Genomic DNA, 72,089 nt, shown 5'->3' on the forward strand with positions numbered 1-72,089 from the left:
CGTATGGTACTCTACTCATAGTGCTTTGCTCATCAGTTGTCGAAGGACACTGAGTCTTGCTAAGCAATGCACCATAATTTATTGGCAGGAATCCTCTCTTAGAATCCTGCATGCTGAACCGATTCAGCACTTTGTCAATGTATGTGCTTTGACTTAATCCTATAAGTCTCTTTGATCTACCTCGGTAGATCTTTATGCATAGTATAAAAACATCCTCGCCCAAGTCCTTCATCGAGAAAACTTTTCTTTAATGAAGACTTGGCTAATTGCAATAGAGGAATATCGTTTCCTATTAAGAGTGTGTCATCTACATATAAGATTAAGAAAGGCGATGGCACTCCCACTAGTTTTTCTGTACACATAAAATTCTTTTTCGCATCTGACGAAGTCAAGCTTTTTGACTTCTTCGCCAAATCGAAGATTCCAACTCTGTGATGCATGCTTCAATCCATAAATGGATTCAAGAAGCTTGCATACCTTCCCAGCATTCTCTGGATCTTCAAAACCCGTAGGCTGTGTCATGTACACATCCTCTTCTTAAATTTTCATTTAAGAATGCGGTTTTGACATCCATTTGCCATATTTCATCATCATGAAATACGACAATTGCTAGGAGTATCCGAATTAACTTAAACATAGCCACGGGTGAAAAAGTTTCATCAATTCCCAGAATTTGCTTGAAACCTTTTCGCTACTAACCGTGCTTTGTAAATAGTCATATTGTCATCCATGTCTGTTTTCCTTTTGAAAACCCACTTGTTAGCTATGGGTTTCACCACATCAAGTGGTACAACTAGGTTCCAGACCGTGTTGTCATACATGGACTATATTTCGGATCTCATGGCCTCCAGCCATTTATCAGAGTCAGGCCTATCCATTGCTTCTGCATAGGTCAGAGGATCTTCAGTGTCAAAAACTGAGACCTTGTGCAGTCCCAAGTACCTCTCGGGTGCATGGACTGTTCTCGTTGACCTACGTAGCACTTGTTCTTCAGGCTGTCAAACTTGATCCACAACTGTCTGCGGATCCAGTTCTACTTCAACTTGCGTTGAAGCACTTGAGCTCGAGACTAGAACCTCTTCCACAGCTACTTGTGGATTTGGTTCTTCCAGATGCTCATCAGCCGAAAAATCAAGAGGTGGGTTAATCTGATCTAGTTCAGATATTGTATTGTGTAATGCATCTTGAATTTCTTCAAGTATTACATTACTCCCACTACTTCCTTTTGCAAGAAACTCGTTCTCCAAAAGTATACCATGACGAGCAACAACTAATTTGTTCTCGGACTGGTAATAGAAGTAATACCCTTTCGTTTCCTTAGGATACCCTACGAAAAGCACTTGTCAGATTTGGGATCAAGTTTGTCAGACGTCTAGCGTTTGACAAATACTTCGCAACCCCATTTTTAAGATAAGACATATTTGGGATTTCCCAAACTATAACTCGTATGGAGTCTTTTCAACTGACTTGGATGGAATCATATTTATCGTTAGTGCGGCAGTATCTAGTGCGTGTCCCCAAAATGATTTTGGGAAGGGTGGCGTTACTCATCATGGAACGAATCATGTCCAGCATGGTTTGTTTCATTTTCTTGGCAACACTGTAACATTGCGGTGTTCCTAGAGGTGTGAGTTGTGAGACTATCTCACATTCCTTTAAGTACGTTTTGAAAACCATAACTCAAGTATTCGCCTCTACGGTCCTACCGTAATGCCTTAATACTTTTGTTCAGTTGATTTTCTACTTTAGTCTTAAATTTCTTGAACTCGTCAAAGGATTCAGACTTATGTCTCATGTAAGTCAATACTTTCATGAAACGTTTTGAGTCTTTTGTTATTGATGTTAAACACGGGGTTTTCCATTTCTAACATATAAAGACCATTTAACAAGTAAGATGATCCATAATATGTCTCATTTTTATAAATAGAACATCTATTGTCCTTTACAACAAACGAGAAACCATTCATCTCTAAACACGAGATTGATATGATATTTCTAGAAATGGTAGGAACAAAATAAACATTTTCTAGTTCCAGAATAAACCCGCTAGGCAAGTACAATTCTATCCTACCGACTGTAACGGCTGCAACTTGTGCTCCGTTTCCAACTCGGAGTTGTACTTTCTTATTGCGTAACTTCCTCTTAGTGCGTGCATATTCGTGCAAATATGAGCACATGATCCGGTATCCAGTACCCAATCATTAAGAGAGGTCGCAACATTAATTTCAATAACATAAATACTTGAGACTGAGACTTTTGAGACATTCTCAAACTTCATATCTCCAAGATACTCCGGGCAGTTTCTCTTCCAGTGACCTTTGCTATTGCTAAAATAGCAGTCAGAGTTAGCAGAAACCTTTATCTTGGGAGAGTTCGTTCCCGGAACCAACTTCCCTTTGCCTTTGTACTTAATGGCCATTTTTCCCTTTTGCTTTCTTGATCTTCCTCCCACCTTCTTGGATCATGAGGACATGAGAGCTATTCTCGATGTCTTTATCAGTGATCCTCAGCATCCCTTGGGGCTCCTGCAAGCTCTTATCCAACTCTTGCTTATGGGAGTTCACAATGAACTTCGAATAGCTGGGAGAAAATGAGTTCAGGATAACTTCCGTGGCCAACTCGTGGCTCCACGGACAGTTAAGCTTCTCCAGTTTCTCATCATCGCTTGTCATACGAAGCGTGTGAGTACCGACAGAGCTGCTCTCTACTATTTCAGCAGGGACCGGTGTATGTAGGATATATTCCTTTTTCTCACGTATGTCTACCTTTCGAATAGAGGGCGTAAAGAGAAAGACGTTTCTTTAGCCATATTTCTACAACATTTAAAGTAAAGATTTTAGCTTTGTTCATGTAATGTTTTATTCCAATAATAAAACTCCCACTGCAAATTTGTTCTATTCTCGTTTGCAGTAGGACCAAGATCCATATTTTCACTAATAACCAAGGCAGTGTATGCATATCTTGGCTATCAGTTATCTTAGGTAAGCAAACTTGCTAATCACATCTCTTTGTGATTCTTGGTTTCGTTAAAACATCACGTGTATTTAACGAAGACTTTGCCCCGAGCCCAAAACTGTTTTGGAAATCATCGGTAAGTAACATCACTCTATTTGGTTTGATATGTCGGACATAACCCTCGACCACCAAAGGTAAAAGGCGATGTCTACTGAGTAGTTTACCCATCAACCAATGAACAATGGTTTGAGGATGATAGAGTGGGAATGGCATACTACTTAATATTTAATGGGTTGGTGTTTATGCTTAACAGTGCCAGCAATCTCCAAAGGGGTATGTCAGAAAGAACGACTAATGTGATTCTATTCGTATCTTTATAGCGACTTCTTTCATATGCTTCATTAAGCAATTATGGAAAGGAAGTCTTGAATACTGAATGTGATCTCTATTTCTTTTCTTATCTTATGTCAGAAAGAACGATTAATGTGATTCTATTTGTATCTTTATAGCGACATCTTTCATATGCTTCATTAAGCAGTTGTGGAAAGGAAGTCTAAAATATCGAATATGATCCCCATTACTTTCTTTTTTCAGCATATGTAATAATGACTAAATGTGATTCTATTCGTATCTTTATAACGACCTCTTTCATATGCTTCATTAAGCAGTCGTGGAAAGGAAGTCTTGAATACGAAATGTGATCTCCATTAGTTTATGTTCTTATCAGTACCTCTTTGATACGCTTAGCTTTGTTAAGCAGTCAGTTCTTGTAACTGACTTTAGCTACCGTCTATCTTGTAGAGGTAGTTTATATGGTTTCTTATAAAAACGGTAAATCTAATCTATACGTTTTTATATGATAGCAGTAAATCTGATTTACCTATATATGTGACCGAGTCACGTATATTTCTTTCAGTTCCTAATGTTGACCTTGGTCAGCGTTACGGACACGTGAAAGTTACTTGTCAGAAAAATACCGATTGTGATTCAATTCCTATCTTCCTGAAAGACCTCTTTCATATGCTTCAGTAAGCAGTCGTGGAAAGGAAGTCAGACAGAAAGAATAGTGAATATGATCGCATTTCCATTTTCTTAAAAGACCTCTTTCATATGCTTCATTAAGCAGTCGTGGAAAGGAAGTCAGAAAGAAAACAATGCCAAATGTGATCCCACATTCGTATTTTTCTTCAAAGAAAATTTTCTTTCACGGTTCCTTGGAAAGACGGTAAATCTAGTTTTACCCATTTTCATTTTAAAGCAGTAAATCTAATTTACTCTAAGCTGTAAATTAATTTACTTATATACGGGACCAAGTCGGGTATATAATCTATCAGTTACCAATTCTTTATTTTGCAGCTATGCTCAGTTCTTATTTATACCATTTAAAGCACATAAACAATTTATATGTTTTAAAATCAAATATTCTTTTCGGTCCATAAAGCAATTTGGTAACGTGACAAAGTTCCTTTTGGGCCAGCCATTAGGACACGTGAAAGGGGCTCCCAGGAAAGATTGGGGTCACGAGGACCACTTAGACTCAATCTTTCCTAGACAGAACCATCTCTTTCTTGTGTGGAAATGACAGCTCTTACTCAGGTACTTTATTGCTTCATCACATTCTTCGATGAACTTTACTTATCCGAAGGTTTCGAAAAGGCAAAAACTTACACTAAATTTTGCCATTTCAAAAGTATAGAGTAATTTGGTAACGTGATAAAGTCCCTTTGGGCTAGCTATCAGGACACATAAACGAGGGTTAGACGAAAAGCTGAGACTTTTCTTGTCATTAACCTTGTCGTTTACGGGTGGAGATTTGCAGTTCTTACTTGGGTACTTTATTGCTTCATCACATTCTTAGATATACTCAAACACAGTTGAAAGTTTTGAAAACGAAAACATAAAGAAAGCATAAAATCCTATTTTATCTTTCTCGGTCGGAAAACCGATCCAAGAAATGTAAAAATTTACATTTCATAAGAAAGCATAAAGAAAGCTTAAATCTAATTTAACTTTCTTAGTCGGTAGAACCGATCCAAGAAAATCTCATTTCTAATCGGTTTTGGACTTAAGCTGCAAATGTAAGAATTAAACTAATATGCGGTATATGCACCTAATTTGCATAAGTGATAACTTTTAGAAAATCAATCAGCAGGAGAGCCTTGTGCTCTGATACCACTGTTGGGGTTTCACGGTGCTAACCAAAACCCGTTTAGGCTTAAGTTGCGGAATGACCGTAGAACAAAAATTTCTACGGCCAACTTAAGCTCAGGATTAAACGGGGTATGTCAGGAAACTTTCCAAGGCGGTCCACCTTCAGTATTCCTTTGGCATCAAAACCCAATTTAATCCTTTTACAGATCTACTCCATGATTGATTTCTAAAACTTTAATCTACTTACCAATTAAATAGATTAATATAGCATATTTATACCTTGTTTCCAAATCACAGTTGGAATGCAGACCGAGCGAGTAGAGCCTCACCAGGGAAGGAATCGACTTGGAGTATCACACGTGTGATACCTCTATCGGTTATCCACCAGGACTAACCGGAGAGCGGTTTATTTCTTCTGCCAGAAATACCGTAAACCGCGGAATTCTGCAAAAACACTATTCATAGGGAAAAGACGAAAACCCGTAAACACGAATTTTCGGTTGCTCAGTTTCATCAATATGCAAAACTGACATACCGCTAAATTCGGTAAAACACTATTCATCGATCCCGTAAATATACTCAACAACCCGCAAGATTATACGTCAAGTACGTATAACTTTCTTTTCTCAACCGAAACACTATTTGGGAGATAAACCGAGAAAGAGAGAAAATACCGATCCGTTTCGACACGAAACGGTATGAGTGAATTAGCGATTTTTCTCTCTACATGCACCCCTCTATTTATAGGCTTTTGAGGAGGTTCGCAAAAGACCGAAATACCCCTCAACTTATGCCTCTTTACAAGATATGCCATTGAATGGATAAGGATGACATGTCATGTATAAGATCGATGACGTGTCATCTGGATAGGATCGATGACATGTCATGCGGATAAGCACGAATCTGAAAAGACCCGAATGCCCTCGGCCCGAACACAAATAATGTTTGTATAATTATTCTGAACAATTATATATATTTTTCTGCGGTTGTTTGTTTCGGTATCGATGACGTGTCATCTGGATAGGATCGATGACATGTCATGCGGATAAGACGAATCTGAAAAGACCCGAATGCCCTCGGCCCGAATACAAATAATATTCGTATAATTATTCTGAACAATTATATATATTTTTCTTGCGGTTGTTGTTTCGGTAATTTATACAACGTGTCCTGCACATTTATAAATTAACCAGTTAACTTTTATACAACGTGTCACACACGTTTATAAATTAACCAATGTTTTTGCTTGTTATTTTTACATAACATTTATAATTTAATTATAACACGTATAATTAATTATAACCATCTTACTATTGATCATAACCAATTTATAATCAATCACAATAAGATTCTCCGATTAACTCCTATATGGTGTGACCCAATAGGATATGTGTTATGTTGGTAAATAGAGTTAAAACTGTTTTAACTTCTATAATCATGGGTGGCATCTGGCAACACATCATGACCATCCAATTACACAGATGATGCTGTACAGTACAATATCACGATCCAGTAAAGAATTTACTTGTGTCTGTTCTTCTGTCTCATAGCTATCAGATTAGTTTCAAGGTAGATGTGTGTCATCCTTGCTAACTGAATCTTTTCTTGATCTTGAGCAGATTATCAAATATAATTACTCTTGTAATTATACCGCTAGCAGATAATCTTACTCTATCAAGGGGCCCAGTGATGCCATAGCTCGTATAGAGATACGAGGGACAAATAGTATTCTTGGTAAACTATCACTTCCTCAGCTAAGCTATACATATGGAAAAGCTACCGTTATGACTGTTTTTTACGGACAGCGGTAGATAACAATCACACATACATATTTCTCACTGGGAACGATAAATACCTCATACTGTAGAACGTGACACTGAATGAAAACATAAATGACACGAACACAATTCTATTTAATGTTTCATTCGGGGTCTGTCAAATACCATGTTCCTAGAACATGTATCTATGTGATTAAAATGACATCTCGTGTCAGGTGGTTTGTAAAACTTAACCATCTTTTAATCCACATACTAACCTTATCGCGGTAATTAGTGTTCCTGCTAATTACCTTGGTCAGTGACTTTTTAAGAGTATATATTATCTATATTATGAAGTTTCACAATTTCAGTCATGAACTCGAAATGATCCATAAATTCAATAATACTCAAGGCAACAAAATGATATTAATCATCCAATTCATGAACAAAGCTTTATGATAAATTATCGTATTATTGACTTCTAGATTATTACACTAACAAATATAATGTAAAAGATAATGTATAAACTCAGGATATTTCTTGAATCTACTTCGGGAAGAGTACATCAAAAAATTCCACATCATATAAATCTTATTGAAATCTTCTTCAAGAAGATATATTGAAATATTCTCATATTAATTTTTGTGAGCCACATAAATGTGAGCCACATAAATGTGAGCCACATAAATCTTCTTCAGGAAGATTAAATTATTAAAAAAAAATATGAACATCACATTAATTTTTGCACATTATTTAAATTTTCTTCATTATCTTTCCACTTCAGGTGGAAATATGTGTTTTTGTAATAATCACAATGATAATATACTCATTCTTGTACGTCCACGTCCACAAGTTTTTTTTTTCAAATTTATTATTATATATTGCTATATTTACTTCAAGAAATGAAGCAGAACAAATTGAATTATTTTGTCGAACAACTCATTATAATCTCTTCAACCATAAAAAGATAATAAATCAACTTAGAATATCTTTTAACTTCTTCAAGAAGATTAAATTATTGAAAAAAAATATATATAAACATCATGATAAATTTGCGCATCATATAATTTTTCTTTATATCTTCTTCAGGAAGATCTTCTTAATATCTTTTGAAATCTTCTTCAAGTTGATAAAATTGCTACAATGGCTTCGGGCCAATTGCTCGGTGCATTTTATAAAATTGAGAATTTTCGTAATATCTCTTGAAATCCTCTTCAAGAAGATTCAATTATTGAAGAAAAAAAAATATGAACCACTATACAATATTTATACATCATATAAGTCTTCTTCAAGAAGATTGTTCTTTTAAATCTTCTTCGGGAAGATTAAATTAAAAAATGTACTTCATATAAAATTCTATGAATCATACTAAACATCTCAAAATAAATATAAATAAATTGATAACTTATTTCATTTAGCAATTACTAGGAAGTATTATTTATATAAATGAAATTGAAATAAAAGTTATTAAAATTACCTCGAATCTTCAACTAGTAGAGCTTTCGTGCTGATAATGTGTTATAAAATAAATATGAACACGCATAAAGAAGAATAAGCAAGATAGAGAGAGAAAATATGGCAATCTCTTTATTCATATATTTTTCATATGTGTGTACAATATAAGATTACAAAGCCTCTATTTATAGGCTACAAATTGTAAATGAAAGCCATACAAATAATAAATGGAGAAATGAATTCTAATAGTAGTGGGCATCAATATGCATGGAGTAGTGAAAAAATAAATTGAGAATTAATATGAGAGTTACAAAATAAATGACATCCACACATTTAATATATATTCATAACACTTCTCAAATTTTAAAATATTTAAACATTTATGATGTATATGCCTACCCTTTTGGCCTTTGAACACCGTGAGTCACGTTTCCAATCTTGCATTAACTTCATACCAACCACGTGATAAATAATTAAATCAAACCTCGTGAGTTGTGTCAAGCCAGAATATGAAACTTTTTTTTTTGTACCACCTTCAAAAATCAGAATTAAATGAATACCACCCGGAAAATCAGAATTCAGATTCCGTCACGTTCACACTGTGGATCTGCGGACGGATTGCCAACCCGATCGCAGATCCACGGTCCGAACGAGTCACTCGAGCAGGTCATGGCGCGAGCGGGTCAAAGCGAGCGTGTCAGTGCGCAGATCCACGGATCGGTGCGCAGATCCACGGTGCGAACGGGTCACGCGAGTGGGTCAGGGCGCAAGCGGGTCAGTCTGCAGATCTACGGTGCGAACGTAGTGAAATCTGAAATTTAATTATTCGGATGGTATTCATTTAATTCTGATATTTGAGGGTGGTAGAAAAAAAAAAAAACGGGAATATGAAATGCATTCCTGATCTGCTCTTTCTTGACCTTTCTATTAGTGGTTTTATAAATTCAGTCGCCCCGTTCCGCAAATTTCTTTCTCGGTTCTGATTCCGACACGATCCAACGCTTGAGCTTGGATCCGTTGATTCCGTTCACGCCTTACCGTCCTTACTAATTGCTAAACTCCCAATAAAACAGCAACGTCCATGGAACCGGTCATGGCGGTCCCTACTCTCCCTCTCCTTGCCTTGTCCAGAAGCCTCAAATCGTCTCTGCGTCGCCAAATCCTCGCCTCTCTCCGTCCTCCTCTCCCGAGAGCTCTCTCCGTCAGTTCGAGAGAGGTGTTCATCGCCTCATTCACCAGAAGTGTGATAAACCAGAGTTCGGGTTCTCTGGCTTCGTTTTCTCGTGGATTTGCAAGCCTCTCGAGTTCCTCCTTATACGGTCCCTCGGGCGGTGGAAATGGAATCGGAGGTGGTGGGGACGGAGGTGGTGATGGTGGAAATGGCGGGGATGGATTTTCGGGGGAGAAAGGTCTTGGGACAAAGGTCGAAGAGGCGTCTTCTCTTGATACCGATGTCATAATCCTGGACGTTGGAGTAAGCCTGTACTGTTATTTTATTTTTATTATTTTGCCAGAATTGTATGGCTTTTATTTGTCGTTGTATGCCACTGGTATTATCTGAATTGCAATTTTTTTTTTCTGTAATGACTAATGGATGGTTTTGGATCACACATTTACTCGTGGCAATTTAATTTGTAATTTGCAGCAATCAAATAGAACTGCATCTTAAGGTATCATGTGTAAGGCAGTGGGGGTACTGGATTGATCTTAAGATTATTATTTCTTTCATTCTTTTTTTTTCTTGACACGTTTTTTATAATTCCTTTGCTGATGGGATCTTTAGGCAGGGAAATATACGACATCAATGGCCATCTAATTAAAAACTGATTTATGGGTTGGCTTGGCTCCTATCCAACCAGCTCCTGCTAACTAAATTTGAAAACCAGATGGCTAAGTCTTCAAATTGGTCTCAAAATTGGTTCCAATGTGCATTGAAAATCACATAGAAATCACAAAAGACTGATTGCTGGTACAACATTACTAGTGGCATTCTGTTAATAGATAGTATGGTTTGTTTGGAATTTGCTTTGATGTTGGAGCTATATTTTAACAGTTAAAAAATGATTCAAGGGGCACCTTTGAGTATTTATTAAGTCCAATTTTCTTTTTTGTTCATTTGATTGTAATTAAGTTAATTATGCATCAGGGGATGTCATGTGGCGGATGTGCTGCCAGTGTGAAGCACATCTTGGAAAGCCAGGTATTATTCAGTGAATCTTATGTAAAATAATGTATACAGTCTAGCAAAGGTCTGTCCCACTAATACTGTTAGCTAAGCCAATTAAACTCTCACATATCTGTACCAAGCTTTTAGTTTTATACTGGCCATCTAAGAATTCTGTTTTTTGTTTGTAGGTTTTTCTTTTGGATATCCTTGCTTATAGTATAGCTTCGAGAGTGCATTGGGAGATAGATCATGTTCTGTTGTAAAAGCATTAAATGAAAAAACAGAGGCTTAAATTGACCAGTAATTCAATTACAGTTTTTATTCAGCTGCTCGTTAGTGATAGATAATCTTTTAATTTATTTATTCTTCAATATGTATGGTCTTGTTTTGTCTTTCCTTGTTTTCTTTTGGTTTTGAAAGTGTTGTTGGCTATCACCTTATGCCTGTAAACAATAGACGAAACAATCAGAGGCCTGAACTTGCCAGTAATTTTAATGCAGTTTGTATAAATTTGCTTGTTTGTGATAGATAGTCTGTTAGTGTATTTATCTTTTTGGAAATGGCTTTTAACAATGTTCTGATTGTCATTTGTTCTTTAGCCACAAGTGCGCTGGGCCACAGTGAACCTTGCTACAGAAACAGCAGTAGTATCCGCTCTGCCTGAAGCAAGGAGTTCTGACAATTGGAAGAAACACTTGGGGGAAAAGCTGGCTGGTCAATTGACTGTAGCAGGGTTTAAGTCCAACCTTCGAGGTATTTCTATTCAAAGCATTTTATTGAATTTCCTTTTTCCTTACATCTTGTAAGTCTGATTCTTAAGTGCTTGTTTGTATGGTCAATATGTATCAGTTTTTTTATTATGGAGTAATCGTTGATTTACATGTAAAGAACATGCAAAAAAATATTTTGATTGGAGCAAAATTTACTTGCTAGGCCACTCACAAGTCAACATTTTCTGTCACTCCTATGAAAGAACAGAATTGTTATGTTCATTCACCATATAAAGACTTTAACTATCTTATGTGTGTGAATTGATCTCAGCAAATTTGAACTTGCAGATTCTACAAAGGAGGACTTATATCAGGTTTTCGAAAGAAAGATGGACCAGAAAGTTCAGCTTCTGAAAGAAAGTGGTATAATCCATAAAGAGTACATATTTTGAAAAAGAAGTTCCTTTACTCGTATTTAATTGCCATTGACTTAATTAACTTCCAGGTCGAGAACTTGCCTTATCTTGGGCATTGTGTGCAGTGTGCTTACTGGGGCACCTCTCTCATTTTTTTGGGGCTACCCTGCCTCCATGGGTGCACATGTTGCACTCGACTGGCTTCCATCTTTCACTCTCACTCTTCACATTTATTGGGCCAGGCCGAAAGCTTATATCTGATGGGATCAAGAGCCTTGTAAAAGGATCACCAAACATGAACACTTTGGTTGGCCTGGGTGCTTTGTCTTCTTTTGCTGTCAGTTTAGTGGCAGCCTTAATTCCAAAACTGGTATTTTCTTAATGTGTCTGTCTCTTTGTTTATTTCTGACCTTTACAGGTAAAATATATGTGCAGTCTGGAATTTGGCATAGTATGGGACTGACTGATTTGATCAAAGTATAACCATGCTGGTTTTCAATACAAGACTATTTTAGTTGCATGTCTATTTGGTCTTCCTTTCTCTCCTTTTGTTTTGACATTTCTATGTCTTGAATCAAGGATGCTGTAAGATAATGGCCTTAATTTGAGGACTTGTGAATATAATCCATGTTAATGGCTTTGGTGCAGTGCAGTATGAGGACTGCTTGTACCATATTGATTTTCAGTTGTCATACTATCATGCTTTATGACATTATTTTAACCATTGTTTATCACTAAATCATTAGATTCTGTTATATTGAATAATTTGTACTTCTTCCTTTGCAGGGATGGCAAACATTCTTTGAAGAGCCAATAATGCTGATTGCATTTGTTCTTCTAGGAAAAAACCTGGAGCTCAGAGCAAAACTAAAAGCTGCCAGTGATATGACTGGCCTTCTTAACGTTCTCCCTAAAAAAGCGCGACTTTTGGTTGACAGCACCTCTGAAAATTCATCATATATAGAGGTTTCCTGTAATGGCCTTTCTGTTGGAGACATTGTTGTTGTGCTCCCAGGAGTAAGTGGTTCTATAAATATATTATTTTCTTTTTTCTTAAAATTTTGATCTTCTCCTTGTTTTGCTCAGTGTTTAATCATAATCTTAATTGAGCCTAAACAAGTTTAAAAGGGAATTGCTGTTTATTAGGTCAGTCGTACTGACTTTAATTGTCCTGGTTAGGCATAGTACACCCTACCTCTAGCATGGGCCGTGGTTATCCTTGCAATTAGCTAACTATCTGTTTATGGCTTCACATTGTTTTTGTGCTCATCAAGCTACCTCAAACCTTGCTCTAAGAAAACACATTTATTTGTTGGATATGTTAAAATTATTATATTTCTTTTTGGGGCACCTTTGTTGTGTAGGACTGTGTTCCGGCAGATGGAGTTGTAAAAACTGGGCGAAGTACAGTGGATGAATCGAGCTTGACTGGAGAAGCCATGCCAGTGGCAAAGCTTCCTGGGGTAATAATTTTCTTTTTCCATCACTTGTGAGTAATTTCTTGAGGATAATTCTAATCCACCACTTAAAATTCCTTTTATCTTTCCTCCAGGCTGAAGTGACTGCAGGAAGCATAAATTTGAATGGTAAGCTTACAATTGAAATAAGAAGGCCTGGTGGGGAGACTGTAATGGCGGACATAGTACGCTTGGTCGAGGAAGCACAAACAAGGGAAGCTCCTGTGCAGAGGTTAGCTGACAAGGTATATTATGTGCAGAGATTATATCAGTGGAGGTCAACATAAGTAACTAGTTTTTATACTCTCTTTGTGGATTGAACTACATAAACCTATTTATACTGCTTTTACTCTTAATAATACTAGCTTTTAGAAATTTGGCTTTAGTTAAAGATGCAGATATTGACTAGTAACATTTCCTCTTTTGATTTTCTTCAACATGTTGTTCTACGTTTTGTCACTCTCATGTGCCAATTCTGAGTGTCCCAAATTTATCAACTCAGGTAGCTGGAAAATTTACGTATGGAGTTATGACACTCTCTGCTGCTACTTTTATGTTTTGGAGTCTTTTTGGTTCACATCTTGTACCAGCTGCCATCCAACAAGCTAGTACAGTGCCTTTGGCTTTGCAACTTGCCTGTAGTGTCCTGGTATGATGATTTGTTATTTATTTTTATGTCATATATATTTTGCACTAGAACTATACATTGTGATTACATTTGAGACTGCTCTAAAATTTATGATCAGTTGAACTTCAACCTATTTTTTTTGTGATGTTACTTTGTGCAGGTTGTTGCTTGTCCATGTGCACTTGGCCTAGCTACTCCAACTGCTGTGCTGGTATAATCCAAAACTATCCTGATAATATTTTCTATAATAAAACTTCCGGTTAAAATAGTATATTTCCTGCAATGCTTGTTTTTAAAGGTAGGGACTTCTCTAGGAGCAAGAAGAGGGTTGCTTTTGCGAGGTGGGGATGTCTTGGAGAAGTTTTCAGAAGTTGATACTGTCGTGTTTGATAAAACTGGCACTTTGACGACTGGAAAGCCTGTTGTGACCAAAGTCATGGCTTCTCCACGGTGAGAGCTTGAACTTCCAAAGTTAAGTCTTTATGTTTGTAATGTCCTTTCAGCAACTTCACCTGATGTTCTATGTATTTCAATAGTTTACAAAACTTATCTGATTGTCTCAAGTTTTAGGTAATATAACTGTTTGTCAAGTATTGTAGTATGGATTGTGATAATCAATTTCAGAACTATATGATATGGGTTGCAATTGGGATGTTCAGACTTGGGACATGTCAAATCCAGTTTTGAGTTCCAGGTCCATTTCGGGTCTTGATCAAGCAGACCTGTTTCAAAGCCAGTCAGATTGCCTACTGATGTTGGTTCAAGTGGGCTCAAATTTAGGTCATTGACTTGACAAAACTTCAGATCTGATTTGGTCCGCTTTGGACCTTTTCAACCCAAATATGTTATATGTACTGTCATCACTTAAGAGAGAGCCGATTGACAAAAATCAAGGAGTTTTGAGTTTATGTTAATTTACCAAGCAATAATAATAACTGAGCTAATTAAATTTTTTTTTTTTTATAAAGTCTGTGATATCTTATAAATTCTGATAAATCATCAATTTTTCGTACAGGGATGGATCAAGTCACACATGGACTGAAGCTGAAATCTTAAGTTTAGCTGCTGGAGTAGAATCAAATACAAACCACCCACTTGGAAAAGCGATACTGGAAGCAGCACGTGCCTCCAATTACCTCAATCTTAAGGTGAGTTTCTGTTGATAATTGGTTGTTCCTGTTACATTCATACTGGCATCTGTGTGATTACACTTTTTTATTCACAGACCAAAGAAGGAACATATAAGGAGGAACCTGGGTCAGGTGCTGTTGCAATTGTCGGCCAGAAGGAGATCACAGTTGGAACACTTGATTGGCTTCAAAGGTATAACTGTTAGATCAGCTAGGTACTTGTTTCTATGATAATACAATTATATAATTCCATGCCATCACCATGATGACTCGTGTTGGTATCAGTATGTACATTCCAGCTATGCTGCATGGATACAGATTCTAATATCATAGGTAATATAATAAGGCTAAGGCAATTTTAAAAATCCTAAGATATGATTCACTCCACAGTCCACATATACATAATATTTTTGCGCATAATGGCAAAAGCTTTTTGGAAAATATATGTGGAAAACATTTCTGAAACATCAGAAACATAAGCAATGCAAAAGGATAATTATACAATAGTTTTTTAAATTTTAGTTTCATGTGCAATTATACAAGCATATATGGTATATATTGTGGATGACGGTTGAACTGGAAGATGGCAATTGAAGAGGATAACTCTGGAAACATATATAAAATTTGTAGGGTAGAGATTGTAAAGCCCCGGTTTGATGGAACACAAGAACTAAAGGGCAAGTTTTATCCCACATATCTTTCGTATTGTGACAACCAGATGAAATAGAACATGCCAGACAGAAGGCCTCTCGCATAGGGGTCTTCTGTGGTGAGATGTGCATTTTCCAAGTGTATCTGTTGCTGTATTTATCCCAAATTTAAATTAAACCCTTACAGTTTGTCATGTGGCATGTTGGATGCATATCATACACTTGTGGCGTGTATGTGAAGTTTTACGGTATGCCATGTGATGCGTCTATCATGTAAATGTGGGTCAGATGTGACATATATGTGAAGCACAGTTTTCCAGAATACACTGTCACTGACTATGACCAATGCCTCATTTTACTGTAGTCTGGGAGAGTGCGAAAGTTATATGGGTTCTATTGGTCATTGATTCACTTAGAAGCCACATCTATACCCTAATTGGTCTAAAACATCCTTTCCAAGCCACCCTAACCCTATGCAGAAAAAAATAAATAATAAATATAGTGATGTTAATGATAATGTTGACACTGATGGTGGTGATGAAGAAGTTTACAGTATATCTGATAGCATATAAATATATAATAGAATGAGAAACAAAATTGCAGCTGGGATATTTTAGTAAAATATCATGTAAAGGTACAATTCCTAATTTGTTTGTAATGCTGATACTGACAACGGTCAGAGGGAAGTCTTGAGTAGTCGATTGACTGCATGCGGTTCACAGATATTATATGGATTTATGTATAGGATCATAAAAATAAAATATCACTAAATGATTTAATTTTATATTATCTTGCTGGCATAATCACAACAAACACTTTGCAGGCATGGTGTGGTGGATAACCCGTTTCCAGATGCTGAGATCAATAGTCAGTCTGTTGTGCATGTAGGAGTTGATGGGGTATTAGCAGGGCTTATTTATTTCGAGGATAAACCAAGGGAAGATGCACGCCAAGTGATAGACACCTTGTCTAAGCAAGGAATCAGTACTTACATGTTATCAGGAGACAACAGGAGTACAGCAGAACACGTGGCCTCAATTGTTGGTATCCCAAAAGATAAGGTTAGAAACTTCTTTAAGTAACTTCTGCTGATAGTACTGGTAGACTACGAAGAAATTATCTGCTATCAGTAAAGATTACGGTTCTTAGATTTCAGTACTGTTTCAGTTATAGAAGTTGTCATTATTAATTTATTATTATTTTGTTTTCTTCTTGGAGTTGCCCTTTTTATTGCTTAGCTGGGGTCCCATTGTTTTACAAGGATATTAATATGACCAAAAGCACCACAAAAAATGTCGTGACCCACAGCAGCTTTCTGTTTGTCCTTGGCCAAACTAGAGTATATTAGAATTTATATACTTGAAAAAGTTACAGTTCTGGAGGGCATCCTCGCTTTGCGGTCCCTTTTTCTGTCCTGACTGATTGATTGGATGCAAAGCATAACTAAAAAGTAATTATGTATGGGATAGGTCATAGCAGGAGTAAAACCACATGAGAAAAAGAAGTTCATATCAGATCTTCAGAAACAAAAGAAAGTGGTAGCTATGGTAGGTGATGGCATTAATGATGCTGCGGCATTAGCTTCGTCAGATATTGGAATTGCTATGGGTGAAGGTGTTGGTGCTGCCAGCGACGTCTCTCCCGTTGTTCTTATGGGCAATAGGTTATCTCAGGTACTGCTTTAGTTATTTTACTTTAGACTGTATTTGACATAAAAAAGCCAATTACATATATCCAAATAGCACGTAACATTTCTCATGTTGGCAGCAAACAACCAAAAGAAGTCGAATTGTTTTGTTGTTGACAAAATCCATCTTTTTCATCTATTGTCTGATGTTTGAGTGTCATTTGCAACCAAAAGAAGTCGGATTTTCATCACTAATGTTAGAAAAATTTTGGGGTTGTGTTCAAGAACAGCAAATAATTAGGTGTAGTTACACAACAAAAGAAAAAATAAACTGTAAAAATGACATGAACTTGTTTCAACATTAGGAAAAGAGGGATGACTAAATACATTTTGTGACATGGGAATAAGGCTCAATCATACCTGAAATAAGGATTGGTTTCTGATGCACCTACTCTAATTCTTTGATTTCTATTCTGTGTTGTTTGGGGAAACAACAGTGGCCTTTTAATATTATGAAAACTGATATTGTTTCCGGTGTCAGCTAATAGATGCATTAGAGTTGAGCAAAGAGACTATGAAAACTGTGAAGCAAAATCTTTGGTGGGCATTTCTTTACAACATTGTATGCTCTCTCTCTCTCTCTCTCACACACACACACACACGCCCTCCCCATTGTTAACTCTGAATGACTAAAAAATTTATTTTTATTCAGGTTGGTCTTCCAGTTGCTGCCGGGGCACTGCTACCTGTAACAGGTACTATTTTGACACCTTCCATAGCTGGTGCATTGATGGGTTTCAGCTCAGTTGGGGTTATGGCTAACTCTCTCTTCTTGCGAGTCAAGTTGGGTTCAAAGCATAATGGATCCTCATACAGTCTTCAGCAAGAAAATAGGTTAAAACCAGCCCCTGATGTAATCATGGATGTCGGTGAAGAATCTATGGGAGATAAAGTTTACACCACAAAATAAAGGAACATCTGATTAGACCAAAATAACAAAATAATTAAAAAAAAAAAATAGTCACGGACCTGTCGCTGTACCTCTTTTCTCTATTCTGGAAAGGGTGAAGAGCTGCGTGGGAGAGAGCTGCCACTAAAAAAACACACTTTGGCTGGTGCAACCTTGTCCTGAAAAAACTGCATCTTACTGGTGGCAAAAGCTGGATAACCAATGGATAAGCAAAATATGACATGTACTCATCAAAGTTGCCAGTAGCGCTCAATATTTTTGTATTTTTATTATTGGACATCATTTCATGGAGAAAAAAATATTTAATTTTTTTAAAAATAAGAACAAACAGGCATATTCTTGTTAGTAGGGATGTTTAAACGGTTTGGATTGTTCGGTTTTTAACCGAACCAGAAAATTTCGGTTTAAATGAATTGGTTCGGTTGAAATTTTCAATAATTTTGGTTTAAATGGATTGGTTCGGTTTAGACTTCTCAAAAGACCTATGATGTGGGTACATCAACATGTCTCTAAAGACCTTCTTAACATCCTCAAGGGAAATCTTGTCTCCATTATAAATCAATATATCTGTAAAAACCTTTTATGATGTGAGTACATCAATCTTATATATCTAAGTCTTGGTCCTCATTCTTCACCTTAACATCAATCTTATATATCTAAGTCATTCAAAATAGATGCATACCTTCAACCATGCAAGGGTGTTGAGGTGCAATTTCAACCGTAATCAATTGGTGAGGGACTTCTTCTTCCTATAGATGTTCTCCAATTTATCCCACAAATCCTTAGCCGTTTTATCCGATATAACCTCTTGCAATATCGAATTGCTTAAATACAATTGGATAATGTAGAGCACTATATCATTCGTATCTCTCTATTTCTTATCTGTCACCCCATTAATTAAACTTTCTTGACAAAAAATGACATCCTTAACGCCTTGGCTCGACAAAATTGTTGCCATACGCAATTGACATAATGCAAAACTTGTCTTCTCATCATACTTTTCAATGTCGTATTTTTCCGAAAACCAAACCATTCAATTTCTCGAAAACCAATTCGTTCACAAATTTCATAATTTACCAATATACTTAAGCAGCAAATGCAATAATATAAAAATTCACCAATTACCCAAACCACCGAATCACCACAGAAAATACTAAATTTAAAAAACCCAATTCAACAAAAATTGAAATTGTCCAATTTCACAAAGTGCCAAAATCATCTTCAATTAGTTTAAAAATGAGTAGAAATATTATAGCTCACACATGGCCAGTGTTTTAAAATGCGGCCGCATGGACCACATATGCTTATGCAGTGGTCTTTCACATACAAAATTTCATGCAGTAAAGTTCATGTGATTTTGAATATACGAGCTCATATACGGTCTATGCGGACTTGAAAAAAGCCTCAAAGTTATTTTGCAGTGGAAAAAATTAGAATCTATGACCTTTATAATATATTAAAAAGGACAAACTACTAGACTGAACAAGTATTTAGATATAAATTAGTTCTATTTTATCTATATTTCTTTAACAAAGCATAGTAAAACCGCATATGTACTTCCGCATACAAATCCGCATATACGGCCGCATGCCGCATATGTGGTATGAACAAAACCGCATTTTAAAACACTGCACATGGTTGAACAGAAGCGATTTTTTTCTTTTGCAAATGGGTCTTTGCGCTGTCCACCAATAATGATGTTGCAGTCCACAATGGAGAAAATCTTGATGAACGGCGGTTCCTCATTGACTATCACGGTGCACGAAAGCGCTTGGTCTAATCGATCTGTAGGAAACATGAAACCCACAATAGCAGCAGAACAGTCACAGTGACAAAGTTAACTCTGATACTAATTTGTTAGAGTTTTTAAAAATTTTAAAAAAGAAAGAGAGAGAAAAGAAAATTAAAATTAATTTGTATTAAACTTTTTTTCTCTCTTACTAAAAATACATGAATATGACTAGTATAACATGAGTGTCATTCAAGACTGATATCTCACAAACTTATCTATATTATGATCTGTATTTTGTACCAAAACCTATGTTTAAATCATTGAATCGGTCGTATTTCATTTAAATATCTATAGAATATGGTACTGCTGCAAGTTTGTTCTTATTTTGCAGGAATGAGATGAAATCGAGGAGAATCTAGAATTTGAGAAGTTTTCATACGGCCCGTGTACCACCTTGTGCGGGCCATATCAACGTCGACTCGACCACAGACACGACCGCTGACTCGACCTCAGAAGAGACATAGGTACACAGCCCGTACAAGAGTCTACACGGGTCATGTCAGACAAATTCGGAAACAAAACTGTTTTGGAAACATAGGTTGAAAGAAGGAAGGTCGGTCAGAAAAGCATATAAGCGGGATTTCTTACACGGGAGAGGAATTGGGGAGTATAGAAGCATTCCTAGGGTTTTGGATTGGCGGCTGAAGCTTTGGAGCAAAGTGGAGAAGCAAAAGACACGAGTTTGGTTGTGGATCTCCTTTGTACTTCGGGTTTTAGAATGAATTCTTATTCCTTTATCTTTGTTATATGTTTTAGAATTATGTTTGAGTAGTTTTCTTTGTTTCTAGGGTTAAGATGTAATCGAATGTTTTGTTTTGCAGCTTAGTTATTAGATTTTTGTGTTGAAATTTGTATTTGCTTGATTGTGTTTGATTTTAATTGCTTAGATTGAATTGTTTGATTTTTATTGGTTTTACTATTAGATGAATGATCACATCTAAAAGGTACTGTGTCCATTACAATCTCTCAACCAAACTAAGTACATGAGGTAGGATTAGTGATCCGAAAGGTGAAACCAAATAGTAGCCGAAAGGTGAACATTTTCTCTTAATCGACGGATAAGAGGTTACCTTCAGTATACCAAACAAGCAACTAGGTAATTCGGACCAATATACGAAAGTTGAGGTTTAGAACCCTAAGAGGGTAAATATTGCAATTCCATACCAAGTTAATGAATCAACATACGACGGTTGAGGTTTAGGAACATTAGGTCTGGTCAGTTGAACCCTACACAAAGGAACCACACAAAGAAACAGTATCTGGTGCATTAACTTGAAGTCAACACGGACCGTGTAGGAAGCTACACGGCCCATGTAATCTGACACGACCCGTGTATGAAGCTACACGGCTCGTATCAAGGACTGAGAGGCTGAACTGATATGAGTCTGAAATCCTGGAAACGCCTTTTATTATTGATTTAAACCAAGTTAATTTACTTTCTTACTTTTAATTATCGTTATTGAATTAATTAGAAACTTAAACACCAAAAACCAACATTTTCTCACTTCTAGTCTTTAATTGATTTAGGTATAAACCCAGTTAAGAATTGAACCGTCCCTATGATCGATACCCGATAATATACTACGCAATAGGATTGTATACTTGCAATCTGAATTGAAAGTGTATTTAAGGTTAAAAAATATAGCTTGCTATACTGAAACTTTGTACCATACGCTTTTGTGTGAACAAAGACTATATAACATCAACTCCAAAATCTATCGAATCGACTTCAAATGGTGAATCCAAACCGATCTACTTCATTAGTTGTGCGTTTACATGCAAATTTATAAATTTTCAAATTTATTTACTATCAAGTCAAGCGATCAAATGAGTGAGTTTTTAAGTTAATTTTAATATATTCATTTTTCAACATTTTTACTGCTTGATTTGATACTAAAATAACTCGAAATATAAAAAATTTGCATGTAAACGCATCACTCATAGAGTAAATCGGTTGAACGATTTGGATTAATCATTTGAAGTATATTCAATCAATTTTGAAGTTAGTGTCATATGACACCAATGTCATACTAGCCGGACTCTAAAATACATGTATGCAATAACATAAATATATATAGTCAAAGTCAAACCCCAGTGGCGGATGCAAGATTTTGATCAGGGTAGGACAATAAATTATTGAATCGAATTTAAATAGATAATCGGATCCAAACCCATTAAATAATCAGGTACTAGATAAAGCATGATAACAAAAACAACAAAAATAGTATTATAACACAATTTACTCTATAATATTTAGATAATAAACTAATCAAACTACTAATTAAAACATGACAAAAAACCAACAAAATAGTATTCTTTTGCATAACAAAAACAACAACAAATATTAGCCTTTTACATATTAAAAACAAAACAAAAAAACTAGATACTAGATAATTAAGTCAATGGAGATACTATTTCTTAACGGTTCTTCATAGATTGAAATCTTTGGATAATTCTTTCATCATCGACACGCATAAACAACTCCTTCTCAATATAAGCAACCAACAAATCATTCAACCATTGATCTCTCATGGTACTTCTTAAGTTATTTTTCATGAAATTCATTGCCGAAAATACCCTTCCAACATTAGCGGTCACCACCGACAATATTAATGCCAATTTTAATAATTTGTAAATCAAGAGATGATCATTGTGCTTGTTCGTTTCCACCATTTGTTTAGAAAGTTCACTTAAGCTCTTTAACTCAAAATCTCTATCATATTTTATATCTAAGTGGTAATTTTCCAATTTATTATCTAGGGTTAATAGATCGTATTGGTTGAAATCAGAGGAATAAAATTGAGCAAATTGAAGCAACCTTTGTTAAATGATGAAAAAAAGTTCTTCGGATCTAAGCATGGCATACAAATAAGAAGTTTGATATTAATTTATGTGAATCTTTCACCAAGCTCTCGCAATTGCATATCAATAACCATGTAAAACAAATCAACACATAATAATGCAAATTAGTTAAGTTTGTTGGGTGCCGTGGGTTTCTTCTTAAAAAATTTGTGTATTTTGTATAATCTGAATGACAAATTAAAGAACAGAAGATATTATACCATAATTGAGGACTTAAATGAAAGGGGTTAATGATTAATGTACGAATTTGGGTTTTAAAACATAATAATTCAATATACCAATTAATTGGGATTGTAAGACTTAGTAATTCAATATTACTATTTACCAATCACAAGTTCAATCTATCAATTAAATAGGATTCTAATATAACATTTATAAACATTGAGAGTATTATTAAATTACTAGCTATTTTGTTCTCAGGTTGCGTATTGTTGACTTCATCGGAACAGTTTTAGATTCCGTATTGACAACAGCGTTTGAATGCATATCCTTTGCATTAACTCAAAAGGAAATCTTTTAAGTTAATGAATCTCAACCGTGTGATTTTAAACGGAGCCAATCTAGTTTGTACTTATAACTTAGGGGCCCTTGAATATTAGTGCGAATCTAATCCGCACGAATCATAAAACAGATCAGACGGTTGAGATTCATTAACTCAAAAGATTTCCTTTTGAGTTAATGCAAAGGATACAAATTCACAGCGTTTTGATAGGTAATAATGAGTTTAATAAAATATTGATATGCAAGGGGCTCGGTTGATAATAGAACCTTAATGGCCTAAAAACAAAAAGAAAATCTGACTCACTCAAACCTATATAATTATATAACAACCTAGCTTGAGCTCCAGCCAAAACCTCTCTCCCATATTTTGGAACATCAAGCAACTCTAGTACCTGATACCGTTAGCATGCCGACAGATCCAATATATGTGTCAATGTCCCATAAAACATGGAACCCGACTCATCTAAATGTAAATGTCTCTGGAGTCCTTGTGACTCGAAATTCATGAAATATGCCACATGATGAAACCCGACCCAATTGGAAGCTTTCAAAGCTGAACAACCCACTTAACCCGCAACTGGAATCAACTTATATTACACCCCACCCGTTATGGTTATTTGTCAAAATTTTCTTGTACCTGTTTCCATGAATTAGATAGGAAATATCGGATGGTCTACAGACATACCGGGGTAGGGATTAGGTGCTAAAACTTCCCTTTCAATTGATGTCTGCTCTTCTAAATTTCTCTGCGGTAGCCATGACCAACTCCACTTTTGACTTAAATATATCCCACAAAATTATATATTTGAACGACCCTTCATTAGCAAGACCTCATCAAAAGGCACTTTAAAATTTCATAAAAGTATAAGCTTTTTTAGGCACCACAATTAATCATAATTCATATTGACAAAAGATCTAAAATTATGTGAGTCAATTTAGTTATGTTAAATGTTGATTATGTTGGTTGCACCTAAAAGAAAGCTTTCTGCTTTTTGTTTGGTCAAACCACACCTTAAGTATACTATCAATCAAAGATCTCCAGCAAGGATTTAAATCCAAAACAGAACAATGGAGATTTAAAGACACTTCTGTTTGCATATCTATTTGATATAATTGACAATACTTTTTACTTAAAAGATAAAAATTATAATGTGTTCTTCGTTAGTTGGATAAGGTATCAAACATGCACAGGTGTCATCTCTAGCTAGCACTACTGATCTACTAGCTAGATTCTTATTATTTTTTACCCTTTAAATTATTTGTACTAGAATTATATACGCCAGAATTAATGTTGTCTTCATATTGAAGCGTTGGCTACCTAAGCAAAAACCTGCTAATTTCAAATGTTGTGTTGTGTTCATCATTCAACTCTTTTATTCTATGGACCATGCAAAAATAAATGTTAATCTGCTGATGCAGCAATTAATATATATAGTTAATACTACTATTGATTTCACATTAGAGCTTGTGCTACCTCTTTCCGACAAAATATATCTTCTTTTTTTTCTTGCAAGAGAAGATATATAAAAAGATTTTTAGTCGTATGCTATACTTTATTAATTCAACTATGTATGAATATAATTTCGTGAATGCAAACGAACTATATCATGTGGTGAAAAGTAAGGCAAACTTAATGAACTATTTTTAACTTCAAATCATGTAAATTATATATATAGTCATGTACAGGAACTAATTTTAATACGTATATGGATGGTGTACAAGTATCTGCAACTATAAAACACACTACAAGGCCCCATACTGCGATCCAGAAATGCAAGGCCTTGTAAACTTAAGGCAAAACAATTTTAAAAAAAAAAGTGGCAATAAAAGGCAATGAAAGTCAAGCAAAGTCTGTCATGAAAGGGTCGTCAAGCAACAACTCCGGCCAAGGGGTTGCACTCTTGTCATAAGATGTGCCACATCCATCTCCTTGGTTCAAAATCGACATATCAGTGAGAGGTGGCAAAGATGACTGAGAAAACAGGGGTGTCATGGGTATCTTATTTTCCTCGGTACAGTATGAAGATAAAGGCTGTTCATTTGTGTCATTGTTCATGGACATGTCGAAAAGAGAGAACGGTATATCAATCTCCTCGCCTAAACCCAACGGTTGCTGAACATTTCCCGGTGAAAGCACTGAAGGAAAGGTGCTGATCAGGGGTGAGCCCAAATCACAACTAATATTATCTAAATCAGTACTGGTGCCCCCCATGCTGTTAGTGCTTGTGCTTGTTGATATGGCTGCTGCAGATTGGAGGAGACCTTGTAGGTATTGGATCTTTACGGCTTGTGCAGCTTCGGCTTGGAGACGAATGGACGGGTCGGCAAGCCCGTGAAGACTAGCTAGAGCGAGCAACTGGGGTAATGCGGCAAAGAAGTCTGTCCTTGGTCGGTGGGTCATCGGATCGAATCCCATTTGTATGAGCTTCTTTTTCAAATGTGTGTTCCAGAAGTTCTTTATCTCATTGTCTGTCCTTCCCGGCAGATGGGTTGCAATTGCTGACCATCTATACAATGTAGAAAAATGTTTCAACAAATTAGCAAATACACATCTAATTTTTTAAAATTTTGATCAGAAATTTAATCACTTATCCAATACAATTTTTTTTAAAAGAAATATAATAATTACTTGTTGCCAAGGACTGAATGAAGGTTGAGAATGGTCTGTTCTTCCTCCTGTGAAAATTTGCCCCTCTTTATATCCGGTCTCAAATAGTTGGTCCATCTTAGCCTGCAGCTCTTTCCACATCTATTCAACCCTGCAAAGAGAATTAAAACATATGTATATTCTTCTTTAATTTATATTAAAAAAAAATTAGACGTTTCAAGTCATTTCCTAAAAAATTAGTTTATTAATTGAATACTGAGAGAAACTAATTAAATTTATGTAGGGGTGGAAATTAATGAAATGTATAGTTGCCTTACCAGCTAATTTTGGCAGTGTTCTCCAGCTTCCATGGCCATGCTTGGTGATGTAATCAATTAGCCTCTGATCTTCTTCAGGGGTCCATGGTCCCTTCTTGAGCCCATTTTCATCACAACATGGAGACCTCCCCATTGATTATTAGCGTTGCTTTGAATTGGGGCTAGTACTCATTAAGTGACTCCTTGCTTGGTTATATAGTTGTTAATCACACCGGGTTTTTAGAGCTTTAGTTAAGTGATATGAGAGAGACTGATCAGTGACTAGGTCAACCATATGTTTCCCACAATGAATGCACACGCCAGGCATGTGACTATTTAAATTCAACAGGAAGTTTTGCAAGGTTTGCCATAATTTCCTGTGAGTATTCAAGTTATAAAAATTGACTATGATTCCAAAATTCTATTTACGAAATTAAAAGGATAGTAGTAAAGTATACTAATATATATACCATAAGGAATAACTTAGATCTAGTGGTTATGATATTATTATTAGTGTGAAAAGTTGTAAGTTTGAAATTCGATTAATTGTAGGGTATATTTAAACTGAAAATTGTGATCTTAATTTATCTTTCTCTCAAAAAAAATATCCTAATCTATGCCTATCTGTGTATTATTATGGTTCAACTGCATTAGTGTAATATAAGTTTCAAGTCTTAATAACGATGTCCGCCTTATAAATTTTATAGTATTTTCTATCATACATAGTCGTTGATTTTCATATATGAAACTTAAAATATTGATTTGATAAAGAATAAAATAGATCCAAAATAATTAATATTATATTTAATGTTCGTTTGTTTCTACATTTTGTTTTACTAATAGGAGGAACAACACTAGCAAAATTGGGAAGTCTCTATATCTTTTTAGTTTATTTTGTTGTGTATTATATATTACTATGCATGTATTTCTTATTTTGGTGTGCCGGCGATCAAGTCGATCCATATAGATATTTGATCATGTATATATTTGTTGATCATGTGTTGCAAACTTTACCGTTATTAAGATCACACTTCCTTGTCAAAATATTGACCACATATATATGAGTAAGGCTACCATGCTTTGCAAATTAAAGTGAGTGTTTTAATTTATATTCATATTTCTAGTTTCAAAGTTCAAATAGTCGATTCAAACCGTTAGATGTTTAATCTATATTAAAATGTGCTTGGAGACCAAATTTTATATTTTTTGAAATTTTTTACTATTTATTAAGATGGTTTAAAAAAAAAAAATTAATGGTACATAATTTTATACTAGCCATACTCATGTTGAACTAGTCTCCAGTGTTTTCTTTTTCTTAATTTAATTAGTGGGTTCAAGGCTCCTTTAATTTCTTAATACTTGACTAAAACAACCTAATGATTTTTAAACATGTATCTCGATCCCACACATAATATAATCTTAATCAATTGAGTTAGATGTGTTATGAATTTGATATATTAACCTTGACAAATTAACAATAATTTTAATTATGAGCCCCTACGGCCCTACCTATATTAGAAGACCACCACCACCACACACATCTAACTCAATTGATGGAGTATATAGGCTATGGCTTGCAATTGCATGATCACACACACACCATAATGAGCACTTTTAGCATTCAAAAAGGCCTAAATTAATGGAGTATATAGGCTATGGCTTGCAATTGCATGATTGACATGTGGGCTGTAGCTCAAACATGACATGCTAATGAGACACATGCATCCAATTTGTCAAAAATTGAGAGGTGCTGATTTCAGTGGAAAGAAACCGCTGGCCGGTTCTAAAATGATCACTGCCAAATCTACGTGAGGTCACTGATCCGCTTTGTTGTGTAGAGAGAAACATAAAATAAGGAGATAGCACAAACGTCACCCTAGATCTTTTACTGTCTAACGAAGAAACCTTCCAATGCACGCTATTAACGAATGCAAACCAATCCCTGTCGCAATCCTTGTTAGACTGAATTTGTGGCCACATGCCACATATTGTGTCACTTAATTATTAGTTCCAAAACTATGTGAGGGTAAGCCATTCAATATGGCAATTGCTATGAAAAGTATAACTTAGCATATATTTATCTAATTATACATACATTTGTTACCTATTTGATAATAATATCTGATCCACTACGATCATTGCTGACATGGGCTCACGATGTCCCCCAAATACTTGTAGATCATTGCTGACACGTACGTGCTACACTTTTACCACAAAAAAATTTAGAATTATGTTTGTTAATATAATTTTTTTTTTATAATTCAACCGTTCAAATATTTTAATTTAGGGACCTGCTTTTGTTCATCGAACATTTTATATATTTTCAACTGTACATGTTCAGATTTTGAAGAGAAGAAAAGAGCAACATATTTTATCTCCAAATCTGAACTGTTAAAAAGCATTCGAAAGGTTGGGGTTGAAAAAAAAAAAAAAAACATGTTTCTGCTTTTTTAAAGAAGCACAGTAGATTTGGTACCGTTACTTTTGCAAAATTCTAAAAATTATTAGTTCATATATTGATCCATCTTATTTTAACTGTTCCGGCTTCATGGGTATGATTTCTTAAATTATTAGTTCATACAGCGTGTTATTTACCATATTGTCAAGATTAGACTATATATTATATTAGAGTATGATTTCTTAAATAATTATCTCATTGTGGTAACTAGGAGGTGGAGGGTCTAAAAGACCTTGTAATCCTTATGTACATAAACCTTTTTTTTATTAATAATAATAAAATCTTGTTAGCCATTAACCTTCAAAAAAAAAAAAAAAGTTATCTGATTGTTTCTACTAAGAAAGAAATTGTGGAATAAAACAATTCAAATGATGTAATAGATGATTTTATTAAGATAAAACTAGCCGGTTCTTTTTTTCCCTCAATTAATGGCAACATTTTCAATAGTATTTAGTATTAAATTTTATATTGACATAATATCATGCATTAATTTAGTATTGTTTTGATTAAATTTGTCAACAATTAATATTTATTCAATGCTTTAAATTGAAATATCTTTTTTTTTATATCAAATACATTTCTTGAATCAAAATTATGCATTCACTCCGATAAAAATGATAAACTGGAGTTTCTAATCCAAAGCCATTGAGAAAAACTTGAAAAAGTTTTTTAGGTTATTACTCATATAGATAGGTAACTAGTCTAATCATTTTTTTTTTTTTTTTTCTATTTTTGATGAAAGTCTAATCAGTTATAAGACCACCCCTTGCGACCATGCAGTCAGGTCGGACAAAACACAACTGGTTGATAAGATAATATAGATGACATTGCGGTCCGGTTCTCCAAGCTTATCCTTAATTTATAGGCACATTCAGATCCAGTTAATTAAGTAATTCAATCTTTAAGTTTTAAATTGGGACCGTTCAATTCGAATCTGCGATAATATATCCGAAGTAATCTAATCTTTGGATTTTTGATCGAGACCGTCCGATTTGAATATGTCGCTTGAGATTGCTTCGTGATTTGAATTTATCTCTCGATATGTGTACACTCCACTTCGGATAGATTATCGCATATTCAAATCGGGTAGTCCCAATTTAAAATCCAAATATTGAGTTACTTCACTAAATCTGAAGGGTGGTGGGTTATTTTTTTTTTTTTTTTTTTTTTTTTTGGGGGGGGGGGGTGGGGGGGCATCTTTAATTTATATTTTGTATCTAATGTTTTTTTGTACAAGTATTAATATATTTTATTCACTTTAATCTCAAATTTCTCATTCTAGCAATATTTTTCTTGTTATCAACAGAGTATTCATCCCTAATCTATATCTCGAATATTTTAGTTCCAAATTTACACAAACGAACAATTTCGTATACCTGTACGGCTGTAACCTAGACATAATGAAGGGTAAGCTATGATTAACATAATCAGCAAGGTAGTGTTGAATCCTACCTTTCTGAGAAGTGTACAGTACAGGAGACGAAAACCCGTTCTGATTGAAATCACATCCTCTCCATTACTTGATAAGAGAATTTTTTACAATTAGTAGATCTGAACCGTTCTTTTTAACTTTACACGAATCTCAAAGCCCAATAATACTGCCCCTGCATTAGCCCAAATCTCAAACGACCTGAGATTTAATCTCTAACTGTAAATTGAGAGTAATCCTTTACAGTAATCTCATTTTACAGTTAGAAATTAAAAGAGAGTAATCCTTTACAGTACCTGAGAGACAGATACGAATCCTTTCTGAGCTGCATGGAAAGTAACAGCTGTCAGCAGGAACAGCTAGCTGTACTGTGTTGTGGAAATGACAGTTTCCCCACCCCCAACTAACTTCAAATCCCACTTTCAGTAATTATAAACTATTTATTCGTGCACTTGGACTTGATCTTTATTGAGGCTGCTTAAGAACTGACAACGGCTGCTAATCATTAATTTGTTGAAAAGAATATTAGTTATGTCAAGGTTTGACTATCTTCCATGGTTGTTACACACCGAGTGCAACCTTTCAGGGTCTTCTTTTTTAAGCCTTTGCTATTATTGGTCAATTTTTTTATTAAAAGTATATTATGTCAAAACAAAACTGACATTCATTACAAGAAGTAGATGTATATTTTCCATCATCCAATTTCATAAGATTACCAAAATACTTCATCAAAAAAGCAAAAAATTATCGTACCGATTATCACATAAGAATTAATATTAATGTTGGATTATTTCATAATTATTTATCCAAGGCTAATATTATGATAACTTTATCTTAAGTACAGTAATGTTAATATTATAGGCTAGCTTTCCCTGCTGACTATACGTATTATGAAGCTTAATTCGTAATCCAAAAGCCTACTACATATATATCACTGAAAAATCTAAAAAAGAAAAAAAGAAATAGGTACTTGTTATATACGAAAACTTATCAAATGAAATGAAAAGCGGATGCTCACACTTTTATATATCTTGGCAGATAATTAATAAAAGGGATTAGAAACAGGGTGGGTGTAGCCAACTCCTACAAATAGCTAACAATCCAAAGACATTCTCCAAAGCTGACGAACCTTATCCCCGACTATAAGTTTATGCTAATTAACTTGCATTCTTATTTTTTTTACCATACCTTTCGAAACATTGAGTTGTGGTTTAACCATCACTATCAAACTTTTTTTTTTCTCAAAAAAAAAAACAATGAATTTGGTAATTGGCGATATCGATCACTGACCAAAATTAATTAAAAACATTTAGTCCAGCGACAAAAGAAAATGCACTTCTCTCCGTATAGAAAGGTACAGACAAAAATTTCTAATGGGTACTAAATAGTTAGATAATGTGTTCCCATATTTACTATAAAATCAGCAAAAAAAAAAAAGTACCACTAATTAAATTCTTCAATACTATTTGTTTGATTAATAAACTCTAAAAATAATAAAATTCACAATATAAGATTTACAGTGCATATATAATTCAAACTAATTAAGTTATGAAGATTATTCAGAGTTATGGAACTCTGACTCCTTTTTTTTTCCAAAAAAAGATGGAAATCTAGCCTTGTAAATTTCAATGTCCATAAAAAGAATTACATTCCAATGTTGAACATGCAATTTTCATTCGGAAGACGTTATCTTTTAACTGCCAATGACTAATATATTTTCATCCGTTTGACTTGCATTCTAACTTATTCATCGTTGTACGTTACGTCGAGGATCTCAATCTCACGTACATAACATTAATTATATTAAATAAAAATCTGATGTCACTTCTTGTTTGTCTATTATGAAGGTTGGTTGGGGGTTAGTAACACGTTGTTTGCAATGCATTCCATATTGCTCAATATTTTTTTTAGTTGTTAATGCGTTAAAATTTTCATAAAATGGTCCAAAAACAGGGGCGGATCTATTGTAGCACAGAGGGGAGCAGCTGTTCTCTCCTGAATTTCGAGTTTTAGTGGTGATCTATTAGTACCGATCGACTTTGCCTCTCTCTGAAAATTTTTTTGCCCCCCTCTGGATGTTTGATTTGTAATTCGAATTAAATTTAGTGTTAAAATCAAAATAATTTTTTTGAATTATGATTGGTAATATTAATTATAAGTTATAGGGTCAGAAATTATAAGGCAGGGTATTAAAAATATAAGTCAAAACATTATTTTTTTTATCAAGTATCCAATTAGTTAATGGATATAAATTTGATAAACTATTTAAACCCGATAAGATATTATTTTGCCCCTTCCTAACGAAAACCTTGGGTCCGCCCTGTCCAGAAAATAAATTTTCAACAAACTATATAGGCATGACCTATTTTAAACACAACACAGTCTGATCTTTGAAAATCTGAGACCAAGCTTTTCTCCTATGATCCTTCGTTAGACCAAACTTCCCCACAATCCATTGTTGGCTATACATGCATGAAGCTTACGAGCCGCTAAAAAATGAAACGAAAAGAGGAAAAAAAAAACGGCATTGATTTTTTCTCATACGGGGCCTAAAAAAAAGTTGTTCTGGAAAACGTTGCTGCACCAACAAAACAAAAAGTTGGTCCCGTATTTTAAAAGTTCAGGCGGGATTTATTCTACCAGCTGCTGACTGATTAGTTTGTCAAAAAAAAAAAAAAATCGCTTCCCCTGACCATTTTAGGAACAAAATAATTATAACATATTATCGTTTTAAAATAAAAAAAAGAGCTGCATAATGTTGGTGTTGGCGGTTGTACGTACATAGTATTGTGTTGTTAATGACTTAATAATGTTGGTGTTAGCGGTTGTACGTACAATAATGTTTTTGGAAATTCTTTACTAATTTTTTAGATAGGTAGAAAACCATTGTCTTTCGATGGATTTTGGACTATATAAAAAACAGTGATTTTGAAATATTCTAAAAGAATAGTAAACAATTTTAAAAAAAATGTAAAATTTGGTCTTCTAGCACATTTCATTATGAATATCATGTTCAGCGGTTCGAATCGTCTTTTTGGTCTTCGAAAATAAAAATTTACTTTAGGTTGCTCTATAGTGTTTTTCCTATCCTTAGCTCAAGCTCAATCTTTTTTGAGTATTTTATTTTCCACTTAACTTTTACTTGAGCTCCTTTTACTAGTTCAATAAGATTTAGAGGCAATCTTGTCTTATTATGGATACATATTTTGACAGAGTATTTTTTTATTGGACAAATGTCATATACATGATTGTTTTTAAACCTAATGCACTACTATGTATGAATCAAAAACAGCTCTATCAAAATGTATACCCATTATTATTAGCATTGTTATTAGCAAGAGAAAAATAATGTTAACAATAGTTATTTTGACAATTTTAATAAACAATTTCAAGAAAAAAAATCAAATAATTTAAAGCTAAAAAATAAATTTATAGGCGTGTTATTGAACATACAAATAGATTAACAATCAAAGCAATATAGGCGTGTAAACGGATCGAATAATCCATTCCGTATTAGCTCTGTATTCGGAGATTATCCGAATTTGGATTAAGCGAATACAGATAATTGCAGATAAGAATATGGATATTTTTTGCATATAATGAAATAATAGTGGATACAGATACATATAATTTCATGAAGGTGAATATCCGTATCCTTATTAGGATCCGAAATTGCTTCCAACCGGCTCCGACTTTATTGTTTCAATTGTTATATAATTATCCCATATTCATTTCGGTCTTGGTTGTGAGATAAATGGTAATATAATATGGTTTTTAATTTAATTTTTTTTTCGCTGGTGGTAGTGCTACTATTTGTTTGTCACAAAATAGCGTTATTTTCTTTCCTTTTTACCTTCATTTCTTCACTTTTCATTCTTTTCCATTAAAGACTTTAGCCCGTGAATGTAGTAGTATGCTTTTAGTTTCTGTAGATTGATTTTAGCCATTGTTTCAAGACAACAACAATACACTATTTTGTATCTTAAAGTGTATAACTCAATTATCTGACAATTATTCATTTCGTATCCATATTTGCAGATTATTCGCTCCGTATCCGTATCCATTTAAGGCGGATTTGATTTTAAATTTTGATATCTATTTACTATCTGTATCCGTATCCGCTCATTGAAAGACGAATACATATATGATATTAGCATTATCTGCTTCGAATCCGCTCCGTTTATAGCCCTAAAGCAATAGCATGCAATTTAAGTATTATTTGATGATGTATTAATGATTATTAGTTTCGGACTACTGAAACTTCAAGTCACTCGATGTATGGTGTATGTGTATAGACATTATATATCTGAATAATATAAATTATCTGACTACTGTATATAATCATATTATGACATATGTTTATAACTTATAAGTCATTGTACGGTGAAATAAGTCCACAGAGCTGATCAAAATGGTTCAACATAATATTCTATATTAAAATATATTTTCAGACTAAATTTTACATTTTTCGAAAAATTTACTATATTTTTAGAATTTTTGGAAATGAAATTTTTTTCAGAAAAATAATACATTAAGATGCACACAAAAACTTTTATTTTTAAAATTTTCAAAAAAAAGATAGTAAATAATTTCCAAAAAAAAATGTAAAATTTGATTTCCAATAACATTTTAATACGGAGATAATGTTGAACCATTATTGGATTTGAATTTATATTTTATTTTTAAAATCATTCAATATAAAAAATAAATAATTATCTAGTGATCTCTATTAACATATATTTTGAACTAATCATCACAATATTTTGATCAGTATTCAGTAGTCTTCCTTCTGAGTGCCTACCGAAACTGAACGGAAGTATCATGTTCAGCTTTAATTTGTCATTTGAGATGTTAAAATTCTACGAAAAGAACTACTTTTTACGCCTTTTTCTCTCTATTTTTATTTTTCTCGTCGATTAGTTGGTTAGGAAATGAAAAATGACATTAACAATTGTTCTACAAAACGTTATAAATATTAATTATATACAAATATAAATTAGTCAAAAATTAACAATTGCTGAAATAATATTAATATTTCAATCATAACAAAAATTGGCTCGATCGGTGACAAAGTGCTGTATATGTTGCTTGTAACATGGTTATGGTTATGTGACCTTCGTCATTGACCACTAACGACAAGCAGATGAGGTTGGGATAAAAACACAAACATATTTTACTATTAATAATATCAAGTGCAGTCGCCTACTTTTGACGGTAAGTATCCACAGTTCCACGCCACGTTCTAAACTAATTATGTTTTTCAAAATAATATCACAATTAAAATTTGAAGTTACGGACGTATTCCCCATCCTCCCTAATAAAGTACTTAAATATCACAATCATCCTTTCAGGATTCAAAATGATAATTTCTAAGCCTTACTATTAACAATTCGTTTTTGTGATTTTTAAGTTCAAATAGTCGATCTAAAGTGTTTAATATGTTCTTCATATTAAAAGTATTTGGAGACCAAATTCTACATATTTTGGAATTCTTTTTTTTTTATGGATTTTTAAAAATTAATGTTTTTTCAGATTATTTTTATTTTATTTTCAAAAATTCTTAAAAAGTAGTAAAAAATTCAAAAAATAAATATATAATTTGGTCTATATTCAGACATGCAATTTCATTATCTTTTGAATATTTATCATAATGTCCCTAAAAGGGTTATTGCTTTTGTTTAATTTCACTGTATCCTTTTCCCTTGAATCAGAAGTAGTTGGGAATGGGCTTGCCTTTTTCATCCTCTTTGCATAAAACTCCCCAATTTTCTATAATTGCTAGGTAATTAATTAAAGCGGTTTCCAAACTATTTGGCTATTTGCAAATAATCTCCGTTGTTGTTCCACTATTTACAGAAAATTCCCCATTTTTTTTAAATCAAGTGGCCCTCGCAACTCTTTTCTAATAACGTATTTGTCCTTCAATATTCTTCGGACATTTTTTTATCGAATTTTTGTTTATAAAAATAAATAATAGGTAAATGTTTATTTTGGTTAAACCTAATGTAGTGTTCATTGTAGTGCAATATGAATAACGAGTCTGTAAGTTCAAAATATATAGTGGAATTCTGTCACATGTTTTGACATCTATCAATAATTATTTTGAATTAAAATAGAATTATTGTTCATTTCGGTTGACATAAGTATTTATGTTGTCATGTTGATGTGAGCAAGACTTCGAATAATAGTTATGCATGTTGATGTTCATCAGTAATATCAATATGCACAGATTTACAGTAATTAACACCGTTATGTAAAGAATTTTTAAAATAACATGTAGGTTCTAGTTCATCAATTTTATACATAGATTTACTCATGACATATTTTGGGACTACTCTTGGTGTAATTTGTAGGTTACAAAATTAATGTGCACATTATTAATTACTAAAGCGTATGTTCGAGTTGATAAGTTCGACCGAAATTAAGAAGATTAACACTAATAAAAACGAACAAAAATAAATTCATTCTAGGTATATAACTGCTCACATGTCTTTCTAATTCTTTTAGGGAAGGATTTTCTTAATTAGTTAAAATCTTAATTACAGAAATTAAATTCTTTAGAAGAGGTGGTTATGACTTTAATTTGATTCCATGTCTAAATCATGACTAGCTTTATTTTATATATTGATATTTACAATTAGATTTATTGAGACAATATACAGACTGTTAATTGTAAAGATGTGTACTGATATTGATGACTTCATAATGGAATTTGTTTAATAAAAGCATAAATACGGTGCAACTAAAATTTTCTAGAGCAATCACAGTTGTAGACGCTCTTACAGGAAGCAGAATTAAAAAAAAAAAATTGAGAGAAGATCACAAAGTGAAATTCTAACCACTAAGCAACGTACAAGCACATATTTAGCATATTTAATATTTTAATTATGAGATGGATTAGCTAAACAATATATTATAAGAACTTTTGTGACAATAAAATTCAATTAAACTAAGATACATTATTAAAAAAAATAAAAATCAGTGTTGCTAATTAAGTATTCCTTAACTTGCATTAAGATTTACCCTGCACCCTTGGTGCTTGTATAAATTATTGGACGGTACATATATTAGTTTTTTTTAAAATTGAACATGAAATAGTGTACATGTACATTTTACATGATTTACATAGAATAAACTACCGAAATTTTTATTAATATTAAAAAAAAATCAAAATTTAACAATCTGCACCCATTTGCAGAATATTTCTGATTCTGCCCAATTTAATGTATAATATTTTTAATTTAAAAATCTAGACTTATTTTCCAAAGAATTATTATTTGGATCCAGACGATCTCTTTCCGAAAAATTATTTTTCGGATTCGGTCTTTTCGGACTGGCATTTTATTCCTTTGTTTTTTTTTTAGTTATTATTATTGCATATCAATTATTTAAACAATTTCATGAGAGTATCTCATCCTTGCTCTCCAAACTGTTATCATCAATTGTATCCATCGGTACATGCAAATAATTAGGGGCTGGTACCGGTTTAAGGACCCGAGCAGTTTTGGGTCAGGTTATGGGTTCAGGGACCCTACTACTACTGGATCGAGATCGTTTTTTAGCGATCTGACTACTACTAGGTAAACATGCATGGCTGTTCAAATCTAATTGGGAATTAAAATAAGCATAATTCGGTTCCAGTTCTACATGCAACTCCAAAACCGGTAACCTTTGTGGGAAGGAACCATAATTCCTAAAATTATTTGAAACGATACCTGGTCTGTTATCAGTACCAATTAGTACTCTCGTTGGCCATCAGTAGACATATTGATTCGGGCTTGAATTTCCAGATTTGCTTGACTAACGGTATACCCAATTCATGAATATACGTCTCTCTGGAGATAATCAAAGATATGGCTCACAATTAACAACAATGAATATCTAGAACGGATACTGTAACAGAAACCACCATCACAATACTGGATTTTTCCGTCAACAAACAATTTCGCACGTATTATTTTTGGTTTTGATTGATCTGAATAACAAACTACAATTTTAAAATAATGACCCTATAAGCATTTCAATTATAAATTCAAAAATTAAATAATTTACTATTAAAGAAATAAAAAAAATACAAAGACTCTTCTTATCTTCCTCTTCTTTTCTTTCTCTTCTTTCTCTCTCTTCTTTCTCTCTCTTCTCTTCTGAAACCGACCCAAATTTATAAAATCTAGGCCCGAATTCAAAAAATAATTTTCCAGATTCAAAGATGCGAAAAATAATTTTTCAAATTCACAGATTTGGAAAATAATTTTCCGTATTCACAGATCCGAAAATTAATTTTTTGGAAAGAGATCAGCTGGATCCGGAGAATTAAATTCTCCGAAAAGTTAGCCTGAATCCAGATAATTATTTCCCGGATTGGGCATAATTGAAAATAATCTACAAATGGGTGCAGATTGTTAAATTTTGAATTTTTTTTTAATATTAATAAAAATTTCGGAATAAACTAGCTAGCTGAATGTTAAAACTTTCTCTGTTACTAAACTGATGCGCTCAACCAGCTGCGACATATGTGTTGAATTTTTATATAAAATTACTACACCTTGTATACACAATACATACACTACGAAAAATATTCTTATAATTTCATTTGTCAGTTATAATTGTGAAAGAAATAATGCAATGCAGACAAACTGCTTAATTATAACTTTAATTATGTCAATATAGTGTCTCAATCTAATTAAAAGAATGCCAATAAGGCAAGTCCTTTCATGCTACTTTTCTTAACTGTTATGCCCAACTTAGCAAGAAATGTGATCTTCTTTATTTTACTCGCTATATGCATACTAGCCACCCATATTGATGTTTCACCTGCAATGAAAAATACGTTAGCTATTTCTATGATCTTTTAGTTTTAGATAGCAACTGCTGCTATATGGACCAATGTCCAATGGTCATGATATTTAAGTTAGACCAAATAGAACATATTTTGCGAATAATTTTCAGAATTAATTTTAATTATTAGTATTGGTGAATTTGGCAAGTATTAATTTGAATGATGATTTAATGAAGTGTTTTAATATTCTTTAAAACATCAAATTAACAAAAGTGTTTTGAAGGTAGCAAATTGAAAACGGCTTCATAAATGCATTAATAAACCAAAACTTTTTAACTTTCGATATATTAATTCTACTTCTATTACTTCACTTATTATTTTTCTGAAAGCTAAAATTTTAATTATAAAGAGTAAAATATACTCATAGTAATTAATACTACATTTAATACTCGTTAATTATTATATTTACTTAAGAAATATCATATATAGAAAACGGAAACCCCAGAACCAATGCTTAACTATTTAACATTTTTAAGTACTGCATTAAATGTTCAAAGTGCATGCAGATGCAGACAATAATGAGATCGTCAACGCTGGGCATTGGTCAACCAACATTTCTGCAGCTGAGCCCTGAGGTGACAGGGATCCACACGAGTCTAACCCGAATCACTTTCCTTTTAATTTTTCTTTTGGAAGTTCTAAAAGCAAAACAGCAAAGCAAACTCGTATTTGAAGCAAAATTATTAAAACAGCAAGTGTGAACGGTGTTAGGGAGTCAGGACCACATGCAAAAGATTGTCTACATGATGAGGAAAGTTCACAATAAAGTTTGTGATTATGATTTATGAATGTGAAGAGAAAATTTCCGATAACTACTATACGGATTTATTTAATTTCATATATACTCCATGCAATGGAGAAACCTACGTTTCTGTCGTTTTCTGATTTTATGAATTTCGTAAGGATATTCCACCAGTTTCATTAATGTTAATGAAACCTAAAATTACAAGAGTAGGATGCGAACCAGTTGATACAAACTCCAAAATGTATATTCCTAAAAGTAGACTAAATTGTTTAATTATCAATCAATCTTTTTAGTAGGATAAGTATAATATTTTTTTTTATTTGAAGGGGGTAGTATGTAATTTTAACAGGGTAAATATGAGATTTTTCATTTTTAGAAGGATAAATATAACATTCTAAATTTTACAAGAAAAAGTATGTAATTTTGAAGTTTTATAAGAAATATACATAAAATTATCCTTTTGTTGTGGGAAATATAAAAGTGATTATGAAAAAGGAAATTAATATTTTAGAAAGAAAATATTAAGTGGAATGAAGAGGAAATTGATTCTGATTTATTTTTAACAAGTACAATTAAATTAAATTTTGGTTGTAAGAGCCCGTAATTGCTGAAAAATAAAATATTTACAATCTTTGAAAAAATAATAAACCATTTAACTAGTTTTTTTTGAAAATTTTCGAATTACCAAGTTCACAGATTAAACAAGAGAAACCAGCAGATTGGTTCCGCATGTTTAGTTTGCGGGACCATTTTGAATTTAATAGTCCCGCATATTGAACATGCGGAACCAACCTGAATCTGAATCTGATAAATTTGAAAATTTCCACACAAAAAGAAAACTGATTATTCGATTTACCTTCTTTTTTTTCCAAAGATGGTAAAATGGCAAACTTTCTTAGCGAGCCGAAATTTGCATTAATATTACCTCGTTTGATTGCATTTGGTAGCCAGATCAGAGGAGAGGAGATATTTGATTGTACTCGGAAATCCATACACCCAAAAGCGTTACAGCTAGAAGCTCTGTTAAGTGAATATATAAGGCCTGAAGAATAACCCAGTTGGAATTCCCAGCCCATCCAAACGCTTTTTATGTGCCGTATTAAAAAACCAAGATAAATCATGGCCCAAGGAACCGTCAAATAATTAGTCCAACGCCCCTTGAAATATTATATATCTTGATATATATGTGGTTTAAGTGTACATAAATCTTAATGCAGATAAGACAATTTCGATCGGTTATTAACTGAATTTCAGCTCCAACCGAACATCTAAATGTGGAGTAATTTATCCTTATAATGACAACAAAGATTGTTGTTATTCAGTCTCCGACCTGATAGAAGTTAATGGCGATAGCATGGATTTTTATATGTGGATCAGGCTTGTATTATAGATTTATAGGGGTATATAAAATATAAAAAGATCAATGTACGTAGTTCTTTTATACTCAAGAAAATGTCGCCTAGTTGTTGATGAATAACCTCCATGTGCAAACCGCTGGAATGACATCGTTCATGTTGTCATTCATTTTTTTTTAAAGAAAAATATAGGTTAAGTTTTCAAACTTTATATTTTTCCAATAACAATATAAAATTTTTCTTATTTGAATTTCGAACACGTCCTTTCTCACAATAAAAGCGCAGGTGTTTTTTTACTAGACTAAATGTTAGTTCTTTATTATTATTTACTTTATTATTACAATTCTAGCTATCAACATATTTGATCATTCCCAAAAATATTATTATGTTGACAATATTGACCTAATTTTTCATTAATGGCACTTAGAAGGGGTGAATATAAGGCCTTATAAATTTTTAACTCTTTTTTGTCTACTAGTAGAATATGAAAGACAACTAGTACAAGATGAAAGACAAGTAAAATAAAATAAAATACAACTAATAATCGATCAAAAACAACCAATACTAGTTGAAAAACAACTAGAAGAAAACAAAAACAATTAGTGGAATATGAAAGACAACTAGAAAAATATGAAACACAACTAGAAAGAGATGAAAGACAATTAGAAAAACAAATAAAAAAAAAACAACTAGAAAAAGATGAAAGACAACTAGGAGAACATGAAAGACAATAAGTAGAACATGAAAGACAACCGGTACAAGATAAAAGATAACCAGAAGAAGATGAAAAATAACTAGAAGAAGATTAAACGCAACCAATAGAACATAAAAAAACTAGTAAAAGATCAAAAACCACTTGAAGAAGATGAAAACATTCAGTAGAATATGAAAGACAATCAATACAAAATTAAAGACAGACAAACAGATTAACATGAAAGACAACTAATAGAAAATGAAAGACAACCAATACAAGATTAAAGACAACGAGAAAAATGTGAAAAACAAATAGAACATGAAAGATAACCAGAACAAGATGAAAGACAACCATAACAAGATGAAAGACAACCAGTAGAACATTAAAAGACAACCAGTATGAGATGGAAGACAATGAAAAAAATATGAAAAACTAGTACAAAATAAAAGACGGTGACAAGAAGATGATAAACAACTTGAAGAACATGAAAGACAACCACAAGAAGATAAAATACAACTAAAAAAAGATGAAATACAAACAGTAGTAGATGAAAGACAACCAGTAGGACATGAAAGACCACAAGTAGAAGATTGAAGACAATAAGAACAAAATGAAAGATAATCAGTAGAATATGAAAGACAGCCAGTTATAAATGAAAGACAATCAATTCAAAATGAAAGGCAACTGGTAGTAGGTGAAGGAAAACCAGTATAACATAAAACACAACCAGTACAAGATGAAAGACATCCAGTAGAACATGAAAGAAAAATAGTATCAGATGAAACATATCTAGTACAAAATAAAAAAAAACAACCACAAGAAGATGAAATACAACTACAATAAGATGATACACAACCAGTAGAACATGAAAAACAACCAGTACATGATAGACGACAATGAGAAAAAGATGAAAAATAACTAGAAGGACATGGAAGATAGTAGATGAAAGATAACCAAAAGAACATGAAACACAACCAATACAAGATGAAACACAACAAGTACAAGATAAAACACAACAAGTACAAGATGAAAGACAACCACAAAAAGATGACATACAACTAGAAGAAGATGAAATGCAACGAGTAATAGATGAAAGGCAACCAGCATAACATGAAAGACAACCAGTAGAAAATGAAAAAAAAAACATTCAGTACAAGATGAAAAACAACAAGTAGAAGATGAAATACAACTAGTGGGAGATTAAAATACAACTAGAAGGAGATGAAATACATCTAGTAATAGATGTAAGACAACCAGTAGAATATGAAAGACAACTAGTACAATATGAAAGACAACAACAAGAAGATGATAAACAACTTGAAGAAGATGAAAGACAATCAGTAGAACATGAAACAAAACTATAATAAGATGAAAGACAATTAAACGAAGATGAAATACAAATAGAACAAGGTGACATACAACCTATAGTAGATAAAAGACAACCAGTAGAATATGAAACACAACAAGTACAACATAAAAGACAACTACTTGAACATGAAACACAACGAGTACAAGATGAAAGACAACCAAAAGTACGTAAAATATAACTAGAATAATAAGATGAAAGACAAACATGAGAACATGAAAAACAACTAATTATAGATGAAAGATAACCAATTCAAGATGAAAGACAATTAGAAGAAGATTAAAAAGACAATCAGTAAACCATAAAAGAAAACTAAAAAAAAAGATAAGAGACAACCTATACAACATGAAAAATAACTTGAAAAAGATGAAATACAATAAGAAGAACATCAACCAGTAGTAGATGAAATACAATATAATATGGCATTTACAACCCTAATACAACACTCCAATTAAAGGTATTTGGAGCACTCTAGTAATGTCTCTAGATGGAATAATACTAGAGCATTTACAACCCTAATACAACAATCCAATTGAAGGTGTCTGGAGCGTCTCCAGATGGCAAGAGAAGAAGGCAGTTGCAACCCTAATACAACACTCTAATTGAATTTGTCTGGAGCACTTTAGTAGTATCTCTAGATGACAAGATAATAGGGCATTTACAACCCTAATACAACACTCCAATTGAAGGTGTTTGGAGCACTCAAGTAGTGTCTCCATATGGCAAGATAATAGGGCATTTACAACCCTAATACAACACTCCAATTTAAGGTGTTTAGAGCACTCCAGTAGTGTCTCTATATCGCAAGATAATAAGGATTTGCAACCGTAATACAACACTCCAATTGAACGTGTTTGGAGCACTCTAGTAGTGTCTTTATATGGCAAGATAATAGACCATTTACAACTCTAATACAACACTCCAATTGAAGGTGTTTGGAGGACTCAAGTAGTGTCTCTACATAGCAAGATAATAGGGCATTAACAACCCTAAAGCAACACTTCAATTGAAGGTATTTGAGCACTCGAATAGTGTCTCCAGATAACAAGATAATAAGGCATTTACAACCCTAATACAATACTCCAATTGAAGGTTTTTCGAGCACTCTAGTAGTGTCTCTATATGGTAAGATAAAAATACATTTACAACCATAATACAACACTCCAATTGTAGGTGTTTGGAGCACTCTAGTAATGTCTCCAGGCAAGATAATAAGGCATTTCCAGCAGCAATACAACACCCTAATTGAAGGCTTGGAGCACTCTAGTAATGTCTCTAGATACCCAGATAATAGGGCATTTACAATCCTAATACAACACTCAAATTGAAGATGTTTGGAGCACTTGAGTAGTGTCTCTAGATGTCAAGATAATAGAGCATTTACAACTCTAATACAACACTCCAATTAATGGAGTTTGGAGCACTCTAGTAGTGTCTTCAGATGAGAAGATAATAGGGCACTTACAACCCTAATACAACACTTCAATTGTAGGTATTTGGAGCACTCTAGTAATTTCTCCATATAGTAAGATAATAGAGCATTTACAACACTCAAACAACACTCCAATTGAAGGTATTTGGAGCACTCTAGTCGTGTCTCTATATGGTAGGATAAACGAGCATTTACAACCCTAATACAACACTCTAATTGAAGGTGTTTGGAGCATTCTACTAGTGACTCTGTATAGCAAGATAATAGGACATTTACAACCCTAATACAACACTCTCATTAAATATATTTGTAGCACACTAGTAGTATCTCCAGTTGGCATGATAATAGGGCATTTACAACCCTAATACAATACTCCAATTGATGGTGTTTGGAGCACTCTAGTAGTGTCTCTAAATAGCAAGATAATAGGGCGCTTACAACCCTAACACAACACTCCAATTGAAGCCATTTGGAGCACTCTAGTCATGTCTCTATATCGCAAGATAATAAAGCGTTTACAACCCTAATACAACACACCAATTCAATGTGTTTGGAGCACCCTTATAGTGTCTCTATATGGCAAGATAATATGCCACTTACAATCCTAATACAACACTCTAATTGAAGGTATTTGGAGCACTCTAGTAGGGTCTCTATATGACAAGATAATAGGGCACTTACAACCTTAATACAACACTCCAATTGAAGGTATTTTGAGCACTCTAGTCATGTATAATGCCATGTAATTTGAGGTACGTTCTAATTGAAAGAAAACAATTATTTAAATATATATATATATATATATATATATATATATATAATTGATTATGTTGCCCTGTAATTATCATGTAAATATTTATATATTTATATTCTAATTTCTTCTTATAAATAGATTTAATTGAACAATATCAACTAACTCAAAAAGAATTACCTCCTGGAAAGTTGTACTCGATCCGGTTAATATCCGTATATTACATAACATAACATATATGTATAAGTTAGATAAACTGAACGAATTAACATATGGTTCGGAAGAAAAATAAATTATATTAATAAAGAATTACTCAAATTTAGATGATAACTCCTAAATATAACCACAATTAGCATAACCGCCTCAATTGGCGCCTAGAAATTTGTAAATTAAAACTATTCAAATAAAAGAAAAAAAAAACAACGCTTCTAGTATTAAACCACTGAGGACACATCTGTTCGATACTCGCTCTATCTCTTCGGTTTTATTCACAGAAATTAGAAAGGAACCTCATATTTAATTCCCTCTTTCATTCGTAACACCTACAGGAGACTCAAACCGCTTCCTCTCCTTTTTAATTTTCTGCTGCTTCACTATTTGTTTTGTCTTAAACAGCCACACCTCTCAGTAGTTTAATTGAAAATAAATGAAACCTTTGTCAAAAATCAAAGAGGAACCCTTCAAGCATATGCCGCAATATATATCTCTCTCTTGTCCCTTTTCTTCACAACCACCGAAGAAGTCCCCAAAACCTCCTCTCTTGTTTTCAAAACTGTGCATCAAGGTACGTATATCAAATTTATGTTATTTCGCTTAATCGATTAGTTTATAATATGGGCTATATGATTATTATTATTATTATTATTTGATTCATCAACTGAATTGATAATTAAGTAGATCTATGATAATTAGAAATAAATTTGTTCATTAATCGTGTGATTTGTATGTAGAAATTAATTTTTATTTTAATAAATCATACAGGGTTTTATTTTCATTTCATCAAAATTAATATCTGATCTATGAGTTTACTAATACTAAATTTGTTTAATCGTTTGAATGAAATTTCAATAGTTCAACAAATGTTTGATAATAAATTTGTTACAAGTTGTTATTTCAATAAAACAGTAGATAAATTTTCAATATATATATCCCTTAAAGCTTCATATATAATTTTAGGCTCCACATAAAGAATATCAAATATATGTACTAAGATTGTACGTAGTTCAACTGTTTTATATTTCTAGATGATTAAAACTACGTGGTCAATAATAAATAGATTAAAACCTGGAAAATATAAGCTATTAAAGGGTATTCTCTTGAAATTATTTTCTTTCTTATACCGTAAATAAGTTTTCAATTTTAGTTACAATCAAATATTATTTATTTAGGAATTAAAAATCTTAAGAGTTGAAATTTATGACATAGTATTACAGGTTTTAGGAAACGAGAATAAATAATTTTAAATATTATTAATTAAAGGTATGTTTGCGTATTAGGGTCGACTTTAAAAGACGTAAGCCACGTATCGGAAGATTTAGAAGTTACTCAAATATCAGGTACGGGTTTCCTGGACATTGTCAAATTGTTACTTATCGATTTGTTTACATTTATTTATTTATGGAATTATGCATGTTGAATCGAACGATCCTTTTTGTTTTGTTTAGAATACTAGGATAAGATTATTTGATTGATCAACGGATTTTTAAGATGTGTAGTGTAGAGTATGATATTTGTGTGATTAAATGAAACAAACGTGGAAAGTAACGAATAAGTTAAAGGAAAGGGGGCCAATATGCGTTGAACGCATGTTGGAATGTATACATTGGGTCTAGTGTCCGACTGGACCCCTCGTTAACGTGACGTTAGTTGGACTTTCCGTCACGGGTCAATATCTTGCGGTGGTTCGAGTCCCCGTTGAGTGAGACAGTTGAACTAGTGGTGGTTCGAGTCCCCCTAGTGAGACGCCAATAGCTGGGGTGGTTCGAGTCCCCCTGGTGAGGCAAAGAAGATCTAGCGGTGGTTCGAGTCCCCGTCTAGTGGCATGGCCAAGATCTAGTGGGGTTTGAGTCCCCCTGGTGAGGCAGTTAAAAACTTGAAAGATAACTTAAGAAGGGTGTGTGTGTGTGTGTGTGTGTGTGTGTGTGTGTGTGTACCCCCGCGTGTGTGTGTTTTAAATATTCATTAGTAAGATCGCATGTAAGGATATAATTTTAATATCCTATTTGTGTTAATAAGTAAATTTGACAAATTCCGGGACTGGAACTAAATTCCGTACTGAGAGACTGTTCGATCTCTCACCCGTTCCGCTTTTATGTGGGTTCCAGAAAATCATGAGGCTGACATGGAGCACGAATAGGAGGGATACGGATCAGGAAGGCAACAAACAGAGGGCTCAATTATCTTTTTATTTTCTTTTTAGTTAAACGTTAATTTTCTCTTTGAAAGTGGATACATTGACTGACATGGCAATTATCGGTTTGTTTGCCATGTTTGTCTTGATCTCATGTTGAATGTGTGTTATGTACTCAAATTAATTGTAGTGTTGGAAGACTTATTTGACTTTTAAATGTTGTATGAGTATTTATTATTGATAATGTATGTGATGTGCACACGCCTTACGTGTAAATACGTGGCGGGTTGTCTCGGGGTGTGACAACTAAGTTGGTATCAGAGCCAGCACATACAAAATCAATAATTAACCACTAAGAGAGAGCATACTAAGGTCTGGTCTTTAGAAAATTAATCCATAGTTTGCTACGCTACATCATTAAAAAAAAAAAATCGCTTAAGTTATTACCGATAGTCAAACTGAAGGTGCACCAGAAGAAATATGCGAAAGTAGCAAAGATACTAGACAAAATGTCTGATGTAGCTGGGATATCAGTCCATACTCACAACTCCACAAGTTGTAGACGCTCATAGCTGTCGCCTGATGTTGCGACAGGAGATGGATTCAAGATCTTCAAAACAGGGAAGGTTCACACATTTCGAACTAAAAACCAAGTAATTAGAGAGGAACGCTATTGCCCTAACCTCTACATCAACACACATAACGGCTTATGGTCAGTGGATCCCATCGTAACTACGACTTAATCTTACGACTAGGTTGGCTGAAGGGAAATAATGTTCTCATCGACGTCATGCACCATCGACTCAGGTGTAGGCATGCAATATATCTTAGTTAAAGTAATATAAAATGAATTTCAATTTACGTTCATTTATTGCATGAAACAATGTATCTTGGTTAATTAATCAAAAGAACAAAAAGTTTAAAGAGGCGCGGTCTACGAGCGCTGGGATCATATGCGGCGCGACCAGTGCATACTTAAGTGTTGAAACGCATAATTTTGAAAATTCGTCTATGTGCAATCTGAAAATTCAACAGTTGAGCATCCTTCCAAAAAGAAAAAAAGAAAAAAAAAACATTAAATCATGACCCTTGTTTAGTAAGGAGGAGAGATTATATCTTCATCAGGTTCGAGCTAGTATAATATGACTCGAGATTGGTTAAGTTATCATTGATTGAATTAATATTTCCCTATTAATTCAAATTAATTTCGTTGAGATGTATAAGTTATTATCAACTATTATTTTTCAACTTAGTTTCGTTGATTAAATCATCTTATTATCAATTATTATTTTCTAACTTAGTTTCTTTGATTAAATCATCTAGTTTTGAAAACTAATTCACCACCTAGTGGAATATTTGTATAAATTGTCAATTTCTTAGAGGTGATTAAATATCGACTATGTTAATTATATATAATTGCATATCATTTTACTCTGGTTAAATCATAATTTATTATTGGTCTCATAAATTTCTTGTCAACATCTCTTATAATTTATTTATTATTTTATTAATATTATTTTTAAAATAATAATTTGATAATTTAATCAGAGTTGCGCAGCGAAAGCGTAATAAAAGTATTTATAATTTTATGTTTAAATTTTGAGGACAATATTCCTTTTTGAAAGGGGGGAGGATGTTACATTTAGTTACTATTAGTAAAAGTATTTATAATTTTAATATTTGAATTTTGAGGACAAAATTCTTTTTGAAGGGAGGGTGAATGTAACACTTCATTGATTATTGATTAGTTATATTTTTAATATGAAATTGAATGTAACACTTCATCGGTTAGTTATATTTTTCATATATGAAAATATATTTATAATTCTATATTTGAATTTCGAGGACTAAATTCTTGCTTTTGAGAGAAAGAATGTAACAATTTGTCACAATTAATTAGCAAAAAAAAAATAACTACAATTAATTAATATTTGAATTTGCGGACAAATTTTTTTTAAGAAGAAATGATGTAACACCGTAAATTAAGAAATAAAATTAAGTATGACTCAATTTAAATTTTAGTTTACTAATAAATGTAACACCAAGTAGTGGAAGTACTATCAATGTACAATGAAAAATAATTTAGATATCTTTCTTCTTTCCTTATTTACATAGCTTAATTTAATAAGAATATAAAATAAGCATCTTGAATAGAATGAATATATTATGATTAATATTCATACAAATTAAATATAGTCAACAGTGAGAAATCTATAGATGTTACATTTAGTTATAATTAGTAAAACTAATTACAGTCCAATGTTTGAATTTACAATTTAAAAAAAAAAGTAATTACAAATTACTGTTTGAATTTTGAGGACAAAATTCTTTTTAAAGAGGGGAAGAATATAATGCCATGTAATTTGAGGTACGTTCTAATTGAAAGAAAACAATTATTTAAATATATATATATATATATATATATATATATATATATATATATATAATTGATTATGTTGCCCTGTAATTATCATGTAAATATTTATATATTTATATTCTAATTTCTTCTTATAAATAGATTTAATTGAACAATATCAACTAACTCAAAAAGAATTACCTCCTGGAAAGTTGTACTCGATCCGGTTAATATCCGTATATTACATAACATAACATATATGTATAAGTTAGATAAACTGAACGAATTAACATATGGTTCGAAAGAAAAATAAATTATATTAATAAAGAATTACTCAAATTTAGATGATAACTCCTAAATATAACCACAATTAGCATAACCGCCTCAATTGGCGCCTAGAAATTTGTAAATTAAAACTATTCAAATAAAAGAAAAAAAAACAACGCTTCTAGTATTAAACCACTGAGGACACATCTGTTCGATACTCGCTCTATCTCTTCGGTTTTATTCACAGAAATTAGAAAGGAACCTCATATTTAATTCCCACTTTCATTCGTAACACCTACAGGAGACTCAAACCGCTTCCTCTCCTTTTTAATTTTCTGCCGCTTCACTATTTGTTTTGTCTTAAACAGCCACACCTCTCAGTAGTTTAATTGAAAATAAATGAAACCTTTGTCAAAAATCAAAGAGGAACCCTTCAAGCATATGCCGCAATATATATCTCTCTCTTGTCCCTTTTCTTCACAACCACCGAAGAAGTCCCCAAAACCTCCTCTCTTGTTTTCAAAACTGTGCATCAAGGTACGTATATCAAATTTATGTTATTTCGCTTAATCGATTAGTTTATAATATGGGCTATATGATTATTATTATTATTATTATTGGATTCATCAACTGAATTGATAATTAAGTAGATCTATGATAATTAGAAATAAATTTGTTCATTAATCGTGTGATTTGTATGTAGAAATTAAATTTTATTTTAATAAATCATACAGGGTTTTATTTTCATTTCATCAAAATTAATATCTGATCTATGAGTTTACTAATACTAAATTTGTTTAATCGTTTGAATGAAATTTCAATAGTTCAACAAATGTTTGATAATAAATTTGTTACAAGTTATTATTTCAATAAAACAGTAGATAAATTTTCAATATATATATCCCTTAAAGCTTCATATATAATTTTAGGCTCCACATAAAGAATATCAAATATATGTACTAAGATTGTACGTAGTTCAACTGTTTTATATTTCTAGATGATTAAAACTACGTGGTCAATAATAAATAGATTAAAACCTGGAAAATATAAGCTATTAAAGGGTATTCTCTTGAAATTATTTTCTTTCTTATACCGTAAATAAGTTTTCAATTTTAGTTACAATCAAATATTATTTATTTAGGAATTAAAAATCCTAAGAGTTGAAATTTATGACATAGTATTACAGGTTTTAGGAAACGAGAATAAATAATTTTAAATATTATTAATTAAAGGTATGTTTGCGTATTAGGGTCAACTTTAAAAGACGTAAGCCACGTATCGGAAGATTTAGAAGTTACTCAAATATCAGGTACGGGTTTCCTGGACATTGTCAAATTGTTACTTATCGATTTGTTTGCATTTATTTATTTATGGAATTATGCATGTTGAATCGAACGATCCTTTTTGTTTTGTTTAGAATACTAGGATAAGATTATTTGATTGATCAACGGATTTTTAAGATGTGTAGTGTAGAGTATGATATTTGTGTGATTAAACGAAACAAACGTGGAAAGTAACGAATAAGTTAAAGGAAAGGGGCCAATATGCGTTGAACGCATGTTGGAATGTATACATTGGGTCTAGTGTCCGACTGGACCCCTCGTTAACGTGACGTTAGTTGGACTTTTCGTCACGGGTCAATATCTTGCGGTGGTTCGAGTCCCCGTTGAGTGAGACAGTTGAACTAGTGGTGGTTCGAGTCCCCCTAGTGAGACGCCAATAGCTGGGGTGGTTCGAGTCCCCCTGGTGAGGCAAAGAAGATCTAGCGGTGGTTCGAGTCCCCATCTAGTGGCATGGCCAAGATCTAGTGGGGTTTGAGTCCCCCTGGTGAGGCAGTTAAAAACTTGAAAGATAACTTAAGAAGGGTGTGTGTGTGTGTGTGTGTGTACCCCCGCGTGTGTGTGTTTTAAATATTCATTAGTAAGATCGCATGTAAGGATATAATTTTAATATCCTATTTGTGTTAATAAGTAAATTTGACAAATTCCGGGACTGGAACTAAATCCCGTACTGAGAGACTGTTCGATCTCTCACCCGTTCCGCTTTTATGTGGGTTCCAGGAAATCATGAGGCTGACATGGAGCACGAATAGGAGGGATACGGATCAGGAAGGCAACAAACAGAGGGCTCAATTATCTTTTTATTTTCTTTTTAGTTAAACGTTAATTTTCTCTTTGAAAGTGGATACATTGACTGACATGGCAATTATCGGTTTGTTTGCCATGTTTGTCTTGATCTCATGTTGAATGTGTGTTATGTACTCAAATTAATTGTAGTGTTGGAAGACTTATTTGACTTTTAAATGTTGTATGAGTATTTATTATTGATAATGTATGTGATGTGCACACGCCTTACGTGTAAATACGTGGCGGGTTGTCTCGGAGTGTGACATCATGTTTCTAAATAGCAAGATAATAAGGCGTTTACAACCCTAATACAACACTCCAATTGAATGTGTATGGAACACTCTAGTAGTGTCTCTATATATAAGAGATAATAGGGCATTTACAACCCAAATACAACACTTCAATTGATGGTGAATGGAGCACCCTATTAGTATCTCTATATTGCAAGATAATAGGGCATTTACAACCCTAATACAACACTTCAATTGAAGGTGTTAGGTGCACTCGAGTAGTGACTCTATATAGCATGATAATAGAGCATTTACAACCCTAATACAGCGCTCTCGTTAAATGTATTTGTAGCACTCTAGTGGTGTCTCCAAATGGCATGATAATAGGGCATTTACAACCCTCTAATTGAAGGTGTTTGGGGCACATTAGTAGTGTCTCTATATAACAAGATAACAGGGTATTTACGACACTCCAATTGAAGGTGTTTGCAGCACTCTGGTAGGGTCTCTATATGACAAGATAATAGGGCACTTACAACCCTAATACAACACTCCAATTGAAGGTATTTGGAGCACTCTAGTCGTGTCTCTATATGGCAAGATAACAAGGCATTTACAACCCTAATACAACACTCCAATTGATTGTGTATGGAACACCCTAGTAGTGTCTCTATATGTAAGAGATATTAGGGCGTTTACAACCCAAATACGACACTCTAATTGATAGTGTATGGAGCACCCTATTAGTGCCTCTATATGGCAAGATAATAAGTCGTTTATAACCCTAATATAACACTTCAATTGAAGGTGTTAGGTGCACTCGAGTAGTGACTCTATATAGCAAGATAATAGGGCATTTAAAACACTAATACAATACTCTTATTAAATGTGTTCGTAGCACTATAGTAGTGTCTCCATATGGCAAGATAATAGGGCATTTACTACCCTAATATAACACTCCAACTAAATTTATTTGGAGCACTCACGTAGTGTCTATATAGCAATATAATAGGCCACTTACTACCCTAATAAAACACTCTAATTGAAGGTATTTGGAGCACTCTAGCGCTGTCTCTATATAGCAAGGTAATAGGGCATTTATAACCCTAATACAACACTCCAATTAATGGTGTTTGGAGCACTCACGTAGTGTCTCTATATGGCATGATAACAAGACACTTACAACCCTAATAAATAACTCCAATTGAAGTTATTTGGAGCACTCTAGCCATGTCTTCATAGTGCAAAATAATAGGGTATTTAGAACCCTAATACAACACTTGAATTGAAGGTGTTATATGCACTCGAGTAGTGACTCTATATAGCAAGATAATAGGGTATTTACAACCCAAATACAACACTCTGATTGTGAGTGTTTGGAGCACTCTTGTAGTGTCTCTATATGACAAGATAATAGGGCACTTACAACCCTAACACAACCCTCCAATTGATTGTGTTTGGAGCACTCTAGTAGTGTTATATGACAAGATAATAGGGCACTTAGAACCCTAATACAACACTCCAATTGAAAGTATTTGGAGCACCCTAGTCATGTCTCTATATGGCAAGATAATACGTCATTTACAACCCTAATATAACACATCAATTGAATGTCTTTGGAGCACTTTAGTAGTGTCTCTATATAGCAAGATAATAGGGCACTTACAACTGTAACACAACACTCCAATTGATGCCATTTGGAGCACTCTAGTCATGTCTCTCTATATGGCAAGATAATAAAGCGTTTACAACCCTAATACAACACACCAATTGAATGTATTTGGGGGGCACCCCTGTTGTGTCTCTATATGACAAGATAATATGCCACTTACTACCCTAATAAAACACTCCAATTGAAGGTATTTGTAGCACTCTAGCGCTGTCTCTATATAGCAAGATAATAGGGCATTTACAACCCTAATACAACACTCCAATTGATGGTGTTTGGAGCACTCTAGTAGTGTCTCCATATAGCAAGATAATAGGGCACTTACAACTGTAACACAACACTCCAATTGATGCCATTTGGAGCACTCTAGTCATGTCTCTCTATATGGCAAGCTAATAAAGCGTTTACAACCCTAATACAACACACCAATTGAATGTGTTTGGGGCACCCCTGTTGTGTCTCTATATGACAAGATAATATGCCACTTACTACCCTAATAAAACACTCCAATTGAAGGTATTTGTAGCACTCTAGCGCTGTCTCTATATAGCAAGATAATAGGGCATTTACAACCCTAATACAACGCTCCAATTAAAGGTGTTAGATGCACTCAAGTAGTGACTCTATATAGCATGATAATATGGCATTTACAACCCTAATACCGCACTCTCGTTTCATGTATTTGTAGCACTATAATAGAGTCACCAAATGGGATGACAATAGGGCATTTAAAACCCTAATAAAACACTACAACTAAAGGTGTTTGGACAACCCTAGTTGTGTCTCTAGATGGCAACATAACAGGGAATTTACAACACTCCAATTGAAGGTGTTTGGAGTACTCTATTTGTTTGTCCAGATGGCAAGATAATAGGACATTTACAACCATAATACAACACTTCAATTAATGGTGTTTGGACCACTCAAGTAGTGTCTCTATATAGCATGATAATAGGGCACTTACAACCCTAACACAACACTCCAATTGATTTTGTTTGGAGCACTCTAGTAGAGTCTCTATATGGCAAGATAATATGGCACTTAGAACCCTAATACAACACTCCAATTGAAGGTATTTGGAGCACCCAAGTCATGTCTCTATATGGAAAGATAATAAGTCATTTACAACCCAAATAAAACACACCAATTGAATGTCTTTCGAGCACTCTAGTAGTGTCTCTATATGGCAAGATAATGGGCCACTTACAACCCTAATACAACACTCCAATATATGGAGTTTGGAGCACTCTAGTAGTGTCTCTATATGGCAAGATAATAGGCCACTTACAATCCTAATACAACACTGCAATTGAAAGTGTGTGGAGCACTCTAGTAGGGTCTCTATATGACAAGATAATAGAGCAATTACAACACTAATACAACACTCCAATTGAAGGTATTTGGAGCACTCTAGTCATGTTTCTATATGGCAAGATAATAAGGCGTTTACAACCCTAATACAACACTCCAATTGAATCTGTATGTAACACTCTAGTAGTGTCTCTATATGTAAGAGATAATGGGCCACTAACAACTAATACAACACTCCAATAGATTGTGTTTGGAGCACTCTAGTAGTGTCTCTATATAGCATGATGATAGGGCATATACAACTCTAATACATCACTTCAATTGAAAGTGTTAGGTGCACTTGAGTAGTGTCTCCGAATGACAAGAGAATAGGGCATTCACAACCCAAATACAACACTCCGATTATAAGTGTTTGGAGCACTCTAGTGTGTCTCTATATGGCAAGATAATAGGGCAGTTACAACCCTAAGACAACACTCCAATTCAAGGCATTCTGAGCACTCTAGTCATGTCTCTATATGGCAAGATAATAAGGCCTTTACAACCCTAATACAACACACCAATTGAATGTGTCTGGAGCACCCTTGTAGTGACTCTATATGGCAAGATAATAGGCCACTTACAACCCTAATACAACACTCCAATTGAAGGTATTTGGAGCACTGTCATGTCTCTATATAGCAAGATAATTGGGCATTTACAACCCAAATACAACAATCCAATTAAAGGTGTTAGATGCACTCGAGTAGTGACTCTATATAGCATGATAATAGGGCATTTACAACCCCAATACAGCACTCTCGTTAAATGTATTTCTAGCACTCAAGTAGTGTCTCCAAATGGCACGATAATAGGGCATTTACAACCCTAACCCAACACTCCAATTGAAGCCATTTGGACTACTCTAGTCATGTCTCTATATCACAAGATAATAAAGCGTTTACAACCCTGATACAACACGCCAATTGAATGTGTTTGGGGCACCCCTGTAGTGTCTCTATATGGCAAGATGATAGGCCACCTACTACCCTAATAAAACACTCGAATTGAGGGTACTTGGAGCACCCTAGCGATGTCTCTATATAGGAAGATAATAGGGCATTTACAACCCTAATACAACACTCCAATTAAAGGTGTTAGATGCACTCGAGTAGTGACTCTATATAGCATGATAATAGGGCATTTACAACCCTAATACCGCACTCTCGTTAAATGTATTTGTAGCACTATAGTAGAGTCACCATATGGCATGATAATAGGGCATTTACATCCCTAATACAACACTACAGCTAAAGGTGTTTGGACAACCCTAGTTGTGTCTCTAGATAGCAATATATAACAGGGAATTTACAACACTCCAATTGAAGGTGTTTGGAGTACTCTATTGGTGTCTCCAGATGACAAGATAATAGGGCATTTACAACCCTAATACAACACTCCAATTAATGGTGTTTGGAGCACACAAGTAGTGTCTCTACATAGCAGGATAATAGGTCATTTGCAACCCTAATACAACACTCCAATTAAAGGTGTTTGGAGCACTCTAGTAGTTTCTCTATATGGCAAGATAATAGGGCACTTACAACTCTAACACAACACTCCAATTGATTTTGTTTGGAGCACTCTAGTAGTGTCTCTTTATGGCAAGATAATAGCAAACTTAGAACCCTAATACAACACTCCAATTGAAGGTATTTGGAGCACCCAAGTCATGTCTCTATATGGTAAGATAATAGGTCATTTACAACCCTAATACAACACTCCAATTAAAGGTGTTAGATGCACTCGAGTAGTGACTCTATATAGCATGATAATACAACCCTAATACCGCACTGTCGTTAAATGTATTTGTAGCACTATAGTAGAGTCACCATATGGTATGATAATAGGGCATTTACAACCCTAATACAACACTACAACTAAAGGTGTTTGGACAACCCTAGTTGTGTCTCTATATGACAAGATAATAGGGCACTTACAACCCTAATACAACACTCCAATTGAAGGTATTTGGTGCACGCTTGTCATGTTCCTATATGGCAAGATAATAAGGCGTTTGCAACCCTAATACAACACTCCAATTGAATGTGTGTGAAACACTATAGTAGTGTCTCTATATGTAAGAGATAATAGGGCGTTTACAATCCTAATACAACACTCCAACTAAAGGTGTTTGGAGTAGTATGTTAGTGTCTCCATATAGCAAGATAAAAGGGCCTTTACAACCCTAATACTACACTTTAATTGATGATGTTAGGAGCACTCGAGTAGTGACTCTATATACCAAGATAATACAGCATTTAAATCCCTAATACAATACTCTTATTAAATGTGTTCATACCACTCTAGTAGTGTCTTCATATGGCATGATAATAGGGCATTTACAACCCTAATACAACACTCCAATTGATGGTGTTTGGAGCACTCTAGTAATGTCTCCATATAGCAAGATAATAGGGCACTTACAACTGTAACACAACACTCCAATTAATGCCATTTGGAGCACTCTAGTCATGTCTCTCTATATGGCAAGATAATAAAGCGTTTACAACCCTAATACAACACACCAATTGACTGTGTTTGGAGCACCCTTGTAGTGTCTCTATATGGCAAGATAATTGGCCACTTACAACCCTAATACTAATCTCGAATTGAAGGTATTTGGAGCACTTTAGTGATGTCTCTATATAGCAAGATAATAGGAAATTTAAAACCCTAATACAACACTCTAATTAGAGGTGTTAGATTCACTCGAGTAGTGACTTTGTATAGCATGATAATAGGACATTTACAACCCTAATACAACACTCTCGTTAAATGTATTTGTAGCACTCTAGTAGAGACTCCAGATGGCAATATAATATGGCATTTTCAACCCTAATACAACACTCCAACTAAAGGTGTTTGGAGTACTATGTTAGTGTCTCTAGATGGCAAGATAATAGGGCATTTACCACCCTAATACAACACTCCAATTAATGGTGTTTGGAGCATTCAAGTAGTGTCTCTACATAGCAAGATAATAGGGCATTTGCAACCCTAATACAACACTCCAATTGAAGGTGTTAGGACCACTCTAGCAGTGTCACTATATGGCAAGATAATATGACACTTACAATCCTAATACAACACTACAATGGAAGGTATTTTGAGCATTCTAGTCGTGGCTCCATATAGTAAGATAAAAGGGCCTTTACAACATTAATACAACACTTTAATTGAAGGTGTTAGGAGCACTCGACTAGTGACTCTATATAGCAAGATAATACGGCATTTACAACCCTAATACAACACTCTCATTAAATGTATTTGTAGCATTCTAGTAGTGTCTCCATATGGCATGATAATAGGGCATTTACAACCATAATACAACACTCCAATTGATGGTGTCTGGAGCACTCTAGTAGTGTCTCTATATGGCAAGATAATAGGGCACTTAGAACCTTAATACAACACTCCAATTGAAGGTATTTGGAGCACTCTAGTCCTGTCTCTATATGACAAGATAATAAGGCATTTACAACCCTAATACGACACACCAATTGAATGTGTTTGGTGCACCCTTGTAGTGTCTCTATATGGCAAGATAATAGGCCACTTATAACCCCAACACAGTACTCCAATTGAAGGTCATTGGAGCACTCTAGTCATGTCTCTATATTGCAAAATAATAGGGCATTTACAACCCTAATACAACACTTCAATTGAAGGTATTTGGAGCACTCTAGTAGTGTCTCTGTATGGCAAGATAATAGGGCACTTACAAGCCTAGTACAAGATGAAAGAGAAGTAGAATGTTAAAGACAACAAGAACAAGATGAAAGACAATAAGTAGAATATGAAAGACAACCAGAAGAATTGAAAGACAATCATTAGAACATGAAAGACAACAAGTACAAGATAAAAGACAATCAGTACAAGATGAAAAACAATTAGAAGATGATGAAAGGCATTTAATAGAACATGAATGACAACCAAAATAAGATGAAAGATAAGTAGATTAAGATGAAATAACAGTAGAAAGTGAATACAACCAGTAGAATATGAAACACAACTAGTACAAGGTGAAAGGCAACAAGTACAAGACAAAACACAACCATTAGAAGATTAAATACAATCAGTAGTAGATGAAAGATAACAAGTAGTAGATAAAAGAAAACCAGTAAAATATGAAAAGTAACTAGTGCAAGATGAAAGAAAATAATAACAAGATAAAAAACAATAAGAAGAATATTAAAGACAACCTGTAAAAAATGAAAGATATCTAGTATAAGATGGAAGAAAATGATAAGAATATGAAAACAATTAGAAGGAGATGAAAGATAGTATATGAAAGACAACTAGAAGAACTTGAAAGACAATCAGTAGAAAATGAAAGACAACCATAAGAAGATGAAATACAATTAGAAGAAGATGGAATACAACCAGTAGTAGATGAAATACAACCAGTAGATAAAAGACAACCAGTATAACATAAAAGACATCCAGTACAAGATTAAATACAACAAGTAGAAGATGAAAGATAACAAGAACAAGATGAAAGACCACTAAAAAAATGTTGAATATAATCAGTGGAATATGAAAGACAATCAGTTCGAGATGAAAGACAATCAGTATAACATAGAAGACAACAAGTACAAAATGATAAACAACTAGTATAATATGAAAAACAGCTAGAAGAAGATCAAATACATCCAGATTAACGTCAACCAGTAGTAAATGAAAGACAACCAGTACAAGTTGAAAGACAACCAGTACAAGTTGAAAGACAACGATAAGAATATGTAAAACAACTTGAAGAAGATAAAAGGCAATAAGTAGAACATGAAGACAACCAGGACAAGATGAAAGACAACAAGTAAAAAAATAAAATACAACCAGTAGTAGATGTAAGACAACTAGTAGAATATGAAAGACAACTAGTACAAAATGAAAGACAATGAGAAGAAGATGAAAAACAACTTGAAGAAAATGAAAGACAATTAGTTAAACATGAAAGACAACCAGAACAAGATTAAAAGACAACTAGAAAAAGATGCAACATAACTAAAAGAAGAAGAAATATTACCAATAGTAGATGAAAGAAAACTAGTAGAATAAAACACAACTGGTACATGATAAAAGGTAATTAGTAGAACATCAAAGACAACTAGTACAAGATGAAACACAAACACAAGAAGATTAAAGACAACGTGTAGAACATGAAAGGTAACCAGTATAAGATGGAAGACAAGAAGAAGAAGATAAAAGACAACAAGAAGAACTTAAAAGACAACAAGTACAAGATAAAAGATAACCATAAGAAGATGAAAGATAACCACAAGAAGATAAAATACAACTAGTAGAAGATGAAATACAACTAGAATAAGGTGAAATACAAATTAGTAGCAGATGAAAAACAACTGGTAAAACATGAAACACAAATAGTACAAGATGAACGATAGCCTGTAGAACATGAAAGACAACTAATACAAGATGAAACACCACCAGTACAAAATAAAATACAACAATAAGAAGATAAAATACAACAAAAAAAATATGATAAACAACCAATAGAACATGAAAGATAACTACTACAAGATAAAAGACAACGAGAAAAAGATAAAAAATAATTAGAAAAAGATTAAAGATAACCAATATAGGATGGAAGACAATGAGAAGAAGATGAAAAATAACTAGAAGGACATGAAATTTACTGGTAAGGGATCAGGTATGGGTGACCAAAAATAATGGAAAGTTTGAATACTGGTATGCCAATTGACAAGCAAGATGAAGAATTAACTACTGGTACAAGAACCGGTACTAATAATGGAGATGCCGAATACAAACTGGAGAATGAATTTACATGAAGATGATGCGCAGCAAGGAATGATACTTGTAGTTTCAGAACAGAAGACGCAGCAATAGTTATAAAAATAGAAGGCAAAAGTTCAAGAGCAGTGGATCTCTTCACTGACAAGATGAGATTTAGAATTTTTACATTTTAAACCTTGTGTTTTTCTGTTTTCTATTTTGCTTTCCCTGTTGTGTTTTTCTATTTTTTTTTTTTCTTCATATTCAACTAGGTTGAATAATATTAAGTTTTTGTAATTGGTTTCATGTTGAAACCATCTTATGATTAATAAAACAAATAAGGACCAGATCCTTATTTTTTTCTCAAAAAAAATGATTTGACATTAAATTATACTTCACAGGTGTCTAGTAATTGCAATGTACACATAATGTTATATATTGCATAAGGTTAATATTCATTAACTTTTTAACAAAATTTCTATACTACCGGACATCTATATTTAAAAATTTTCATGAGTTAAAAATAGAACTTACAAATTGATATTCTCATTTTTATATTAAAAAAAATTATTCCCACAAAATTTCTATATATGTTGCCCTCTAAAATGTTCTCTTGACAGCCATCGTTAAGTTTCTCAAAGAAAAATACTTTTGACTGAACTGAGATATATGCAATATGACAATCAATTTTTAAATTGGAGCTATTGTCAAACACTGGCAAATTGTTTGCATCTCGTAATGTGCTTCTTGAGTAAAAGTACAAAAAAAAAAGATAATTTCTTGTTAATTAGAATCATCAATATTACTGTTAGTTCATGACAATGTACGTAGTTTTTTAGTAAATAAGAAAATAACAATGACACTTGGTTGTTGTCTTGTTGATGAATAACTAGAGGTGTTCATCGGTTTAGTTCTGTTCAGTTTAAATTGAATTAAAATAGAAATTTTATTTTATTTTCAAAAATCAAACCAAATCGAAATTGAATAAGAACTAAATAAAACTGAGCTGAGTAAATTTCAGTTTGTTCTGTTGAACCAAAATTGTATATTAATCATAAAATAAACATTTATTTGTAATTTTCTTTAAAGATGGATCTAAAAAAATTGTTTGCTTGGTTTTACCAGTTTTTAAAACCAAACAAAGCAAGATACATGATGTCGTAATTTTTTTTAACTGTTTGGTTTCGATGGGGATGGATTAATTTTTTTTTGTCAGTTCGATCTAACTAATTTAAAATTTTAAACCAAACTAAACTAAAGTATTAAAACTAATTTAAAAAATGAACTGAACCGATCCATTTAATCGGAAAAAATAAATAGTTTGAACTGATCACTCGGTTCGGTTTAAACCGATTAAACCGAACTCAATGAACACCCCTATGAATAACCTCTAAGGGCAAACCGTCATTTTTTATGTCAGGAACAAAACTAGAAAATTTATATAGAGGAATCAACTAAAAAAATAAATATAATAATATATAATGTAATGGGTGGAATTTAAACTCAAGTAATCTCACAACAATAATGAGCAACTTTAATTACTAGACTATAAGTAAATATCTGATATATTATAGAGGTCGATGAATTATATAGATTCTTAGGGAAGAAGAAAATTTGATTATTTTAATATATATAATTAAAAATAGAATAATAAAGGTGAAACACTCTTTGAAGTACACTAATTAAGATACGCCTCTATTTTACGTTGTTATTCACTTTAGTCTTACAATGCATCCCCAAAAATATTATTACGGGTATGCATTTTCTTTGCTTTGACTTCTTTTCTTTTCTTTTTTCAAGCACTGACCAGAGGTTGAAAATACCTTTTTCAGGTACACTACTTCAGATTTTCATTGGTTGCTTACCAGCTGCAGGTATGCATATTGCTTTTGGCTCCAGGTAGGTATAGTCAGGATTTCATAAGCTGTAGTGTCCGTCCTTTTTTGCTTCTGTGCCGGATGCCCGGACTCTATAAATTATGACGCCTTACGTATCTTTTGAAATTTTTGAATAGTGATCCGCTTTTTATTAACTTTAATAAAAAAAAAAAGAATTGGCAATATTGATGATTGTAATGTACAAAATACTTCAGCCTCTTGATGTTGTAACAAAGCTTATTTGTAATTATTACAAGCTTGACATGCAACAAAATAAATATGCTAATTACAAGCAAGAATCTAAGCAATTCAATTAAAATATATTCTAATAGCATGCATACTGAAGATTTCGTTAGTTAGCTACACAACAGGATCAACAAAGATATATAAAGAATGTATATACATATATATCCACATCTCAAATTGTGAGTTCTCCAAGTAATTAATTAGTAATCAACAAATTTATTCTTAACAGATGCAGCAACTGCTTTAGCCCATAAAACCAGTTCTTTCTTCATCTCCTCTTCGTCATTGTCATCTGATCTTGATTTTGCAATAAGAGAAGCTAGAACACACTTTTCCCGCATTTCTCGTTTGTTCTTCTGTTCATCTATTTCAATACTACCTGCCCAGAGATATGGTGGATCGAGCCTATCGACTTCATCTATATTTCGAAAAAACTTTGTGTAATCAGCACCGGCCATAGCCAAGGCGTCTATTGAGGCACTCATCTTCTGTTCCTTGGCTCTCTTCTTCTTCTTCTTCTTCTTCTTCTTCTTCTTAATTCTTTTTGGCTCTCTTCAGTCTTCTCTTTACATACAATTATTAGACGCAATTATTTTTGTGTGCGGTTCTGAGGTTTTTTACGTGGGTATATATAGCACTATGGTCTAGAGGGCTGCGCATAAGCCATGACATATTTGGCTTTTTACTATAGTATACTGTTCATAGGGATGTACCGTACATGTTGATTCAAGTCAAAAATTCAAACTAGAGGTCACGGGTTCACTATATTCTTCAACTTAGAAATGTCTAAATTTTGAAGCAAAAAAAAAAAAAAAAAATGTCTAAATTGGGAAATAAATTAGTTCCGGGTTGCATACATTGTTTGCATTGACTATTGAGATTCATGTGACACTTGGGAAATAAATTAGTTCCTCGTTGCATGCATTAATTGTTTGTATTGACTATTGAGATTCATGTGACACTGCAGAAAGTTTACAACTTTTGTACATTCTCTGCTTACACAAGCAGGCAGGAATTAATTAATCCGCTAATAAAAATAGATTTTTTGCATTTTGACCTTTGACCTAGCTGACATGCAATGCGACGTGTAATTTCTTCGCATGTAATTTCTAAATTGGAGATATTGTCAATCAAGTAATTAGTTCCTCGTTAATTGCATACATTATTTGTTTTGAGATTCACGTGACACTGCAGAAAGTTCACCGCTTTTGTACATTATCTGCTTAAACAAGCTGGCAGGAACTAATCCGCTAATACAAATAGATTTTTTGCGTTTTGACCTTTGACCGACCTGACATCCATGCAATGCGACATGTAATTTCTAAATTGGAGATATGGTCAATTAAGTATTAATTATGGCAAATTGTTTGCTAGTGATGTGCTTCTCGAGTAAAAGTTCAAAAAAAAAAAAAAGGAATGATTATTGTTAGAATCATTAATCCTGCCAGTTCCTAACAGGATTTTCTGATCCTATTGGTTAATAAAAATATTTATCAAATTAAGTGATCTCTTGTACACTTGTACTGGGGAGCTAAAATTAGCAAGCTTTGGTTTTTTAGAAAAAATTATAAGTCTAGCTTCTACCGTAAGATGGCATGATGAAAAGGTTGAGTGTTAGGCTTTGAAACCTTTTGACAATAAAAGGGGTATAATTGTTCGTTTAATGAAATGAGGGCGTGAGGCGTGATTTGACCCTGATTTTTATATACTTTGTTGAAATTTAATTTCAACATTTTGCAATTAAAAAGATTTGACTAATAGGCGAACTTTTGATAAACTTCGTTATTCGTACATTGTTATGTAAAAATAGTTGAGTTTATATATCTGACCAATTTCTTAATTTCTAGTAATGTCTGGACTCTGGAAACGAGTTTGATTAACACCATGTTTGGATGGAGAGTAGAGGAAGGGATGGGAGGTAAAGAAGAGAAGGGAATGGAATGGAATAGAAATAAAGATTAACATATTTAACTTCTTCGTGTTTGGATGATTAATGAGATAATAAATTTAACTTTCCTTTCTTGTTTGGTTAATGAGAAATTCAGTAACTGTTGTAGGTTTGAGAAAAAAAATCTTGCATGAGAATTATATATGTAAGATATAGAATTAGGCATTTGTGTTATTTTTTTCTAAAAATATTTGTAACAAAATTTCTTTCCATCCGTTACACCTCAATTTGGGAGGGAAACCAATTCTATTAATTAATTATAATGATACAAGGTTAAACCTTTCACCTCCTGTACCCTTCACCTCCGACATAATTTTATCAACCAAACACGATTCAACGGAAAATTTTTGTTCCTTTCCATTCCGTCCCTTCCTCTACTCTCCATCCAAACAAGGTATATTTAATTTTATATAATATAGCTTTAGTGTATATTTAATTTTATTTATATATATTTTATGTTTTGAAAATATTGTTCAAATTAAAAACTAAAATCATAAAAGTGTTTTTCAGTTTTGATAAAAATATTGAAGTGTTATTAATTTTTTAAATACTACGTATATCAAATTTGGACTGATTTGAAAATATTTAATTTGATTGCCAAATATGGAAACAATCACCATACAGTGGTAGTAGTGTATGTATATTATAAGAAAGATTAAACACTAGGGTGGTGTTTGATTGAAATCTAAAAGTAAGAGCATCTACATTTCTAGCAAATATAATGTGGCAATTTCTAATTCAGTTTCAGAAATATGAGAGAGTTTCTAGAAATTATGCAGGAATGTTTCTTAAGAAACTGTTTATAAACTCTAAGTTGGCCAAATGATTGGCTCAAATTATTTCTCATTTTTAATTTATATTTGACGTGGCTTAATTGAAACTCTAAAATTAATTGAGAGTTAGAAACTCTAGAAACCTTAATTTCTAAAAAGTAGTTAACTGTTCATTTGAGTTGCTGGGATGTAGATGTTCTAAGTTATAAATTGGTTATCTCAATTTCAATCAAGTTTATTCATATTTGGTTGATGTATAAGTTAAATTATGACTTAAAACTATTTTTGGTAGTTGAAGTAACTTAAGTTAATTATTTTTTGTCCATTTTACAAGCAAACATAGTTGGAAATAAATTTTAAAATAGAATAACCTAATTAAAAAAAAACATTATGAGTAAAAAATGACATCCTAATAAAAATAAAAATAACAGTACACTCATTTATATTTCCGAAAATAACTATAAATTGACATCAAATTGCAACCGAATTATCTCATACTAGTATGAACATACCAAAAATAAATTGCTTACACTCATTGACATAACATAACGAATTTAAGATTAACCATAACAAAAGAGAAAATATATATTTTCAAAATAATAATTCATAATGAGGAGGGTTCAAATGCCTTCATTTTTTGTGCCTCCACCATGCCTCCATTTTTTACAACTTTAATAACTCAAAATTTAAAACTTAAAAGTTCAAATAAAATCGTTAGATGTGATCTATGTTATTTTCTTTATGTGCACATAAAAAATTATCACATTCAATTTTGTTTTCATGTGGACCAATAAGTTCAACGTCTAGAAATCATCCACATTAATGTATTTTTTACAAGCTCTTGATGGCAATCAAAATAAAATTGAAATGTCATAATTTTTTATACATGCATAAATAAAATGATGTAAATCATATCCAACGGTTTTATTTTGACCTTTAAGTTTTAAATTTTGAATTATTAAAGTTTTTAAAAATAGAGACACAATAGAGATACAAAAAATGCGGCCATTTTTATTAATAACCAAAAAAAAAAGTATTTACCAAAATAACCCCAAATTTTGAGTTTTTTCAAATCTGACCAGACCGCCGGGATTACTGGCGGTCCAGTTCCATACCAGACCGCCAGGAACCTGGGCGGTCCAGTAGGGACCAGACCGCCAGTGATCCTGGCGGTCCAGTATACATTAATGCAGAGGGTCCGAACCCTTCCCCCCCTCTGTCTCTGTTTAGTCCGCACCACAGACCCGCGAGAAAAAAAAAAAAAGACGACGCGCGTTGCCCACCGCCCGGCTCCGCCCAAGTGCACCTCTCTCTCTTCTGCCTCTCTCTCCCTCTCTCTCTCTCTCTTTCTGCCTCTCTCTCCCTCTCTCTCTCTATAACCCATTTTGGCTCTTTTTGCCCCTCTCTCTCTCATAGTGGTGTCTTTGTGGTGCATTGACCGTGATTTGGTGATTTCGGGAAGGTTTGGAGGCGAAGCGAAGGATCTTGAAACCGACCGCAACCTGCTGACTCGTTGTGTGTTCAAGCTCTCTCAGGTAATTATCTAAATCAAAACTCGTTATGAATTGGTTGTTCCGAATTGCTTGTGACCTTGCCGGGTTGTTGATTTTCCCGGAAGGCGACCCAATTAGGGTTTAGGGTTAGGGTTAATTGGTTAAATTTGTAAATGAATTGTGTTAATTGGTTGGTTTTGTAAATTAATCGGTTGAATCTATAAATTAATTGGTTTAGTTCGTAAGATTGTGGTTGGTTGAATTTGTATGGAATTGGGGCCATGACTTTGTTGTTGGGCTATACTTGAATAAAATTAATTGGATATCGGCTTTGGAATTGTAAAATTATGATCGAATTTGTCGAATTGCTTCAATTTTGGGTTATTAATAAAAATTTAGGGTTAGGGTTGGGATTTACCTTTTTTTTTGGGTTATTTTGGTAAATACCCATAATTTTTATAATTTTATAATTTCATAATTTATTCTATATTAGATTAAGACCACAAGATAAACAAATTTAATTAACCGTGATTGATCAAATTTAAAAAAAATCAGTTAGTGCCTTTAATTTGTATTAATTATAAATAGTATGGCAACACACCAACAAAATCCTATTGAGCAGACAAACTAACATGCATGCTCCTCCATCCTTTTATTGTCCTTCATTATTAAGCAACTGTTTTGAATTTGTCCAAAAGAAAGCAAAAATAAAATATATGATATGAAATGCACGTTTCTTGAAACATAGCATTTATATGATATTTAAATGAAAAAAATAGAAAAGGAGTGCCGGTTTATAGCACTTTTTATGTGTTACAAAAAATGTGCAATGGGTTATGGGCCATGGTTACAAATCCGCTTATTGGGGAAGGGCATGGAGGGTGTCGGTGCTAACTTTAATTATTAAAGCAATCTTATTACAAATTGGGACGGATTTAAGGGGAAAAGGGCTTAAGTTCCTATGATTTAAAAAAAAGTTACAAATTTTATATGTAAGTTATATTCTTTTTAATAAATTGTCTAGTTTATTTTTATTATTAATGGAGTATTCGTTTGATTAAAGCAACAAACTATGCATGTTGACTCCGATAAATTTCTGATTCTCTGATTATAATGCATGTATCACTGTCAATGAGTTACTAGTTGATTTTCAACAATATACACACATGTCACGAGTGGATTTAAATTTCTGATTCTCTGATTATAATGCATGTATCACTGTCAATGATTTTCTTGTACACTAGGTCGTAAATTGTTGGATTTAAAGTCTAAAAAGTCGATTTAAACCGTTCAACATGACTTCTATATAAAAAATATGTTGGAGATTGTATGTACATATGTATGCATGCATGCATTAAGATTATTTATGACTTCTATTGTTGGTAAGTGTGTTTATTGGTTGTTCCGAATGGAGTATTTGTAAGATTGTGGTTGGTTGAATTTGTATGGACAAAGACCATAAAATGTAGTATTTACAGACTAATTTATAGTATTTACAGACTAATTTAAAGATTGCGGGTATAATAATTATTAATTAAAAATTAAACAGAAAATAATTAAATAAAAAATAAAATACATGTAGCAATCGCCTCTAAATCGCCTAAAATCGCTTAAAATCGCTTCAAAATTGCCAAAATCGCTCTCTCTTTCTTCTCTGTGGTTTAACAAATGATACTGTGTGCTGGAGAGAGAGACAGAGTGGTTATAAGCCAGCATACTGGACTGCCCAGGTTCCTGGCGGTCTGGTATGGAACTGGACCGCCAGTAATCCTGGCGGTCTGGTCAGATTTGAAAAAACTCAAAATTTGGAGTTATTTTGGTAAATACTTTTTTTTTGGAGTTATTAATAGAAATGGCCGCAAAAAATGAAGACATTTGAACCCTACTCATTCATAATATCTAAAACTAATTTATAAAAGAGGAGAGATCGAGTTACACCATTTTAAAGTTACATGTTACACTATATCTGGACCGCGCATTTGATTTTAATCAAAGGTCAGATCGAATTGCTGGATTGATATTTTTGCGCTCTCTCCACTAAATCAAATATTAATCCGAAAAACTGGAGGTGTCCAATTATTGAAACCCTCCCCAAACCCCGATCTCTCTTTCTCCCTCACGCTAGTTCCTTCCCAGCAGCCCTCCCTCCGCCAAGGTTTTTCTCTCTTTTTCTCCCTCCGCCAAGGCCTCCTCAAGCTCTGCCTTCGAGGCTTTGATACCTTCCTCCCTCTCTCCGCTCCTCACTCTCGCGCTTAGCATCTCCCATGTAAGGCAGCAGCCCCTTTCTGACTCACCTCAGCTACTGACCTCATCTCCTACTCTGTGCGTCTCGTCAGCCTCTCCTTATTTGTAAGTCGCTCTCTCTTTCTTCGCTTTCATTGTTTCTCTGTTAGATTTGCTTCTCGGTTTTTGCCTCTTGGTGAAAAGAAATCATCTGATTTGTCATTTAATATTTAGTCAAATAATAAAAGGTAAGCAGCAAGAGAAGAATTCTAATATAATTATTATTTAGTTTCTAAAAAATTGCATGATCTAGTGTTTTATTCCACAAATCGAACAATTTGGTTTAATAATAATTAAGACTTAAGGCCAACTATTAAGCATTCTTTGGGCTAGTACAACTAGTAACAATTGAAAGAAATGCAAAGTAACAAGAATGATGAGTTGATACCTAAATATACAGTGCTCCAAATATAAAGGGTATGCACCTCCTCATAACGGGTCAGCACCTCTTCATAACGGGTCAGGTTTTGGATTCGGATTTCCCATAACGGGCGTACCAATTAATAAATCCAACAATTAGGGGTGTTCAAATGGTTCAGTTTATTTGATTTTAAACCGAACCATAAAATTCGGTTTAAATGGTTCGGTTTTTCGGTTTAAATGGATTAGTTCGATTCATTTTTTTATTTAGTTCGGTTTATATTGTTCGGTTCGGTTTAGAAACTTTTGAAATCGGTTGAACCGAACCGACCGAATTGGTTTAATGAAATCGCCAAATTATCGCACGCTTTTTGGTTCGATTTATTTTGATACTTTGCGACACCCCCTTTTTCTTTTCACCCCTTTCTTTCTTCTTGGATTCTAGCGTCGCCTCAAGCTTCTATCTCCGCAAGAAGCTAGAGAAAGAATTCCACCCCTTATCTATACTCCATGCGTTGAAGAGCTAATCAATGCTCCATTTTCAGTATCTCTGCCTCCTTTCTGGTTCTAATATTTCTTCTCTCAAAAACTCGTCAGTTATTTATTGGTTAATTAATCTCAAACGAAGAAGGTATGTACTTGATCAGTTATTTATCCAATTCGAATTTCTTGCTAGATTTCTTGCTTTAGTCAAATCAAATTTGGCAGTAGTTCAATTTTTTTTTTTGGATTTCTTACTTGAGTCTGCTAAATTTCGGTTCAACCAAACAAATTGAAATTTACTTCGGTTTGTTCGGTTCGGTTATAATTCGGTTGAGAATTTTAGTTCGGTCGGTTTGGTTCTATTTTTGAAAACCGAACAAAACTTTGGTTTGTCTATTTTAGTTCGGTTTCAACCGAACCGACCGTTTGAACACCCCTACCAACAATTACCATTCCGATCTCATTGGTCTGGAAGCATTTCTTGCGAGCACAAGGGTTCTCAATCTGAAGGTAATAACCCCCTCCAAACTATTTAAAATCTGTATCAGTTGTTGCTGGATTTAATTTTTCTTCATTTATTTCTGATTTTGAAAAAAGTTCCTAGGTTGTCAAGAAGATTTTTTTTTTTTAATTTCTCACTACCGGACTTTTTCACTGGACTTGTCTACAACAACTTAACGTATCTGCTCCGAGAACACCTGCGCGAAGGAAAAGAAAAGGAAAAAGAAGCGCCTCCACTCCGCCAGCCGCTGCGTGAAGAGAAGAAGCCCCGCCTCCCTTTCTTGTTTCCTATGAATGTAACGTCATTTACATGTTCAACATATACCTGAATCGTTGATTTAATATTTTCAGAAAAAATTCATCTAAGTCGCGTACCGGAACTGGTACTGGTACCAAATTTATTTCTTTAGATATCAATACGAAATTTGATTTCATTCATCAATTCAACTATCCATAGGTCCTTCAATATAGTGTGGAGTCACTGAGTTCGAATTAGATCATCATTCTCTCATGTCAGACCAGTACCTGCCCTTTCCTAGAACTGACAAGGTGCAATGGTAATAACCAGAGAAAAAAATTGAAATTAATGCTATTTTCAGAGTTTGGCAAATTGTCAGAATCAATTAAATGATTAGAATTGATTTTTAATCTGATTCAGTTCCCAAATGACTTGAACAAGTGGGAATTGATTAGAATCTGATTACAATTAAATGACTTGAATTTCTTGTTAATTCAGTCTGATTCGGTCTACTTATTGGGTCTACTTACCATTAGAATTGCCTCTGTACTTGCTTAGACTCTTTTGATGTTCATTTATGTTAA

The 72,089-nt window shown here is 33.4% G+C and overlaps 3 protein-coding genes across 9 annotated transcripts in view; 2 read left to right on the forward strand and 1 right to left on the reverse strand.

Annotated features, from left to right (window-relative positions):
- The first annotated feature begins 9,350 nt into the window (after positions 1–9,350).
- PAA1 (P-type ATP-ase 1) lies at positions 9,351–18,418 on the forward strand. Of its 2 annotated transcripts, none has more exons than XM_078306456.1 (17): positions 9,351–9,792; positions 10,465–10,518; positions 11,085–11,238; positions 11,544–11,618; positions 11,701–11,981; positions 12,398–12,628; positions 12,976–13,074; positions 13,164–13,313; positions 13,571–13,717; positions 13,857–13,907; positions 13,995–14,146; positions 14,712–14,844; positions 14,922–15,019; positions 16,300–16,537; positions 16,946–17,149; positions 17,645–17,725; positions 17,816–18,418. In XM_078306456.1, exons 1-17 carry the CDS (start codon positions 9,400–9,402, stop codon positions 18,071–18,073), a joined length of 2,799 nt encoding a protein of 932 aa, XP_078162582.1. In that variant the 5' UTR covers positions 9,351–9,399; the 3' UTR covers positions 18,074–18,418. The 2 variants fall into 2 exon arrangements, with proteins under 2 accessions (XP_078162582.1, XP_078162583.1); XM_078306457.1 differs by having other exon boundaries at positions 9,385–9,800.
- Positions 18,419–24,869: 6,451 nt separating this feature from the next.
- LOC144557841 (transcription factor MYB93-like) lies at positions 24,870–26,309 on the reverse strand. Its single transcript, XM_078306458.1, has 3 exons — positions 26,154–26,309; positions 25,858–25,987; positions 24,870–25,735 (listed from the first exon to the last, which is right to left on the reverse strand). The coding sequence occupies exons 1-3, from the start codon at positions 26,284–26,286 to the stop codon at positions 25,069–25,071; spliced, it is 930 nt and encodes a 309-aa protein (XP_078162584.1). The 5' UTR covers positions 26,287–26,309; the 3' UTR covers positions 24,870–25,068.
- A 43,409-nt stretch (positions 26,310–69,718) lies between these two features.
- LOC144558635 (uncharacterized) overlaps positions 69,719–72,089 on the forward strand; it is a 7,352-nt gene continuing 4,981 nt past the window's right edge. For 2 of the 6 annotated variants that reach the window (XM_078307482.1, XM_078307483.1), the window contains exons 1-2: positions 70,748–71,276; positions 71,364–71,563. The gene's annotated coding sequence lies outside the window, so the exon portion shown is untranslated. Of the gene's footprint in view, positions 69,990–70,744; positions 71,277–71,363; positions 71,564–71,751; positions 71,825–72,089 lie in introns of those variants that run through there. The other 4 variants (XM_078307485.1, XM_078307487.1, XM_078307486.1 and 1 more) reach the window with 4 other exon arrangements.

Source organism: Carex rostrata, chromosome 8 (genome assembly GCF_964058835.1).
Source record: "Carex rostrata chromosome 8, lpCarRost1.2, whole genome shotgun sequence".
Lineage (NCBI taxonomy): Eukaryota > Viridiplantae > Streptophyta > Magnoliopsida > Poales > Cyperaceae > Carex > Carex rostrata.

What these genes read in the sequence shown, in the direction of transcription:
- PAA1 (XM_078306456.1), top strand. Translation starts at nt 9,400, where the DNA reads ATGGAACCGGTCATGGCGGTCCCTACTCTCCCTCTCCTTGCCTTGTCC. An exon ending in CAGTGGCAAAGCTTCCTGGG is followed by an intron (nt 13,075 to 13,163) that starts GTAATAATTTTC and finishes TCTTTCCTCCAG; the next exon opens with GCTGAAGTGACTGCAGGAAG. An exon ending in CTACTCCAACTGCTGTGCTG is followed by an intron (nt 13,908 to 13,994) that starts GTATAATCCAAA and finishes TTGTTTTTAAAG; the next exon opens with GTAGGGACTTCTCTAGGAGC.
- LOC144557841 (XM_078306458.1), bottom strand. Translation starts at nt 26,286, where the DNA reads ATGGGGAGGTCTCCATGTTGTGATGAAAATGGGCTCAAGAAGGGACCA. An exon ending in AACACTGCCAAAATTAGCTG is followed by an intron (nt 25,988 to 26,153) that starts GTAAGGCAACTA and finishes TTCTCTTTGCAG; the next exon opens with GGTTGAATAGATGTGGAAAG. An exon ending in CATTCAGTCCTTGGCAACAA is followed by an intron (nt 25,736 to 25,857) that starts GTAATTATTATA and finishes TACATTGTATAG; the next exon opens with ATGGTCAGCAATTGCAACCC.